General features: G+C 40.5%; 1 protein-coding gene across 1 annotated transcript; it reads right to left on the reverse strand.

Moving 5' to 3' along the window:
* Window positions 1–37448: 37448 nt before the first annotated feature.
* On the reverse strand, window positions 37449–60012 carry GRPR (gastrin releasing peptide receptor). Its single transcript, XM_015886445.2, has 3 exons — window positions 58933–60012; window positions 41671–42022; window positions 37449–38508 (listed from the first exon to the last, which is right to left on the reverse strand). The coding sequence occupies exons 1-3, from the start codon at window positions 59349–59351 to the stop codon at window positions 38116–38118; spliced, it is 1164 nt and encodes a 387-aa protein (XP_015741931.1). The 5' UTR covers window positions 59352–60012; the 3' UTR covers window positions 37449–38115.
* Between the last annotated feature and the right edge of the window lie 12077 nt (window positions 60013–72089).

Here is a 72089-nt window from a genome sequence, read left to right on the forward strand (position 1 = left end):
TACTGAGAATAGTAAGAACGGGGATTTCATTTTTGGCCATTTCTTTTCCTTGGAATCTCTTGGATTATTAAGGAGGCTCTTCAGTTAAGATGAGTCCTCAGCTACTGCTGGTAATCATGATAGTAGTTAAGTTTCCTCCTACGCTGCAGATATTTCTTGATCTCAGAATATCCCCTTTGGAAACCATTTACTTGACGTATATTTTCCTTCCCTTCCAGGATACTGTTGGCCTTCTGGGCTACAAGAGCACACTGCTGGCTCGTGATCAGCTTTTTGATCATTAGGAACCCCAAGACCATCTTGACAGGGCTGCTTTTGAGGAGTTCCTCTCCCAGTCTGTACTCATATCTAGGATTGATCTCACCCAAGCGCAACATGTTACACTTGACCTTACTGAGCCTTGTCAGGTTCTCCTGGGCCCACTTTTCAAGCCTGTCAGGCTGATAAAACACTGATGTTCATAGGTGCTGCTAAGCAGTGTTGCACAGAGTTAAGGCCTTTTGAAGCAAAAGGCACAAGGAGCTGGGAGGGAACAGAATTAGGACAGCTGATTTAAACTGGGACATTCCATATCATAGGGCATCATATGAATGGAGTTTTGAAGGGGATGGGAGCTCATCTTGCTCCCTTCCACTGCTCAAAGGTGCTAGCTGGGCATCAGTTGGGGGGCTGTGAGCAATTGCTTGTACATCACTTGCTATATACACTCATATATGTATACAGTGATAACCATTTTCCTTTTCCTTTCCTCTGTCTTAGTAAACAGTTTTATCTCAGCTTGTGGGTTCTACATTCTTTTTCTCAATTCTCTCCCCCATCCCACTGGGAAGCAGTGGGGAGTGAATGAATGACTGTGGTGCTCAGCAACCTGCCAGGTTAAATCACAGCAATCATCCAATTCTTTCTGTATGGTCTCCCAAGCTTTTTATGAATGAATGATGGTCCCTGACATCTCTTACTGATGAACTTCATTGAAAAATATGCCATTGATGCATCAGATCAGTTGTGAAAATTCAAGGTAAGAGAAATCTCAGATTTTCCCAATACTAGACATAATTCTCTGTCACATAAAGATAATAACAAAAAAGTAAACAGGAACAAAGAGAAAAAAAAGGTCAATCTATGTGACTGATTAACTTAGAGTACTCGTATTTGTTTTCTCCTCTCCAACTTCAACAATAAATAGTGATGTGGGACAGCTTGTCACTATTACATGGAAGTACAGATGGACAAGATCCATCACATCATATAGAAGTCTTTTTTTTTTGAAAATCTCATTCATACTGAAAAGAGATATTGTGTGACACATGCCACCTTTGATAGCTAATGTTACATTTATCTGGTTTTCCTTTTGCTTCTTTGGCTTTAACTGTTTTCTAGAAGTCAAGATTTGCCCTGAAGCTGTGCAGGCTATCAAACCTGCAGTATTTGCTTTTGTTGCCCAAGTGATTAATCTGCTTTCCTATGTTTCTCTCTTTCTATTAAAATTTTGTATTCTCTCCACTGGTCTTCACCATATTACTTCTCAATTTGTAATTTTAGTAGAAAATAGATGATCTACTATTTTTGTTTGCCTCTCCTGTTTGAGTATTTTTGAGAGGAAATACTCAAGTTTACTCTGTTTCAGTTCATGAGTTGTTGTTGTTGTTGTTGTTGTTGTTATTATTATTATTATTATTATTATTATTGTTATTATTATTATTATTATTATTATTTTCCAGAACAGTTTTGGTAGCTTTCATTACCTTATTCCCTTTAGCTGTGTGATCATTTGGGTGCATTAATTAAAAAAAAAAAAAAATAAATAAATAAAATCATTTGGAATTTAGAATCCTTAATTCCAGCATTTACTTTTGTTTATCCTTCAATGCAATTTAACTTGAATTATCTGAGTTCCCGGAATCCCAGAGTATCTTCTACAGTCACCAATAATTAAAATCAGCTGAAATAACACTGCCTGTGCCTGATGGCAGGACAGCCACAGGAGCTCTGCATTGAATGTGGCAGGCAAGCACAGAGGAGTTCTGCAAATCTGCTTGCAGATGTTGATGTGAAATGAAGGGTGAGATACTTAAAGAGACCATAAGAGGGGAGAAGAAGAATAAGCTAAGGACAGACCCTCATGAATAAAAGGAACCTGAAAGAGAAAGACTTACAGAGAAATCCCTGGTGAGTTCACAGTATGTTACTGTTGTAGAAGCAAGTGACAAGAAAAGTGAATTAACGAGAATAAATTGAGCAATCCTGAATGACTGATGATTCTCATTGGTTGGACTGAAAACTGGGAAACAAACAGAGGCTACATACATTCTCTAGATTAAAAATAAAATACAATTCTGATACAACTTGGGCTTGTGAATATGATTATAGATTACAAGTCATATACTTCTTGTTTTCGAATTTAATCCCAAGGCACAGCATACCTGTTAGTGCATTACACATCCACAACTTCAAAACTGAGAAGTATGAATTATTGCTCAAATCTTGTACTGTTGCTGAACTGTTTCTTAAAAGAAAAAGTAATGTCCTGAGATTGTCTTAATGAACAGGTAAACATTCAGCGGCTGTTCTCTAAGCCTGGCTTTACTCAGTGTATGGACTTCTGCACCTGGTGATCAGGTACTAGAAATGCAGCACTTGATCAGTTGCTCAAGGCTAAGTTATTAGTATTATACTCTCTTGATACCTCCAACAAAATGACCGTGGATCTTGAGCTGCCCTGGTCAGAAATCAGGTGGCAGAGAAACCCAAAGAGACTGTAACCATTCTGGCAGAAAGTCATTTATTTTAGATTGGTGACAAAACTACTACTTCTCTTTGTGCTTGATTATGGCAACATGGGCAGGTGTTCCTGCTCCATTGTAAGTTAGCTTGTATGCTGGGGAGCCTAAAGAAACACTTTGTTGTTGTTTGGTTGGTTTTCATACTGAAAAATATGTCAAGAATCTAAGACTTGAATTTGTAATTCTGAATTTAGAGATACGTCCCTTTAGGCGGTTAGGTCCCTTGCTTTCATTTTTCTAATGACTTGCCTTAGCTCTGTACATTCATGTGGGTGTAGTGGAAAGTGCAGGGAAAAGAACTGCAGCATTGTTTACCAGGCTGGGGCACTGCCAGAGAGCTGTCCTTCCTTATGCAAGTACAACACAGCACAACTTGTCCAAGTGTTGACAGTTAAACTGTGTTTTCTGGAAGGGAGTATAAAGGCATCTACTCGGTAGTGCAATTTGCATCCTTAAGCTGATGGTTCATTTGGGGATATAAAACATTGTTAGGCAAAACAGTGTGTAATACATGCTAAGCATTATGACTCACTTGCAGAAGTTCCTTTTACTAGAGCACGACAGTTCTAAATCATGCCACTGCTTATTGTCTTTATTTCATGAGATATTTCTGAGATTTCCACTTCTGATACCTGTGCAGGACAAAGGCAAAAGACCCAAAAGAAAAGAGCTGTTTCCTCAAGGCTGGCTTGACTTCCTCAAGTTAGTGAGCATTCTTTTGTAATATAAATAATGTCCTTTGTTGATTTATCTAGAATTCAGCTGGTGGGGAGATTCTGATGTGAATACTTTAACATTTCTTTCCCTATGCAAATGATCTCAAAAAGTCATTGAATTTTCTTAATGTTTTCCCTGCTTCAGTGTGGTCAAATCACAATCAAAACACATCTTATTTTCAACATGGCATTTGCTTGCCAGTAATCAGAGCTCAGATCTTTTCACAGAGAAAGGAGACATGGTTTAAAGTGTTGCTAATCTGAAAACAAAGAGGATAAGCACTGAAGTACCAGATCAGAACAGGCCCTCTCTTTTGCACGTCAAGCCCTGTATCCTTGCACAGCCCATACCCATGTTGGAAATAGCATGAAGAAACAGTGGCAAAGTATTTCCTTTTCCCTTGGAAAGGAATTACTGAGAGAAAAAAAAACAAACTCGGCATGCAGTTCATCTCAAAGCAGCTGCAGAAAGCAAAGCATAATACAGCTGTTGTCAATAATTAATCTAGAAAGTTGATGCTCAGTGTAGCTGAGATGAGGGATGGCAAAGCTGTTCCGTAGACTGCCTCCCATCTTGCCTTGTCCTTTGGCCAGGCTGCTGTGTGCTCAGGCATGCTTCCTGTAGAGCAACATGGAGTGGAAGCTGTGTATTTCTTGCAGCTTCCTCTGTTATCTATTAGGGTAGTTTTCCAGCTCCTTTGTTGTATAGGATCCAGAATAAAAACCTCAGGGCTCCACCTTTCACTTTTCCCACATGAATAAAAAGCAGTAGCTGATAAAGAAAAATTAAGTTACAGTTAGCTTTTCTTTTTCATGTTGTGATTTATCATTAAGTGTGGGCAACTTAGTGCTTTCACAAAAGTATTCCTAGATAACTCATATTTTAAGCCTTCTTAACATCTACTAAATGATTTAATAAACACATTTTTATCTCCTCTACAGAACAAGAACAAGTTGTCAACATTTTTCCCTAATGTCTTGGTTTAATAATTCTGTAATTTTGCTATCAGTATTCCACATCATAACATCATATAAAGCATGAATAATTTTACTGAATCTGCAACTTACAGAAGAAGACTACATCTCCCAGAGAACAACACAATAGGTCACGGGACCTGGACACTATATTAACTCGGTCGCAGTCTAGACTGACTGTCTTTCGAGTTCTGGTGTTCAGGGGAGCGTGTGGGAGCCTTCACCATTTCGCCTAGATTCACAGTGGACCTCTCAGTTACAGGACTCATTCTCTCTCTTATTTTGCTTGATTCGTTAGCTCAATTTTCAATTATATTGTTTTATATTGTGTTATCCTGTATTTTGATATAGTATTTAGTAAATAAGTGTGCCTCCTTAGATCGTTGCCGCTGTTTTCTTTTCCTAATTAACTCTTTTTCCTTTCGGCCTAGGGCCCCTGTCACGGACGCAGGTGGATTTTCATTCAAACCATGACACCTTTCCAATGCCATTACAATGTTATCTACAATCCTCCAAGGACAGCTGCCTATAGGTAGTACTCCTTATTGACATAGTCTGTCTGCAGCAGGCACTTGTTAGTTCAACTAACAAGTTTCAATCCAGAGCCTTCTGTGAAGATTTGCTATGAAATCAAGTGTTGCAAGAAAGCATATCTTTTCGTAACTTTTTACATACTGTTTTCTTGTATTGTCCAAACAAGTAAACAAGCAAAACAACAAACAAAAAACAATAAACAACAACACAAAAAAATGAACAAACAAACAAAAAAACCCAACCTAACAAAAATTCTGTAATTCTTATACTTTGTATAACTTTGGCAGATTAAATCTGTAAATGGCTAATTGTTATTTCTTTCCTTGGCTTTTGCCTCCTGCATGGATCTATAGCAAGCTAACAAGATGAAGAGTGATATCTCACACGGTGATAGAAGCAAGAAGCAAGACCATGAGCTGAAAAGCTGGAGTCTTCCCAGGAGCCCAGCATGAAATGGACTTCTCCAAGACTTTTTGGTTGACATTTATACTCCTTAAAAAGATCTTAAAACAGCAAAGACTTTAGATACCTCTGTTCAGGGGATTCTGTAAAATTCAGAAGGTCAAACGTCTTGAAGTTAAGGGAAAGTAAAACTTTTTTAAGGAGTACTTTGCATTTGGGATAGACTAATGCACATGGAAAAGTTATACTGGCTGTTGTGACTTGTTCATCATGACTTTTAAGGTCTTTTCCAACCTGAGCAATTCTATGATTCCATGATTCTATGATCCTCCTCCCTAGAACAACAGAGTCACTTTTATTTAGCCTTTGTTTTATTGCTTCTTTCTATTCTTTTCTGATGCAGTCAATTACCCTTTGACATTATGGTGCTTTAAAAGATGGATCCTGACATCATTTTGTAGTTTTAATTTTCTGTTTGCCATTTCTCTCTCTCTCTCTTTTTTTTTTCCCCCCCAACAGTGCTAAAACTTCATTAAATTAATAATAATTATCTCAACAGTTGTTACTTACTAGATGTATACTTCTTCTTTTGCTTTATCAGATGACTTCTTCTATTATCAATTTTAAGTTCAGATTCAAATTTGTGTTCAGTGCATTGGCTTAGAACCATATGAACTTTGCCAGGGGTGGAGAAAGATGGAAAGGAGGAAAGCTTTTGGCACAAATGATTCTTCAAAATTTCCCCTTGTGCTAATTAGAGAACATGATGGAGATGGAATGCCATGACTGAATCGTTTTGTTTAGTTCTAAAAACTCAATTAAAATAAATTTTAATTTCAAAAGGAGAGGTTCTGAATAAGTGGTAAATTTTTCACATAAGGATTGCTCAGTTGGGAATAAGCTAATAGAATAACTAGCTAACTAATAACAGCTAGACTTCCAAGTTAAGTTAAATAAAGTGCTAGAATACAGGATATAGGAATATGAGCTATAAGGTACAACCTCGTGTGGAGCTCTATTCCCTGATATCAAAAGGTGATAGACTCAAAATAAGACATACATATACATAATCTGAAGGATCATGGATGCGGTTTTCCAGAAGCAAATTAAGAGAGATTTACTCTTGTTCAGCCTAGTACTACAAAGTCTGAGCTAAGATTGTTGCCTATAAAAACTTTGTAGGAGGAAATATTAGGACGGGAAAAATAGTTTTGGGGCTAAATAATTAAGAAGGCAACAATGCCCCAAATGAGGTATTTGTACATTTTGGCTGGAATTAAGAATTTTGCAAACTGTCATGGTGGCCTGACTGGATAGGTGCCCAGAAGGAGGTGTCTGAGAAAATGCATGTAAATAATTGGAAATAAGATTTAATGTTTACAATGCAAAACAATTTCTAGAGCAGATACTGCAATCAGCCTCCCTGCTGCTTCTGTGTCAGGGTGCTTAAGACAGAGGAAGGGGTTTTGGAGGAGGGCAGAGGGGACAGTTGCCTGGCAGATTCCTGTGCCCAGAAGAAAGAACCGAACCCAGAGCTATGCTGTGTTTCAAGAAATGTTCAGATGTTTTACTAAGGGACGTGGCTTAGTGGGGAAATAAGTGGGGAGGTGGATGGTTGAACTGGATGAACTTGGAGGTCTTTTCCAACCTTGCTAATTCTGTGTCTCTATGATGCTATAACAGCTGAGGTGTTGCCTGAGTGGGCATGTCGTCTTATGGTAGCTCCTACATGCAGTGAAACAGCTAACATGGCCAAAAATAGTGGGGAGTTCTGGGATGACCTGAGTTATATTTCTTGCTATATTCAATACATACAAAAAACACATCAGTTTTTCCGGTCTTCAATCAGGTGTCATTTTCATAAAGTGAAATAATTCTTCAATACTGCACATGCTTTAAACAGTGAAGTGAAAACTTAGTGTAAATGATCCTTAATTTGATCTATCTCAAAATAAATAGCATTATAAATTGTTTATTTACCAGGTGTGGGATTTTGGTTCTTTCATTTTTAAGACACTCACTTACTTGAAAAGTATTTCCTAAACACAGTTAGTTAATGAAAATGTGAGAATTAAATTTTAATGAAAAACTTTAGTTAGAGTTGTGGTTTGGTCTGAGCAAGCAAATTAAGATATGCATTTCATATAAGTGGTAATTAATATCATTCATTTGGTCAATTTAATTACTTATATTGCTCAAAGAAGCTCAGCCCCTGCCCAAATCCCTCAGATACACTTGGACAGGGGCTGACATAGAGCTAATGGTATCTTTAATACCTGGATGTGGTTTGATGTTATAGCTTGTAGGCTTCTGGTTTCTTTAGGCTCCATCTCCTTTTCAGTGCATTTGTTCACCCTTGTGACATCTGCCTGTCATAGCCTGTGACCAAAGGGACCCATACTTGCAGGAGCAGAACAAAGATCCAGTGGAGCTGCACTACTGTCAGGTTTCACCTTCAGCAGGGAACTGCACTGATAGTGCAGTGGAACTGGTCAAAAGCCCTTCTTTTCCCTACTCCTGACAAACACACACTTGTGCTTTGTGTCTGCATCTCTACATCCTAGCTTTCTGTGTAGACAGGCAGTGCTTAGGTGGAAAGATGGATGGAGATGAAAAACTTCCTACAGGTAGAAAATCAATTTGTCTTGTTAGCTTTGTTGAGCTTGAAAACTGATGCCCTTTCCTCATCCTTGCCTCAGCACTTCTCCACATTTTGGCCATTAAGACTGTAGGTTTTGGGGGGCAGGGATCATTTCTTCTTGGCAGATGTGTCAAGACATCTCAGCAGAGAGGCAACAAATGGACAAATGAGATAGTTTGTTAGCAGAAAATAGGAAAGAACTTCTAGTTCCATAAAGGTTATAAGGCCAAAATACAGCCTAAATTGCAGTATGCTCCTTTATTCTTCAGGTTAGACATTGCATCACCCAGCCTATTATGAAATTTGTTCTGGAACAAAAGACCAGGCTTGCACATATTGTTAACCTAAAATCCAAGCTCTAGCTAGTTTTTGCTTATTCTAAACAGAATGTACCCAGTCTTACAGCTTCTCTGAAATCTTGTCTCATGCAAAAAAGCAAATTAGAGAGCTGTGCGATTGAGTGTGGGTGTAGTGAAGAAGATAGGGAAGAAAATGGATTTCTGTTTACTTCATATCCCCAAATGCTCCATTAATTGCTTTCATTCTGCCCTCCCTCTTTGCCCATGATGACAGCAAAATCAGCTCTTGTCAGTTGCTATAAATTGTTTCCCTGCCAAATGAACACACGGTTATAGATCCAGATCATTTTAATGACAGAAACTCAGGGACGCCTTGGGAAAATTTTCTTCTAAAATACAGAAGGAAGAATTGATAGGTGTCCTGCTTTTCATATCAGAATGGTTATTCAGCTTTTCACTGGTCACATAAAGCCTGCTGGACATGCTAAGACAGGGAAGGGAGAAGGAAGCATTTATGCACCTTGACATCTCTCCTCTGACAGAGGTGCCACTCCTCTGCTAATGCCTCTCATTAAATTATTGAGAAGCAAAACAAAACAAATTCTCTCATCCCTGAATTACATTAAAGGCAGAGGTCAGGCACAAACATAAATTGGTCAGCTATACGCTGTTTAATGTAACACTGCCTCAGCGTTTCTAAGTTTCTGATCAGTGAGATGGCACAATTATTCTCATTTACAGATGGAAACTGGAGGAAAGTGGTTTTTTAACAAAGCCTCTGAGAGCACTGGTGGTAATTGAGCATTCGGCTCTTCCCCAGAAATCCATTCAGTTCATCTGCAGCCCCACATACAACCTGACACTCCCTGCCTGCATGCTGACAGCCACACTCCTCCTGGGTGCTCCCTTCGTCTACAGGTATGTTTTTCCCCCCCTTCTGCTGTAAGAGAAGTGCCTGCACTCAAGCACACTTTGCTCAGGGTTGTGCATGTTGCCTGTAGCAGGACAGCTTTCCAGCACTTGCTGCCTGCTAATAAGGAAAAAAAATTCTCTATTTCTTTGTGCTGGCACAAAGAAGAAACTCTGTCAGTTCCTCAGTAGAGTTACTCAGAAGTGCATGTGGAAAAGCTGCAGCTTCCGTGAGTGATAAGGTATCTGTAATACGTAATATATTTATAATTTGACAGACACTGTACTGACAACTTCTAGTTCTATACAAGGGAGAAAGTTCTCTTTGCAGAAAACCTTATTTTTCCTGAATCCTATCCCAGTAGTTTCTTTAATGAAGCCCAGCATTTCTGTGTACTTATTGCCACTTGCTGATTGCAAACATCTTAGAATTACACAGGATGCATTTCCATTTCTTTTGCCCTCATTCTCCCTCCATGAATGTCAATGTTCCTCACAAAAAGAATTTGTTTTGCTGTTAATTTGGAGTTTGTTCGATAGTTATTGAAGTAGAGGATTAATGGATCTGTCTAGAGGCAGGCAAACACAGCCAGCAAGCTTTCCCCTCAGCTCTTCTAATATATTGCAGCCCTTGGTATGGTATTTCATTCTTTGTTCTCTCTTCTCAGGAAGAAGCGCTTACCAGTTCTCACAGTCATCATGTCTATTACATGACCAAGAGTACCAGAGCATCTGCATCATTTCTACTCTGTAGAAATCTCTTTCTCTTCACTGACATACTATACTATATATCCATAATGTAAATACCTACTTCTGGTGAGATTAATTGCACAATTAATGTAATTTCCCAGTACTTAAAGAGAGTTTTTTCCCAGTACTTAAAGAGAGGATAGTGTCTTAAAAGGGAAAAAATGCTCAATGATTTTTAAGATGTGTCTTCTTTGTATATTTATAATAACTGCTCTGGCCATCAGGCTGGTTGATCCTGCTCCTGGGCTGTAAAAAAAAAAAAGCTGGAAGTCAGAGTCCACTTTATTTATTTGTTATTATTGTTCTCTGGCACCCATTCAGCCACAAGAAGACTGTCCTGTTTTACATCCCATCCCTCTGATAAACCGCCTCCATTATGTATGAGATGTTAGCACAATGGCTGAGTGCCAGTTGGCACAACTTCCTATTGTATTGACGAGTGTATTCACCACCCGTCACCAGCAGCTGAGTGTGATGATTTACATGTCCTTTGCACCACAGATGAAACTGATGATAGATTTTTATGGTGGAAGGAAAGGAAAATGACAGATGCTCCAAGCCGCACCCTTTGTTGCCAAATAGGGGTGAGTTTTCTGGTGTGTGCGTCACTTATAGATGGAATTAGAGCTTCTCAGAGGATCTCAGCTGCTGTTCAGGCTGTTATTTAGAGGAGCTCTCAGCTCATCAGGCATTGAGCATTATTGAGAGAAATCAACCTCACTCACGTGTGTAACAACCCCTCCTTTTTTTTTGTCCCAGTTCACCCATGTACCATTCTGACGTCAATGTTGTCTGTCCACCAAGTCTGGAGGAATTAAACAAATATGACGCCAGAGTGAATATGTGCTGTCTATTTCCATATGAGAGACAAGAGTCTACTTTAAGTTAGTAAAGTGCACGCTGGATTAAAAAAAAAAAAAAATGTTTCTACTGACACAGCTTGGAGGAAGTATTGCAGGCAACACAATTAAACAGCCTTATGAATAGCATGTTATAGAGGAGGCAGCTCAAAGGTCTGTCTCTTGGGCTCCTGGGTCATAGTTGGGCCTCCTTTTACTGCTGAGATCTGACCAGGCAACCACCTAGCTTAGAAGTGATTTCTGCGTATGTTGTGTTGTGCTGTGGCTTGTTCAGCTCTGTCCAGGCTAACCCATATGAACAGTAAGAGTGAAAGTCTGTGTCTGGCTAAGAGCAATGGATGTGCTCGGGTACTTCCTTCCTTGCTGTGGAGAAAGAACGAGGTGGAGAATGCATCTTTCATGTGGTTTGGGTAAAAGACTGGCATGGAGAAGGAGCTGGTATACTTCATGTCTACAAGTCTGGACCATTCTGGCTGTCTGGATAGTATGAATTGGAATTCAGGCTTAAAGATTCACCTTGCTGCTGGAGTTTCACTAGACAAAAACTGAAACAACATATGAATAACTAAATCCAGTCTCTCTCACTGGAAAGAAATGTATTTCCAGGCTGGATTCATTCTTCTTCAGACAGAAGTGAATCACTCTGTAGAAATCTCTCTTTGACTTCATTGACTATACAGAGAACCCATGGTGACAATTTCAATGCAGATATCCATAATGTAAATACCTATTTCTGGTGAGATTAATTGCACAGTTAGAGTCATTTCCCATTACTTAAAGAGAGAATAGTGTCCTAAAAGGGAAAAATTCTCAATGATTTTTAAGATGAGTCCTTCTTTGTATATTTATGATAACCTTATTAAGACACATTTGGTGAGATAAGCAGAGATATAAAGCTACAAGGAGATTTACTGAGATCACAGTTGAAGAGGACAAGGTAAAGAAAGACAAGGAACAGAAATCTACCTAAACACAAATTTGAACTTTTCAATATTTATGTGCTGTCGTGTATTTCCAGAAAGGACAATGAAATTTATGGAGATTTTCAATATTTAAACCAAACCACAACAGAGAATGGGAAATAAGAAATTGAGGAATTGAAATGAGTTACAAATTAGCCAGCGCTCATTCCTGCAGTGACCCTTTAGGAGGTTGTCGTTTGGAGTTGAACCATTCTCTGTGTCAGGTATAACAGCAAATATTTCCTCTGAGCTGATCATGAGCATGGTTTACAGTTTAAACAGGAAAAGTGTTTTTCAGCATTGTTACTCTCCAGCAGGCTCTGGAGTATATTTTTAAAGATACAACAGGCAGCAGTTGTTTAACTATGGTTAGTGTACAGGTGAGCAAGGATGAGATATTGCTCATTCACCCACATCATTGTTTATGCTTCTTTAGAACAGAATAATTTTGTAATTTTGCTATCAGTATTCCACATCATAACATCATTTAAAGCATGAATAATTTTATCGAATGTGCATCTTACAGAAGAAGACTACATATCCCAGAGAACATCTCGGTCAGAGATAAGTCATGGGACCTGGACGCTATATTATCTCACTCCCAGGCTGGACTGACGTCTTTTGAGTTCTGGCGTTCAGGAGAGCATGTGGGAGCCTTCAACCATTTCGCCTAGAGTTACAGTAGGCCTCTCAGTTTTGGGACTCATTCTCTCTCCTGTTTTGCTTGATTGGTTAGCTTAATTTCAATTATATTGTATTATATTGTGTCATCCTGTATTTCGATATATTGTTTTTAGTATATAAGTGTGCCTCCTTAGATCGTTGCCGCTGTTTTCTCTTGTAATTAACTTTTTCCTTCCTTTTGGGCTAGTGGCCCTGTGGGGCCAGTGGCCCCCCTGTTACGGACGCAGGTAGATTTTCGGTTAACCCGTGACAAATAGAAAGAAGTGTCAGTGATATTACTTACTTCCTTAAGGAAACCCTTTGGCAGCAGCGACTTATTTTTCTGCCTGGAATTTTATTTTGTGCAATCTGAGAGTAGGAAGTTTTTAATAAGTTGTCACCTATTCTTTTAATCTTCATTAAGCGCATGGGACTTCGCAAAATAGCCTTATTGTACACCATCAGAAATCACTCCAGTGGTTCTCTAAAAGGGCTTACAGCATTAGGTGAAGAGGAGATAGATAGTTCACTGCTTTCCCACTGGTGAGTCACTGCACCTAAGTAAATGAACAACCTGGGGATAGAACAGAAGGTGCACTGTTCTTTAGCTACAGCCAGAAGATAAAGCAAGTGGCAGCTACTAGAAAGCCATGTAACAATGGCTGTGGGATGGTGGTACCACTGAGGTCAGGCACAAGCACAGAAACACAATAGTGAGAAGATGGTAAATGTGTGGTGGTTTACAGGTGATGAGGAAACTGAAATTCATCAAAGACACATTTTGAGGCTTTGATATTTTTAGAAATAGTGCATATACACCTTTTGAGGATTTGGGTATCAATCCTTGTCAGGCAATGATGGGGCAGCATCTTGCTGAAAAGAAGCAACATCATCATCAGGGTGTTAATGGGAGTGATGGGAGATTGGAGAAAGGGGAAATAACTGGAGACAATAGTAATAAAGAAACTATTAGTGTCACATCTCAGAAACAGAGTGTTTTATCAGGTATTTCCAGAATAAAACAAAGCGAGGATATTGGCCAGTATCTTTGGAAATTATTACTCAGATGATTGGCAGAAATGCTTTTGAATACTTTATAGAAGCTGCAGTCTTCACCTGCACAGTGAATATTTATTTGCCTAGGATTTCTAACATGGCTGTTTCATACAGTGTTTGACATTTGCAAAACATTATTTCCATGTTGGGAAGTAGTAATTAATACTTGTAGATTTCTGTTTTGTTTTATTTTTGTTACAAGATGTCCGTGGCCTTTATTCGGTACTGGAAGGATCTTTCCTAAGGAGCAGAAGTGAACACTAATTGCATGGTAGCAGAAACCGTCATAGAAGCTGTACACTGCTCAGTCCTTCTTTAGCCATCTTGCTGTTTGGAGGTTGACCCAAATCCACCCTGTACTCATTCCTGTCACAAGAACCTTCACTTTTTGTTTGCTGATTCATCTTACTTGATACTGATCCTTTCCCAAACCCACATTTTCAACTATCTGTTTGTGAAGGAAACCTGCCATTTAAAGGATGGCTAGGTAATGTATGCCTTACTCCATTCCTTTCTTGGACACTGGTTTCACCAAGGTTTCTTATTCTGGAGCTTCTTCTGGACCTTTCTGAAAGACAAAGCTGAAGACCTCCAGTTCTGTTTGCAGTGATGCAATAATAACATACAGCTTTTGCTCTGCCTTGTACTGTGTTCCCATCCAGGCTGCAGTTCAGACAGCAGAACTAGCTGGCTCTCCATAATTTTATTAAACTTCAAACCAAATAATAATGTTTGATCATTTTCCATTTTACTGGCGTAGCTTATGAGCAATGAAAGAGCTTCATTAATTCTGATTTCTTGAATATTATACAAAGAGCACTATAGTATGATTCTCCTGCTTTCAGGCCAGCATTACCAAACTTGTGTTAAGAACTATGAATACCACAAGGCACATAATGCATTTTACATTGTCTCAGTGTCTCGAAGACCAAGACATACAGTAACCTTGCATGGCTAGTCGTGGTGCAAGAGCTGGCCAGAGTTTCTGGTAGGAGTGTCCTTTCCTCAGAACTGGGAAAGATTATATTTGCCAGATGCAGCTGAAGACTAATAGATTCTCCAAGTCTCCAACTAAGGTTCAAGACTTCAGAAAATCTCGATACTTTCTAAATACAGATCTTGAGCAGGCTGGGTAGTGCTTAAGTGCTGGGAATAAATGAACACTCAATGTCCTGGAAGTGTTCAAGGAAGAAGGGATGTGATTTTCACAATCCTTTGTGTCCCCTGAAAGGAAGGGAAAGGTATTTACAGTTCAAATTCCAGAAACTGTTGTGAAATTTTATACAACTTACTCTAACGACTTCTAAACTGTCACTCATATGTTCAAGCTCTTTTTTTCCCTCATAGTTAAATGACTGTATGAGGATGACCCTGAGGAAAACAAAACTGATTCCTGTTTTTCTGTGTTGAGTACTCCAGTGGGATTTTGAGAGAATTTATTAAACAAAAAAATACACTGAGCAAATTTGCAGGGTCAGTGGAGAGGAATTATAGTTTCATACTCTGCCTGTCTCTATCATCATTATCCCTAATAGCCTGTATTTACATTTCTAAGATACATTGTATCTTAAGGGGGAGGAATAGCTCTTCTTCAGAACTCAGTGCATTTGGATTCAGTGCTGTGCTTTCACTGGACAGAATGCAAACCTGAAGGAAGCTCATTCAGCAAATGTGATTGAGAATGCTCCTCAGTCCCAGATACTATAGGTATGTTCTTCTGTGCCCCTTCTCTCCTCCCTTCCTCCCTTCCTGTTTCTTTCCCTTCCCTTCCCTTCCCTTCCTGTTTCTTTCCCTTCCCTTCCCTTCCCTTCCCTTCCCTTCCCTTCCCTTCCCTTCCCTTCCATTCCTTCCTTCCCTTCCCTTCCCTTCCCCTTCCCTTTCCCTTCCCTTCCCTTTCCTTCCCTTCCCTTCCCTTCCCTCTCCCTTCCCTTTCCTTCCTTCCCTTCCCTTCCCTTCCCTTCCCTTCCCTTCCCTTCCCTTTCTGCAGTGATGATCAGAACCACAACTCCTGTACCTTAAAAACATGTTTCTGTAGTGGCATATCTTCAATCAACTTAATTACTGCCATTGACTTCAAAGAAATTTTGTAGACTGCTCTTCCTAATGGTCTGGCTGCCAAGGTGAAAGAGGTAGTACTGTGTTTGTTTCATTCTACACTGCGTCCACGTTTCCCACAAACTAAGGAAGTTAAAGCCTTACTTCCAATTGATTCCAGGTTAGATCAATCACAGCTAACAACACTCTGTGCTCCTATAATTAATTCAGACACAGGCACGTAATTGTCTTGGCAGGATCCGTTCATTCAACTTAGAGCCTGAATTTTGGAAAGCTTAAGCCTTACACTGAAGGCAGAAAGCTCTGCAGTTCCTCATGGCTTGTAACACTGGGTGATTAGTGCTGCTGGGATGCCAAGCACCTCTTCATTGTCACCATTGCCAAGAGCACTTCCTCCGTCATCCACCTTCACAAATAGTTTGTGATAACTGTTGCGAAGATGAGAACACTGAAGCAATTAATAATCACATGTAAATTTAAAAAGCACAATCACATTTTTAACAATACAGTGATGAATCAATGTTAAGCTATTCTGGCCATTGCATAAATGTTTGCTGCTCCTATTTAGTGCCTTCCTTTCCCTTCATGTAGCATGAGAACATTATGTCTGTAGCCCTAATAAATAAAATGAAGTCCCAGTGTAAGAGAAGGTCTCAGCATGAGTTCTCTTCGTCTGGTTTATGAAATTTCATAGATCTTTGTTATGTGTGAATTCTACAAAACATTTCTGCAAATCACATTTAAATTCAGAAGACAAACAGTAGAGACGTGTAGCTTAGCACTTTCCAGACTGCAAACATTTACAAGACAAAAATACGATGAAAACTTCAGATAGTGCCTGAATTCATTTTATGCAGTGCATTATGCCTTTTCGTTTGCATTATTTTCTCTCATAACTAATTTAGATTAGTTGTTATTGAAATATGAAAAGGTGAAACATGGGGATCTAGTTTTCATTTCAAGCAGAAGGCTGTACCATCTCAACTTTTTGAGTTGGAGATGGTAGAGCACTTATATGTGAGCTTGGTCATGCTCACATCACAGCCTCACCTTAAAGAGCTCTTTGTAGGCAGACTGACAGTCAGGTGGCTGAGTGGCTCAGCATCAGAAGTAACCAGAGCTGTGCTCTTCTAGCGTCAGTATTGCCCTGAAGCTTAAACATGCTTTTTTTCAGATACTATAGAGCACCCGAAAACACACTTTCAAGATACTACTTTCCAGTCTTCCCCTCATTTTAATTTCCCAGTTGGAAGCTCTGAGTCCACTGCCCTTCCCTCCAGGTTTCGGTTCTTATTTTCTCCTCAGAGGAGTTTTTGCCAAGGCATTCATCTAGTTTGCTTTGGTTTTCTTTATTTCTGAATGATCAGCACACCTAATAGGTACTCTGGTTTTCCAGTTGCATGTTTTGGCTTTGTTTTTTTTTCAGAGGAATAACTACATTCTCTCTTTCCTACAACACAATGGACTTTCCTCAATGTGGGAATTCATGGAATAAGCCCAAGCTCTTAATTTCCACAATCTTTAGTGCTCCTCAGCTTCCTTATCAACTTCTGTCACAGCTATGATCTACCAAGAATGACTATATATCTGCTTGCTGATCACTTATGATTTTGTTGACTACTGGGGAAGATCCACAAGGAAAATAAATCAGCAATTTTCCTGCTGCCAGAAACTTGTAATCTGACAATGAGCTTATTATTCCTCTTTTCAAGCTGTGCTTTTTCTCTTTCCTATAATTCTATGTTTTTAATCAGAATGTCATGAGTTACTAAATCAAGTGCCATTATGTACTGTAAGTCTATTATATCAGTGCAGTTGTGTTTAGTCATTAAATCTGTCTTCTTATTGAAGAATGAAATCATATTTGCTTGACAAGATCTTTGTTATCCACAAAATTGTGCTAAGCAATACTAAGTACATTTCTATAATAATAATTATTTTTAATCAAATCCTAATATTAGTTTTTCTGGTATTTTGCAATTTATGTCTGTCTGGGATATGAAAATGATGCTACAGGGATGAGAAAATAGGAGGTTAACATTTCTTGTCCATCATTCAATAGTTTGTTTGCACGGCGCTGTCCTATATGATTCCAGTCTTACCTATAAAAACTTTATGATTTTTTTTTTTTTAAATAGCTTAAAACTGATGCAAAAAATACTTCAACTAAAATAAACAAAGAGAGATGGAAGAATAAATTTCTCACCTTTTGTCTTCACTTGAAGTGCAATTAAACTGATAGGATTCTGGTTTTGCTCTACCTAAAAGTTGCAAAGAAAATTCCCTAATTGAATTATTAATAACATTTATTTTCATTTCTTTATTTAGAAACATTAATAGAGCAGAGTTTCAGGAAAGTGACTCTGCTTTCAGTCAAATATGTATGCTGAACTCTGTTCCATGCCCACCGCCCTCTGGTGCAGACCCTTTCCCGTTCCCTCGGGCCCTGTCGCTGTCACACAGAGCAGAGCTCAGTGCTGCCCCTCTGCTCCCTGTGGGGCTGCAGCTGCCATCAGGCCTCCCCTAATCTCCTCTGCTCTGTGCAGAGCAAACACAGGGGCCTCAGCCTCCCTTCATGCATCCTGCCCTTCAGACCCTTCACAGCCCTCCTTTGGATGCTTTAATAGCTTTATGTCCTTCTTATATTCTCCTAGTTTGTAGATATATCTGTGATTATCCTGGCTCAATTATACCTCATACTTGGCCATGTTGAATCTCATTAGGATTACATGCACCCACTACTCTATATTGTCCACACCCCCTTGGATGGCATCAATGTAGGTATGTTTCTTGCCCACTAGTTCTGTTAGTGAGAAGATTTTTTAATGTGAATGATATAACTTTTCTGTTAGCTTCCCAAGGATATCTTATGAGCCTTCTTTTGTTGCTCAGGAAAGGCAGTTGGTTCAAGATTTGACCTTGTCCCACAGAAAGACATACAGACCCTGAGAGATCCTCTGGGATGCTTTGTAGATGCTAGTCCAGTTCTTCAGTGTGTGCATATGAAGGATATTTCCTGAGGTGGAGAAATTACAAAGCCTGCTTAGTAGTCCTGGAGTAGTCCCCACAAACTCATCTAATCAGTTTCTGAATCAATCTAAACTTCAGGCAGTCATAAGATCCTGTGATGATTAATTCATGCATAAATTATTACATTAATTTTCTTTATAGTTTTAAACACACTGACAGCTTCATCAGTGGACCTTCAAATATTCTGTTCTAAGAAATAGTGAATGTGAGTTCCTATTCACTCCTACGTGTCACTCATGACTGTAGATGAACAAACTTTTCAGAGCTCTTTCTTTAAAGAATAAAAGCATTTTGATCTCTTTTACTTTTCCTCATATAAAAATTATTTCATACTTTTGATTGCTCTTGCCTTTCTTTGTGTATTTTCTCCTGCTTTCCTCTTGGAGGATGAAAGAATCAGAACAACACTTAATACAGTTCAAACATGTGCTGGTGAAAGAGGACTGGCAAAGGATTATTATTCCACTTGTTCTCTTTTCCTTTCTTCAGATTTCCTAATGTTTACTTAACTTTTTGATGGACTCTAAGAATAGCATTGAGATCTTAATGGAATTGTCAACAGTAACTCAAAAGGTTGCCTTTTCTGAGTGCTGATAGCTCATTTAGAGCCCATCATGTTATGCATGGTTAAGAACAGTTTTGCCCACGTGTAATACTTTGCATTTATCAGCATCTCAGCCGCTATTGCTCAGTATTGTGAGCCATCTGCAGCACTTCACAGTTGAACTCTGTTTTATTGCCTTAAATAATAGCGTATCATCAACAAATGTAATTACCTCATTTTTCCATGTGACTTATGAACATGTAGGATAACACGAGTTTTAGCATGGATCCTTTCAAAGAGTGCAAAGTACAAAGGATATAATTAACTTAATTATTTAAGTTATAAGAGGTAAATAAATTTTTCAGTTGGCAAGCAATACATGGTCTCTCTTCCTTTCCCTGTAAGTTTTCAAGTAGTTTTGGATTTTTTGTTTTGCGTTTAGTCATTCTCTGTGGACTCAGGTGGAAGAATATGAAGGAGGATATCACTAAACATTTTCTAAAGATTCTGTCTTTTACTTTAGTGACAGTTGCATAGCTGCTATTTTTGCATAATAATCTATTCTGCTCTGCATCAAGGCCAGATCTTGTTTACCACTCAGTGGGGAGCTTCTGGTCTTTCATGTCATGTCATCATTAGGCTTTAACATCATGTTCTTCATAGACAACTTTTTTTCTATTCATCCTATACTCTCCACTTCCAATTATTACAGAATGAGAAGTCTCTAAGTCATGCCTTCCCGCAATGTGCTTCAAAACCGTGTTGCAAAATCATCTGCGCTTTTACACTGTGTCTTTTATTTGCTCCATTGGCTCAGCTATAGCCAAGATAAGAATTTCTCCATCCTGAGGACGAAAGTCAGCCCTTTCTTCTGAACATAGGAAAGGACTGCCTAATAAGGAACTTGTCAGAAAGACCCTGTTGATGGCCTCTTTGACAGCTAATTGGTAGTGTGTGGTTTTTCCTTTTCCCAAATCTCTTGCATTGTGTAGAGTACCTTTGTATTTAATCAAGAGATACTGCTATCAACAGTATTTCAGTTTTAACATTTACTGTGAAACTTACATACACAGTACATTCTTTTCATTAGCATTTGTGGCCAGTCCTTAGCACTTACAAATTTTCCCAGGCATGATGCCATGTCTGTATATGGCTTCAGCTGGAATATCAAGAAGTGACATGTTTCATCTGTCCTCTGAGACCGTGCCAGCACAGGGGGGAGAACACACTCAGTGGGAATTCTCAGCCGCAAGAGACTGTATTTCTCATTCTCCTTGGGATGGCTGGAAGAGGTTGATATTCATGGTTTCATTTCTTCTTTGCCATTGTTTTTTTGTATCTACAGATCAGTATTGACTGTAAGATTATTGCCTGCAGGATTCTCCCTATCCCATTAGATGGTGCAGGTAAAAAGTTGCGTACAACCAGGAATCGGAGTACAAGAATTACAGAATAGGATCATAGGATGGTTTGAGTTGGATGGAACCTTTAAAGAACATCTAGACTAGTTCCCCTGCAGTGAAGAAGCACAGTTCTGCACTGTGATATTATCACTGCTCTCCAGACAGTATGGTGTTCAGGCACACACAGGGGCATCCAGGTCCCAACATGGCAGGATACTGCTTCTCCTAAGGATACAAAAAGAATGGAGCGCACTGGAAACAGTGAGGGTCAGCATGTGGCATTCATAATATTCACGCTACTGATTGAGGCTTGCCATGGGCACTTGTGCTATGTCGGTCCTGTGCTTCTCCTAACTCCTTCAGCTAAACTTTGGGAATTCACACTGTTTATTGTAATTAGTTACTCACCAAAATCTTCATATTTGGCACTTGTATCATCCAAGAGATGGAGGATGCTCCAGCTGAGCTAATTTGCAGTGTTTCCTCAGGATAAGAAATCTTCTGGTCAGAGCTTTCTTCCTTGAAAAGCTGAAGCCAACATGAGGATCCCAAAGGGATTCAGAAAGGATTGGTATTCCTTATACTTTGTTCAGTGAGACATGCTTTTTTCAACACACAGACATTCCACTCTCTTCCAGGGAGGGGCAGGATGGTGTAATAAAGCAGAGTGGATGAAGTGTGGATTAAACAGAAACCCTTCACCAACTGAAGTTATCTAAAGAATAAATCACAAGGTTATATTTACTGCTGGAAACAGAACAGCAGTTCAAGAAGGAGTCTGGCAGGATTTATATTCACCCATGTCTGGCACCACTGCCTCGTGCCTGTGATAGAGAAGACACTCAGACTCTCTGAAGTTTGCCATTTTCTAGACCTCTCAGTTGAGCCAGCTGAGTATCCTTAATTATGATAGTTAATGTGATGTATGATTATTGCATGAACAAACAAAATCCATTACATTCGATTGCTCCAGATGTGTAGGACTGCCCATTAGCGTTACAATGACTGAAACCTGTGGGTCCTGTCCTGCAGTACGGTAGTTACAAAGTAGCTAAAATGATTTACCTGGTGATTTTGCCTAGCTAGAGAGAAGGGAGTAAATGCCACACAGGCAAAATGGAAGCCTCATTTACTAGTCTTAAACTGAGCCAAACCATTATCTGTAGCCAGCAAACTGCATTAGTAGGCTTTTACCCCTTGAAATATCACCACACCCAGTCTCGTCATCAGCACAGTTCCCTCCTGGTTCTCCAAAGTTAGCAGCTCATTTTGTCAAACTGAGTGTTCCTGAGCTTAGTGCAGCCAGGTTTCTTCTCAGCCCTTCCCTTACTTGTAGACAATGGCATGCAAAGCTCTGTCTCCAGTCTCTAAGCAATTCTATGAATGGGGTGTGCACAGCAACCAAAGCATGTGTCAGACATTGCCAGCTGGGAAACTTCTGAATGAGGTAATACCGAATGATTCCTAAGCTGTCCAAAGGAAAGATGGCCAACAACATAAAAAAATGGATAGATAGATAAATAAATAAATACATAAATAAATAAAGGAGAAATGTTTTTTATTCTTTCTTCTGTCTTTTTGGAGAAAAAGAAATGTACCTCTCATGTCAAGAGAGCACGAGAGACCTTTTTTTACAGTGTCTATTCTCATTCAGCTGACACAGATAAAGGAAATGAATTAGTCTCTGCTTCATCATTTTTTACATCTCTGATTTATTTGGCTCAGAGAACATCTATAAACTGCCAGAGTTAACATACAAAGTGTTGCATAGTTCATATACTTTTCTAGTGCACACAAGACAGCCGAGTATCATTTATTTGTTTCAGTAAAGTACTTATAGACGGTACAGCTTACATAAATGTCACCAAGATGGTATTGCAACTGTGAATGTAGAAGAAGAAAGAAGGAGCAAAACTCCCCGGCAGGCAGGAATCAGGAGCAGCAGGCACATGCTGACCACATCTGTATAAACAGTCATGACCATATGTTGGACTTCATGACATACTCTACTCCCTTTGACCACCCAGTCCTGAGGACTTTGGCCATATTCTCTAGGCTAGGTGCTGCAGCAGGGGAGCTGCGCATCGCTCTGGTAATGGAGACATCAGAACAAGTTCTTTCTTTCTTGTACCACTGTGACTGAGTGCAGTAGCAACTGCTTCAGGGAAGAAGTTATTTCCATTCCTTGCCCATTCACTGCTTTCTTCTGCCACTCCCTAAGCATCTTTTCTCCAAAGTCTTTTGACCTGGTGAATCAAAGTAATGGCATTTTTATGAAAGTCTGACTTAGCTTCAAGAACAACGCTCACTGCAAGTCACTGTGTGAGGTTGCAAAACCTGCTATTAGATCTTTCAAGGAATCAGAGTGAGAAACTGGGCCATTGAGAACATTTCTTGTTGTTTTGTTGTTTTGTTCTTTTTTTTTTTAGCTGAAGAATTCCACCTTGCAGAGGAATTTAGAAATACACTGGAGTACTTGACAATCGTGAACTCTTCAGTGGGCATGGAAGATGGGTTTATAATTGGACAAAATGACCTTAGTGGTCTTTTCCAACCTTAATGGTTCTATGACTGTATGGCTCTTTGAACGGCATGAAGTTCAGCTAAGGTAAGTGTCAGATGCCTCACCCAGGATAGAGCAATGCCAGACACAGGCACAGATGGGAGGTGGGTGTTTGGGGAGTAGCTCAGACGGATGGGATCTGGAGATGCTGATGACAACTGCTCATCATCATCCAGCACTGTGTCCTGGCACCCAAGGGGCAAACCACAATTTGGGGTGCATCAGACACAGCATAGCCAGCTGGTCAAAGGAGGTTCCTGCTACATTTAGTGCTGGCATGTCCTCACATCAAGTGTTGTGTGCATTTCTGGTAGCAGACTTTTTCTGGTAACTAATGACAGGACTTAAAGGAACAGCATGAAAATGTACTAGGGGAGGTTCAGACTGGACATAAGGGAAAATTTCTGTGAGGGGGATCAAACATTGGAACAGGCACCCTGTAGAGATGTGCCCCATGTCAGTCATCATTCAAAAGATGTTTAGGTATTTTGTTAACCCTGAAGTAAGTGGGTAGTTGGACCTGATGGTCTTTGTAGGTACCTTCCAACTGAATTATTCTATTCTATTCTATTCTATTCTATTCTATTCTATTCTATTCTATTCTATTCTATTCTATTCTATTCTATTCTATTCTATTCTATTCATTTCTCCCTCTGAGGGAGAATCGGGGGAGTGTGTACAGCTACAGAAACTGATGTAATACATTGCCAGCTGGCTGTTTTTAAGCTGGGAAGCATTTCTGAGAGAGTGATAATTCTGAGTGATGAATGATTCATAAGCTGTCCAAAGGGAAGCTGGCCAGAGTATAAAAAATGAAGTTTAATAATAATAATAATATAAGAATGCTTTTTATTCTTTATTCTGTTTTCTTTGGGGGGAAAAGAAGTTGCACCTTCCAGGTCAAAACAACACTAGAGAACTTTTTACAGAGTCTGTTCTCATTCAGCTGACATAGATAAAGGAGATGAATTAGGCTCTGCCTCATTGTCTTTGTCCATTTGTAGAGTCCTCTTATTCCATATGTACGAACATCCACTAGGGGGACAAAAGTAATGTGCATTTGTGGTTTGGCAGCACATCACAAGACTGGGAAGTTTTGTCTACCCTTCCATCTGCTGCAGGTCACTTTAAATGACAGGGGATCTGGCAGACAAAAGCATAGCAGAACACATTTTCCTCTCACTTCTTTCCAGAACCATCTGAGATAGTATTATGACAAATAATCATGATAACAAGTTACAAATACCCAAAATATTTTTCTTACAGTTATATTGAGGATTCTGTTTGTTGCTGTTTCTCATGTCCTTGTTTCCTGAATATCAGACTAGACGATATCCTCCTATCCTGCTGATAATAATCAGTCACTATCAAAACACAGATTAAAGCGTGTATTTAATTATTTTTTATATCTACCACACTGAAGTACTCATTCAGTAATTGAGAGGTTTGCATGATTGCTGTATAACCCAAAATATTAAATATCAAAATAGAAATATTAATAGACTTTGTGTTTAGAGAGATTCAAGAAAAGTTTCTGGAAAAACATGAAGGACAGAAGTGGAATATATTATCATGTTTCATTCATGGCACACGAGTGATGAACCATCCTGAAAGGCTTAGACATTTTGGAATGTGGTACCAGAGCAGCTGTCATATTTAAATATATTTCTTGTCTTGGGCTCTCAAAAAGCATCCTAAAAATGTTACCTTCAAAGTGTTGCTTAATTAATCTAATGGGAATTACAGGCATTGTGATCTACTTGAAGAGGTATAATAAAACATCTCTTAACAAGGTTTAAAGAAGATTGGATTATCATGGGAATTGAAACCTCCATGTCATAAGCAGTATGTCATGTTTTTATGCAGGGTACTATAAATCTTAAATACAAGCATCTCCCCATTGCAAAGTGTCCTTGAATCTCTCAATGTGACCAGTATTGTGTTTTCTCCTGACAAAAACTGCAGTGCAAGCAAGTTACTAAAAGTAAACCTAAAATACAAGTTCACAGAGGTCTGACAGAATAGAGCATATGAATACTGTGTCTCTGTGGTTGGGTGTGAGAGCCCATAGGAAGAAGAGCAGAGTACCTTTTGCTTACAGCCAGGTCCCTTAGTCAAAGAGCCTATACAAGAGTGAGTCATTTTGCCCATACCCTGATTGCTGCAGCATTTTTACTTCCCCATGGAAAGATTATATGGCATTTCTGCAGAATTAAGTCTTAGATTTTCCTTTGGAAAACATTAGGATGGGCTCCTACCAGCTAGGATCTATGTTTTCCATTGTCAGAAAGCAGGTATACCAACATTTGCTTTGGTAGACTTGAAGTGTTGTGTGATGAAAAAGATTACCACAGAGATATTTGGAAGTGTTCTACAAATCCCAGCCTTGTGCAAACTACAATCATAGGACAAGATGTCAGAAAGGGAGAAGATAAAAGAACAGAACTGTGGTGAGATAATTTGCAGAGGTGTGCCCTATGTGCGAATACTGACTGTTTCCCAACTCCTTAACCACTTTTACACATATTCACTGAAGCACTGTTTAGTAGTTCCCCCTGATGGGCAGCTAAAGTCCACCACACCACTCTTGCCCTTTTCTTCCTCAAAGGAAAAGGATAGAAAAAGGCTCAAGGACTGAGACAAAGACAAGGAGATCACTCACCAATTACTGTCTTAGGAAAAAAACCACAACACCTCAGTGTAAGAAGATTAATGAAATTTATTGCTTATTGGTAGCAGACTAGAGTAATGAGAAATAAAAGCAAACCAAAATCACCTTCCCCTCACCCATCCTCTTCTACCTCCTCCCTGCGAGTGGCACAGGAGAAGGGAGCAGTGGCCACTCCATAACACTTTGTCTCTGCTGCTCCTCCATAATCACTCTCAGTCCCTGCTCCATGTAGGTCCCTTCCACAATATTGCCTTTCCTGAACTGATTCCTGTGGGCTTCCCATGGGCTTCACCTCTCCCAACATTGACTCAACATGGCTCTGTACTGCAGGGCCCACCCTTCAGGCACTGCCCCACACAGATCCCCATGGGTGGCAGCTCCCCCAGCCCTCCTTCCCCATCATGGGTCCCTCTCTGTGGGACAGCGGGTAATGGGCACAAACTGCAGCACAGGATGTTCCCTCTGAATGCCAGGCAGCACTTCTGGGCTGTGCAGATGAACAGAGCATTGGCACAGGCTGCCCAGAGGATGTGGAGTTTCCTCCTTGCAGATCTTTGAAAACCACCTGGATATGGTCCTGGGCACCCTGCTCTGGGTGTCCCTGTATGAACAGATTTCTGGCCCCAGAGATGCCTGCCAACCTCAGCTATCCTGTGATCCTTTGCCTTTTGGTCTCTCTAAATCCACACCACTCTGACTAACCCTCTCTTCAGTCTTCCAACTTTTGTGGAGGAGTGCCCTGAAAGGACACTGCAGAGCCAGATCTGGGAAGTAGAAGGTTCTGAGAGAGACAAATGCAAAAAGATCTGCTGATGAGGAATGATACATCTCCGCCCTTCAAAACTACCAGACAAGCATGACAGCAATTATCGATAGACAAGGACCACTGCAGACTTATCCATGAGAATGTCCCATTTTAGAACTTCACATCTGAAGGTGCTAAAGGATTCAATTCAAAACAATGTCTAACGCCCTGTAAGACTCCTCTTACAGAGGATCGACATGGTATCCTTGAAGCTGACAGAGAATCACTCTCAAAAGCAAGTCAGAGGTGATGCTGCATTCTGTGGTGCATCCAGCTCATAATCACTGCAGCACACAGGGAGATTAATTGTAGCTTAGATTGACTGACAAGATTGGCACATATTTAATCAAAGAGACTACTTTATGAAGAGCTGTCAAGGTTTCCTACAATTCATAATTTAGAAACATGATTACTAACATTAGCTTTTTTGTTTTCGTGCTATTATAAAGCCAAACCTCTGATATCTGCAGAAAAATATCATATAATAACTATGCTTCTGAAATCTCAGAAACAGTGTTTTCCTGATGTTTGCATTTTATCTGTCTTGTAAATTATGAAATTCATTGCAATGAGAAGCAAACTCTAAAAACAAAAGGTCTTATTTTTATCTTTAGTCATATGTCATTGCTTATCTTCGGAAATAATCTTTACACCCACCTTACCATTCTCCATATGCTGACAACAGCTGTATTCAGATGTAAATCTGGTCCTGTGCTCATAGAGGAAGTCAGCATAACAATTATGCACATCCAAACAATGTAATCAAAAGGATTTAAATGCCTGGTGCAAGTGAAATCTGTGTGATTATCTTTATTCAATGAACAGAGCTCAGCCACAGCAAGGTAAGGCACAGTGAGCTCAGTAAAGGTAATGGTAGTGGCTGCTCTGGTTTGAGAATCATCTTGAGGAGGAATATAATACATTTTGGCTCTGAAAAAGAGAGTAGAATCATAGAATTATAGAATCACTGAGGTTGGAAACAGCACCAAGTTCATCTAGTCCAACCACCAACCCATGCCTGTGACCACTCTATTAGCATAAGGTAACTTTGGTTGGCTTTTTCACTGAAAGTAATGTTGGCTTTTGCAAACTTCTCTATCAAATTACCCATCAATTATTATTATTATTATTATTATTATTATTATTATTATTATTATTATTATTATTACTATTATTATTATTATTATTATTATTATTATTATTATTATTATTATTATTATTATTATTATTTAATAATTAGTTGTCTCCCTGTCCATTTCCTCAAGCACAGCCGGATGACTGGGTTTTCCTAAAAAAGCATCTCACACTACTTGGAAAGTCTCAACTTGTCCTTTTACAGGGTTTTCTCTGAAGCCTTATTTTCACATAACGACTAGAAGAAATCTGCTAAGAAATCTCCTGTGGGTGACCTTCCATCATCTCTGTGCCCTACACATAGATTGTTCACAGTAAGTCCTCATATCTTCCCTCCTCATCATTGCTGGTAGATAACTCAACAATTTTAATGCTTGAGATCTACTTATATGCATAAACTATTTATAAAGAAGCAAAACTCTGTTCCAGAAAAGCAAATAGGAGATAACATATTTAATTAATAGCGTTACATTATAGGCTTTCATAACATTATTGAGGGTTGGTTTTGCTTCCCCCATCTACTGTGTGAGCAGCAAAGAAGCACAAGTTTGTGCAGGTGGACCTATAGTTTTATGAAGTTACCTCTGCATTCACTAATGCGGAGCTGGTAAAAGTATCAAGGATATTGGTTCAGGAGTCATTTTAAGATTACTCCACTGTTTCAGCCTTCAATTAGAAAGGCTTGTTAGTGGGATATATTAAATTACATAAGATTGAACAAATAGGAATTGTTCCTTTTCATAGGAAACACTTTATCTCCAACACTGGAAATATTTCAGTTCAAATTTCTCAATTGCTAACAAAGCGTAGACCAGCTGTGGCAAAGTTTCACTTCCTACACAAACTCGTTTTGGTTCTAAAAAACCATTATCTATTGGAAAGGCTTTGAAGAATGGCAACCCAGAAAGCCATCCTGGGATTGTGAGACCGCGGTCAAAACACACTTTTTGTTAGTAAATGTTTTTTTGTTTCTCTTAACACAATTTTGTATTTCCTTCTTCTCTGAAGGAGGATGTATTTGTTGTTGTAGTAATTCACAGACTGTAGATTTCCTTATGTGTGTGACTGTATAGTGAATTCATATCAGATCTGTTCCCTTCTTAGGTAATAACTGCACTCTCAAATTTCCTGGAATCTTTGCTAGAATTTTAACATATTTAGAAAGTTCCAACTAATAAATTGAAACTGATGATAAAGAGAATCTCATTCTACTAAATCAAAGGGCAATCTTTCACAACGCTTTCTGCTCCAGCAGAATTAGAAGGCAGCTGAGGCTGCACAATATTTTGCAAGACTATGCTTTACATTAAGAGATGATGATGAAAGCAGAAAATAACACTTTTAAATCACATTAATTCAACTAAATTGATTAAGCAGCCTTAAGGATCCTAAAATATCTCCCAGTAAAGATATCCTCAGTCACGTTTGAACAGCTCTGAATGAGTGTGCAGCTAATTGTCCTAATACAAATGTATAGGAAAAGAGGATTTGATAGCTCCATTGACTGATAAGGATCTCCTTAAACTTGCAGCAGAAAACTTAATAAAACCCAATAATCTAAGGAGTTATGAGGAAGAGATTTGAAATATTTTTGTAATTAATATATTAATAAACCTCAATGTCCGTGGTAGGAAACATCTCAATCTACCAAAATATATTTTATCAGTGGAGCCTGAAAGACCTCCTATACAAATGGAAATACTATGAACTGGTACCCTAACATTAGCAATAGACAGTGTACATCAGAAAAACTGCTTAAGCTTTAAATAACCTTGTAAGAAGTAGGTCAAACACAAAATGAAATGTGAGCACCAACATAAATCTGAATGACATAATGATAAGCAGAAGAAACTGAAATATGAAAGACTCAGACCAATAACATCTATTAATATGGCATTCCTTGGACAGGGAGAGGAGGTGATGGGCTCTGCTCCTGGGAACTGATGGGTGAGTGGGAATGGCATAGAGCTGACAGAGAAGGGTCAGATTGGGCATTGAAAAATGTTTCCTTAGGTGAGGTCAGGCACTTGAAGAGGCTTCCTAAAGAGGTAACTGATGTCCCGTGCCTGGTAGTGTTCATGGGGCATTTGGACAATGCTCTCAGTAGCATGCTCTAACTTCTGGTTAGCCCTGAGTTAGACAGGAGTTGGACTTGATGATCTTTGAAGGTCCATTCCAATTCTATTCCATTCCATTCCATTCCATTCCATTCCATTCCATTCCTCCTGCAGCACACCGACACATCTAACACTCACATCCAGCTAGATGTGCTCTTTTCTGCAAAGATGGAAAAGATGTTAAAGCCTTGGTGGAATAGATCCATGATCTTACATGCAATGAAGCTGAAAAAGAGGACTCTCCATCAAGCTGAGAGCTGCAGTTGATTCTTGGAGCATCAAAGCTGTTGTGTAACAGGTGTGCAAACAGATACGAAAGTACGATATGAAATATGACTCATTGTTTCTTCCCAATGAGCTAGATGCAAAGATCACTGATGTTAATGTAGGACAGGAGAGCTTCCATAACATAAATCTGTATTTCTCCTTTTATCAGTCAACCTAGGGCAGCTGAATTTCACAGCACACATATATTATGAATATTCAGTAGTTGTAATGTAGTTGCTTGGAGACTTTTTTATTCACAGGCAGCACTTCCTGCAGTGTTTTTGAGTCCCTTGCTCCATCTGCATTCCTTGCATTGTACCTATGCCCCATTGCTGCTGCATGTCAGCGGCAGCAGAAATAAAAGCCCTGGAGGTGTAGAAAACCTCAGCCAAATCCTTTGTGTCTGCAAAAAGGTCATCAGTGCAGTGTTGACTGAAGGAGCAAACTGCATTCAGGATGAGGACACCCAGCAGAAAATAAGAATCCTTGATTTTTTTATGTGATACGTCTCTGCTTTTGTCTATTTGGTTATTGGAAGAGAAATGCATCTAGTGCTTGACATTTCACACACACACACACACACACAAAAAAAAAAAAAAAAAAAAGAGTGAATAAATACACTTATTAAGCCTTAGATGTGTTCTAACTAGAAAGCAACAAAAGCCTTGTTTCATCTATCATGCTTTATTAGCGAGAAGTTTTGCGTAATCCAATATTTACCTTTTGATAGAATGTTCACTTTGCATTCATATCTCTATATGGGTCACTCCTGCACATTTGAAAAAGCATGGAGAATGAAATAAGAAAAGATATAAAGAGGCAAACAGCAACAACGAACAACAAACAACACACAAAATTAATCAAATGAGAATACATGCTTTCACGTTTTGACTTTTTTTTCTTATGAATTCCCTTCTGAATGTTATTTCAAGTAGCAGAAACATTAACATTTGTGCAAAATCTCATTTGATAAGTAAAGTCTTCTTTCTCAATGTTTTTCATGTCAGATTATGTGGCATCTGGAAAAGGAAAAGAAAGTGTGCTTTGAGCAAAATAAATTACATCACCTCTGTACACTGTAATTCGAGACCTTTGTATTGTAGACAGATGGCTGAATGCACACAAATATTACTTTACAAAGCAATAAATAATATTTGGAGAAGATATTAAAAATACACTGTATAAAACATGCACAGTTTTGTAGCTCATAACTAAGCTTTTCCACACATGTATTTGGAAAAAATATGAAGTTTGTTGTATATTCATCTGCCTTCCGAGTGAACTACTGATCCAACTGGTCTGTAATATGAATCTGGTTCTCTCTGTTGCAGTTTTCATAGAAAGCAAATACTGTGTGGTCTCTTAAAGATATTTTAAAGTGCATTTCATGGTAACAGGTTGCCAGGCTTCCGGAACTAATTCCTGACTTCTTCTAGACTGCCATCAAGTGGTCCTGAATGCACTTTGAAGAACATGCTGATTTTTCCTCCAGTAGGGAAGATCTAAACTAGAATTGCTTTTCTGGAGCCCAGCCCTCACCTGTTATCCATAAGGATCTGCTTTTAGGAAAACAGGTGGGTTCTCCTTTGGGACTGCAAACTGCTGAGTCAGGAAAATGTTTCACAGTTGTTTATTAGCTTTTTTTCAACCTAGACTGTTCCTCAGATTGTACATCACAGATTACCTCTTCTCTTAAGGGCAATACAACACTTACAGGAGAAACAAACCCAATTTTCTCGAAGATCATCATGTTTCCTTTTGAACATCAGAAAATTACATTACTGTTACTGTTTTCCTCTTTCATCTTATTAGTGCAGTGTGTAATCATAGATCAAGGGCTATGATTAGCCATGCCTTTTCACCTTCAACCCATGCTTTAGACAGCAAAAGTGTAAGCACTGTGCATGAGATTGGTCTGAAACTTTTCTGAATTTGCTATTGTCTTCTCCTGAATGAGACTATGGGAATAAAGGTGTTCTCCTTAGTTTTCCTCCTGTTTAGTCTGGTACAGAAATAACCACAGGGCACAGAGGAAGCAAATGACTACTCTACTAGATTTATGGTCTAACAAAGCTTAAGGTCATCCAAAAGATTACTTGACAATTAAGAGGCATATTCATAGCAGCTTTCCTCTATCATGCCAGCACGGAGCTACACAACCTCAGAGCTAATGAGCAAAGGGCTAAACCACCTTCTGGTGAGGTCTTCTATGTGCCCCACCAAGGTAACCGATGAGGAGGAAAAGTCGTCTTCTCCTTGTAAAATTGTCTTAACAGCCTGTCTAACATGGCATCAGATGGTGGTGCCAGGGCTGCAGGCAGCATCTATTAAGAACAGAAGAATGTGGACTAGCATGTGACTTTCTGCTGACAGACATCATCCATTGGAAATCAGGTAGTTAGACTATGCTGGTCACCTAGAGTCGGTCTGGGTAGTAATGGTAAGAGATGGGGCACCAAGGCTGATGCAAAAAGAGTTGTCCAAAACAGGAGGGAGTGGCTTTTTCAGTTGGTGCCATAATTTTCAGGGCAAGTAAGAAAGAGGCATCTCACATGGGAGACTATGCTCAACTCTGTCATTAACATTTAGAGCCATTAGGTCGTTAGGCAATTCAGTAGGTCAGTAGGCCATTCCTTCTTCCTTTGAATATTTTCTTTTTTTCTCTCTTTTTTTTTTCCTCTTTTCTTCCCCCCCCCCCCCCCCCCCCCAAATGTTTTGAACCAATTGGACAAGGCCCTTATAATCCCTGCTCTCTACCCCATAGTTCAGACTGCTTTCATACCTACCGCCCACTGAAACACTGCAGAGGAATGGTAGTATGACATGGAGTAATGCTCTGGCTGATTATGGAGCTGGATGTCCTGGCACAAAGCCCAGGCTCATCTGTTTCAAAGCAACATATTGGAAGGACACAAGGGACTGAGTTTTCTTGAAAAAACACTGCATCACTTACTAAAAGATGTTTGGCATAAGACAGGAATTTTACCATGAAATGTAATTAATTTATACTAAGATGGATTAAACCATTTATTTCAAAAGAATTCTATGATCAGTTCCCTTTAAGTCATATCCACTTATGGTAAAATAGAAACAAGCAATTAGGAACCTTTAAAATGTGTTTTGGTTGTGATTTTAGGATAAAACTAGTGTAGCTTTCACTGGCAATCTTAGCATAAAGCAGGGTGCTGTTTAGTCTTTATTCTTAAAATACAGCGACAGATTATGAGGAAGTACAAAGAAACCAGATAAATATCATTGAGGCAGCCAGAAATAATGGATTTCCCATCTTTTACATCATTTGTGGCAAGACCTACACAAAAGCCCTACCTGGGTAGAGACTCACGGGTTAAACATAAATCCACATCCAGGTTCACTTATTTCAGGATACTGAGACATTCAAGGTGGTCTGCACTATAAAAATTTGGGTGTCCTCAAGAAACTGATACAGAGGAGGAATAAGTTATTGGAGCTCTGTAACCTTAACCCTTTTCAACAGCACTTGGGGTGCCTGAAGTATGACTTGGTGATGAGCCTCTCCTTTCGGTGATCCCATAGAGTGCTACGCCTACCTCCCATATCCCTATGTATGTCCTACCTACACTGCCTGCTTTCAGCCCCTGCTTTCAGGCAAAATGAGCAGGTAGAACCCTGTCATTTTTCCTAGGAACAGGAACGTCCTGGGAACTAGAAGGTCTTCCCAGAAGAGATGTGTGGGCACTCAACTGGTGCAGGACCATTGGCTTTCAGGGAACAGTCCGGCTTAATCTGTGCATGTAAGGTGTAAGGACCTTGTGCAAAAAAAGATAGCAACATCTATAAAAATGCTGTCATTAAAAAAAAAAGATATAAAATAAAATGGATTAAGTGCAGCACAAATATTTTGGTGCAAGTGCAGAAAGGTTTCAGGTTTAAATAAAGTAATGCAAATATTCTTTTGTCTCCTACCTTCTGCTGCCTTATTCCTCTTTGAAACTGTGATATGATGATAGGAGAGGTCTCTATTGATTTATTGAAGAATCACTGAATCACAGAATGGTTGGCCAGGATGGAGAGGGTAAGCTGCCCCCTTATCATCACGGTGCCTAGCACTCACAATAAGCCATACAGTTAACATTCAGGGGATTGCTTGCTGCTCAGATAAGCACCACTGTACTTCTTGCCTTTAAAGAAGGCTAGGAAACTAAAATATGAGCTAGAAAGTATATGATTTCTGTCTAACTGTGAATAAATGTCAGTCTTTGAATTTTGTAATGGAAACATTCATTCCATACGAGTCAAACTAATTGGGAGAATCAGAATCACATGCATGTTTTCTTGTTAGTTAGAGGCTCTTCAAACTGTGCTGAATAACCCTAAACTAAAGCCAGAACAGCTGAAAGCTGCAATTTGCTCAGGGTCTTCATCTCCCATTACTTTCCATGAGAGCAAAGGGAATGTGGGGTTCTCAGAAAATCAAATTCCGAACAAATCCTCTATGATTTCTGTCCTGAAAAAGCTCTGACATGGCTCAAGATGTCCCTGTTAGATATTAGTTTCATATTTTACACTGATTCATCTGATGGCAGCTACATGTATTTAATGACCTGTAACACTTCTGACTCAAGATGAAAAACCCACATCCATACAGTAAATAGAAACACTCCTACCATGCTGCACACAGCAGCCTGACCAAGGGACTTGCAGTTACCCACCCACACACTGCAGCTGGTGTTTTGTGACATGGTTGCCATGTGTAGGATGGGACAGAGAAGACCAAGAAAACAATGGAATCACAGAATAGCTTGGGTTGGAGAGAACCTCAAAGCCCACCTAGCCCTAGGGGTGTGCACAGGGGCATTTCTGAGGAGAAGGAAGCATTTGAGTGTGCATTTCTGCAGTTGCCTGCCCCATGGCAGGGGCTTGATCTTGGGCTTTTGAAAATTTATCAAGCACAAGCAATGCTGCAGACAGCGCTCCAGGTTCAAAGAGTTGGCACCCCATGTGTGCCAGCAAATATTGAAATAACTCCAGATAAGGAGCTGGGTTTTTGCAGCAATGTAAAGTACATCGTGTTTTCAAAACCAAGGTAATGAGACAAGTAGCAAGAAGTAGAAAAACCAATTACAGCTACAACTGTTTCGGTTTCATGCAAGGATAGTTCAGAAAACTTTCCTCAGGTCTCTCTTCCCTGACCTCAAATGCTGCATGGAGTGTTTTTGTTATTGTAAGAGAGGGATAACAAAGGAACAATCTCAACCTCAGATTCGCTCTTTCCATGATATTAAAAAATGAGTGAAAGCTTGTGAAATATTTTCAAAATACTTTTTTTTCTTTTTTTTTTTTTTTCTTTTCTTTTCCTTTTTTTTCTTTTTTTCTGTAAACCATGTTATTTCTTTTCCCAGAATCACTGAAGAGTCTTTAAGATACAAGACTGGGGGCGGAGGTGTGGTGGGATTTGAATAAAATGATGCATGAAAATTTACACTGTAATTTTCCTCTGTGAAATATGTTCCTGTAGTCGTAGGTATCTTAGCTTCTGATGGAAGGTTTGTATTTTACAAGTAGCTCCCTCTAAGGTTTTGACTATGAGCTCTGGAAACAAAGCGAAGAAAAGGAATACCAAGGAAATGAAGCAATGGTGTATCTGTGCAGACACCTGCAGTTGTATTTTTGGAAAGCACTTTTCAGATTGGAGCCAAAACCCCTCTCTTTCATTTTCTCAGCGGAGTCACTAGCTCTGTTAGGAAGAAAAGATTGAAACCCACAACACCCATTTAATTCCATGGTGCTACATCTTCATAACACTGCTGTGCTCAAAGCAGTGTAGTCACACTGAGTGCAGCCCTGAGGGAACCACAGCCAGCACTCTCCCTCATGTTTTCAATTTTTTCACATCTGAGCCATGTTTTCTCCTTTCCCTTGTAAATATGAATTCAGAAGTTACTGAAGTGTCTCATAAAGCAAGAATAATCTGTTATTTGCTCCTGGTCAGAAGGGCATATGAAGCAGCACCATCAGTGTGGATGTGGTGAAGCATGGCCTTCCTTTGATTAGATTCCTATACAGCTGAAGAAAATATTAGTGAAAAAAATCTAAGGCCAGATACATGCACTCTCTCCATTTGGAAATGTCATAAGCAGCTGGGATCTTAACCGAAATCTCTGAAATGGTCACAGATTGATCTGGCTGTCACAGATCACACTGGCCATCAGGAGCTTCACATGGAGGCTCAGGGAAAGCACCATCCTGCTGAAAATTGCAGTAAATGAGGATCTCGGGCAGCCCAGTGAAGTCAAAACTAAGGCAAGGAGGTGGGCTCAGGCTGGGGCTGACCACACTGCACTCATATGACTTTTTCTACATTCACATCTCAAGCCTAACGCAAAGTTTTTTTCCAGATTTCATTTTTCTTTTGCCATGGTAAGAAAAAATGGATCACTGTCAAAGAGGATGAGAGCCATTAAAAACTCAATATTTCACTATGGGGATTGCTTTATGGCCTCATTTGCAGCAGCTTGCTTTATCATGCATGCAGCTTCATTGCCTGTCCTATAGTCCACATGCTCTGAGAGCTATCGGCAGAACTCAGTGCTCTTGTTTCCAGGATGGCTGGTGCCTGGCACAGTATCTGCTGGAGGGTGTATGCTGCAGGAAGCCTGACTTGCCAAACTGCCAGCCAGCTCTGTCCCTCTGTCTCCACATACTTCTGCAAAGACAGGAGGAAAAAAATGATGGGTTGGAGATCAGTCCTTGCATTGCTGATGGCTTCTACTGCATAACCAAATGTTTCACAAAGCGCTACTGCGTGATAAATAGCTGTGCTTCATTTTCTGTTTGTCCTTCGTTGGGCCCAGCTAAACTTTATGCAGTACATGATCATAAAATCACAGACTGGTTTAGGTTGGGAGGGAACTCAAAGCCCACCCAGCCCCAACCCCTGCCATGGGCAGGGCTGCCCCCCACCAGCTCAGGCTGCCCAGGGTCCATCCAACCTGGCCTTGAACACCTCCAGGAATGGGGCACCACAGCTTCTCTGGACAGCTGTGCCAGCACCTCAGTGAAAAATCTCCCTCTGACATTTAATTTCCATCTCCCCTCTTTTATTTTAAAATTATTCCCCTTTGCCCTATTACTAACTGTGTGTGTAAAAACTCAGTCTCCCTTCTGTTTATAAGTTCCCTTCAAGAAATGGAAGGCTGAAATTTCAGGTGATGAAACATGTTCACTATCTCACATCTTGAAGGCAGGAAGAGAGAAGTTCTGATGCCTGGAAAATGACATGCTCTCTCCTCTGTGATATGGCAAAAGCGCACACATTTGAAAACTGCAAACATATTCCAACTCACATTTATTCACATTACTGCTTTCACATTTACGTCGTGCAAGACAATGCTCATTTCAGATAGGGTTACCAACATACCCCAGTAAACTCTTGATATCTTTTACACCATTAATTAATACTGTATTCATAACATTAATAAATACTTGAAAAGTCTGTAAATGACCTACAACGGACTCCTTTGTAAAACCTGTTTACTTTAGTTAAAAAGATTTCTTTTGGTGTCAAAAAGTGTCCTGCTGATAACTGCTGGATGCAACCATTCTGATGAGTTTTTAGGACTGGTATGGTCTTTGTCACTGCTGTGAATATGTCTGAGTTTGGTGCTGAGCAGAAGGAGATGAAGAACCGTCAGAGGCAAACTAAATTTGATCTTGAGACCCTCACTTCACTCCTGTTAAAAGCATCAGGTCTTGAAGCCACAAAGCCCATTTGAAGAACTCTTATGGGCAGGTGATAATGACTTGCTGCTCCAGACATGCTGCGGCCCAGGGTGAGATGTGGGATGCTTCCAGCTCCCCTGAGTTCTCTGAGTGCATCAGACTTCCTTGCACACGTATGCGTGCATGCATGGAGATTTGCACTACTCACTATCCCCATAGAAAAGAACTTAGTAGCTGCACTAGGCGTGCCATGCAGCTGTCCCCAGTTGTGTGTTTTAGACATAGCCTTCATGGCAGACATGGTTGCCATTGATGAGGCTAAAGGTGGCCAGGGAGTGGTTGGTGCTCTTGAGGGAGGTCATTCGTGTGGTGCTCCTGGCCATGCTCTGGGAGCGGATGAGGAGGCGAGCTCTGCAGCAGAATAGCTGGTTGTTGAACTGTTTCCGAAAGCTCTTGCTGAGCAAGTAGAGTGCAAATGGGTTGACACAAGAGTTAGTGAATGCCAGGATCCGAGCACAGATGCTGGCAACAAAATGCAGCACTGAGGTGTCTACCTCTGAGTAGTGGTAGGACCGGTATAAATAGATTATGTGAGTGGGAAGCCAGCAGAAGGCAAAGAGGCACACAAAGACCAGCACTGTCCTGGCCAGGCGTTTACGGGATTCAATCTGGAAAAAGAAAGAGAGATGCAGGTTAGTAGTCCCTAGTTTGGGCAAGTAGCTGTTTTCCCAGTGCTGCACCTTAGCAGTTAGCAGATGACCACTGCACCAGTTATTCACATACAATATATATATAATTTGATGTAAGCATTATATTAAAAAATATTATTAGTGATATTAGTATTATTAATATTGTTATTAACAGAATAGGGGACTGGGATTTTTCACAGAGCACAGAGGCAGGACTTTCTCCCTTAGGGTCATGAGGTATATGTACACAAATGTGCTGCCAACAGCTCACAGACCTTGAAGACCAAGTGCAATGTTCAGAGGCTGAAGGAGCTGGAGATGTCATCTGAGGACACTCTACACTTATAGAAACACTGAAGCAGCAGCAGTGTGGATCCTTCAGTTGGAAGAGCTGGGGCCAAAAGGAGCAAGTGGATGTATGTGGTGAGAAGTTGAATGATCAACTCTCTTAACATAACTGGACTTACTCAAGGAAAAGGTGCTTTCATGATTCTGCCAACATGCAGTGTAACCTTCACACAAACAAGTCACATTTTTGTTTTACCTACATGTGCAGGTTTGGATTCAACCCAAAGGTACTGCTCAGTGGAGGGGAGCTGAGGTAAACTGTACTTGATCTTTTGTCCCCCAGTGCTGCATGCTAAGATAACAATGCCACCAAAAAGCATATCTTTCTTCCTGACAAACTTGAGAGTCATAAGAAAGGTCACACCAAAGGAGAGGATGGACAGAGTTACCCACAAACACCTGCTGGGCTACACTGCTGACTGGCAGAGGACAGCCAGAAATGTGCAGGTACGACATCACCACATTTTCACATATCATAATGCTTTCCTGTCTGGTAATTCCTGAGCCTCTTTTCAGACACATTCAGGGATTTGCTGTCACCTGCTCCTTGTACCTGAGCATAACTTGACTGGCCTGAAACTTCCCCCAACCCCATTCCCTCTGGCCTTGTTCCTGCCCTGGCAAGGCAGTGGTGCCAGGCCAGGCTCCCAGCCACCCTCTATCCTCACTCAGCTTCTGAGCTGCACAAGCAGATCAGAAACAGAAGCTGACAAAGGCCTGTCTTTGATCAGGACAGCTGCAAGCAGGGAGTAGGCAGGAGAGACCTGAAGTGCACATTTTGACTTTATTTTGTGCCCCTGTAATGGCACCAACTGAAAATTAGCCATTGTGCTTGGGAAGGACTGACATTTACCAGGTGATAATGTCTCCAGAGAGCGGGCTGAAAATTAAATCCTTTGCGAAGAGGCTCTGCACGGCTAAGCCATATATTCTTTTAAATGTATCCTTAATTTGATACAGGGCTATTGAGGCCACATCTGCACTATAAAGAAAGGAAGCAACACAATAAAGAAATCAATACCAGTTGTTTCAGATGGAGACCTATAGCTCCTGAGTGCACTGCAAGACAGGAATGATGGACTGGTGGTGCTAAACTGTAGCCTGGCCTTTTGCTTTCTGGGGACCTTTCCCCCAAAACTAAAGAGTGAAAGGGCTGTTTTTACTACTCACTTTATTGTCACTAATCAAAATGGTAGTTAAATCAGCAGAAAAAATGATCTCCAGGGAAGAAAGATTTATACACATTCAGAAGAGACAAAGAAAAAAGGGTTTCAAGGATCACACATCGTCTCATGGGCAGAAAACACATTTGTTTCACCTCAGCAGCAGAAGGCTACAGGAGATGAAATGCCTGTTTCATGTCATCCTGAGATGGAGATGTCAGCCTGATGCAATTACATGGACACTCATTCAGCTGAAGAATGGCTTATGTCAGTTTAGTTTTGGTTGAAGGACCCCTCAGTTGAAAGGAAGGGGATCTGTCAAGGCAAATAAGTTGTTCAGAAACAAGTTGCCCTGCTGTTGCTTTCTTGCTTAGCCCAAGGCTCAGATTCATTTCATGTTATGCAGTGATCTGAAGCATTCAGTTACTCATGCTAAATTTGGACTGAGCATAGGAGATGACTCTTATTCTCCCCAGAGGCTTACAAAAGGAGTAGGCAAGAGAGCAATCTCTAGTAGAAAGCCAGGACTAAGTTGGCCAAATCCTAGCAAAGTCACCTCATTTTGTGTAGGATCCACACATTTTCAACAACACATTTTCAACCAGAGCATGAGACTCCCAGCATTCCTTGACTGTGAGCTCTGCAATGGGATAGTTTGTGGAATTAAAATAATAAAACAAATACTTCTGAATGACAATAACAGGGGTAACCCTGATTTCAAGGGTACGAAGGGAAGGTTAAAAGTCTGCATCAGTTCAGAGCAAATGTGTCACATACATAAGTCAGATCAGTCTTAAGGTGAAAATTGAGGATACCACCTGCTGGACTGGAAGACTGACCACTCTGGATCATTAGAGGGCATATAGTAAGTGGGATGGCTTTTCTGATCAACATCATCTCCTCTGGAGACCACAGAAAAAGAAACATTTTAAGGAAAAGAAATATAGCAAATGAAAGGTTTCAGGGAAAGAAATTGGACTTCTCCTTTTCTCCTGAGATTTCAGCCTGGACTGCAGCACTGCAAAGATCACACCTTCTACAAGATGTGTAACTTCAGCATAACTGTAAGGACATCTCAGCATCCTATGGTTTTCTCTCTCCTGATGACCTTCCATCTGTCACCATTCTCCTGCCTCCACTCCCCAGTTCATCTCCAGTGTGTACTTTTTCCCCAGCATGGCACAACACCAGCAGATGACATCCCATTGCTGTGTCCCATTTCAGCCTCAAGGACTGAATTGGAAAGCCAGCATTTCCCTCTACATGAAGAGAGACTACTTCATGGAGCAAGTCTTTCTCCTAGATTCTTTGTGATACAGAAACTTTGAGAAGTTTTCCAGTGTGTTACCCCTCAACTTCAACTTCACAACACTACCACCAGCTTTATCCCTTCTCCTGCATCCTAGTCGATACCCTCCCAGACATTGGCATGAATCCTCTGCTGTGCCATGGTAACTGTCCTGCCAAAGTCTCTGAACTTAGGAAAATTAGATTATTGTTGTGACGTAGTTTATGACAATCTATTAAAATTAGCACAGCAGCTGCAGTTTGCTTTAGTAAATTTCCCTATGCAATTTCTCTTTATTGGTTCATGGGAATTGTGAATTTTTGAAGAAATTGAAGTCTCTACCTGTTTCCTTACGTGCACATTTCCTTCCACAGGGATATTGTAAGCACTCCGGATCAAGTTCTTAGCAATGAAATAATAATATACTGAAATGACAGACAGAGGAATGATGTAAAAGATCAGAAATGATGCCATCGAGTGGATTTTGGGATGCAGCCCATCCGAATGTGGGTAAGGAGCACAGCTGATGAAGGTTTTATTAGTTCCTTTGTCATGGAAAGGGTGTAAATCTGAAAACACTGCTTCAGGGATGGCAAGCAGCATGGATGCAATCCAGATTATAGCAGCTCTCACACAAATTTTCATCAGTGCATGGGATGCTTGGATCTCCATTGGTCTTACTATAGCCTTATACCTAAAAAGAAAAACAAAACAAAACAAAACAAAACAAAGAAACAAAAAAACAAAACAACAAAAAAAAACCAAAAACAAGAGAAATAAATTATTTGTTGATATCAACACCGATCATTTCTAAAACAAAGGCATTGCATTTTTGTTTATCCCTGGTGCTCAGGGATATGATTTAGCAGAGGGTTGTTAGAGTTAGGGTACTATGGTTAGGCTGTGGTTGGACTTGATGATCTTTGAGGCCTTTTCCAATCTGGGTAATTCTATGATTATCCTTAACAGACACCTTCCATTTAGAAAAATAACATAAAATAAAATTACTCAAGACTGAAAACAGTCATGATTTTATATTTTGTCATTTTCAAAAGATTTCTCATTTTTATCCAGTGCCACCTGTTCTGAGTCAACCGACTTTGATGTGCATTGGTTCTGAGTTCATTTAATTTGTCATTCACCCAACAAAGCACATTGCTGCATGGTATTGATAAGTATGCATCCAGGCAGAGGTAAGATGTACCACCATAGACTTCTCTTGAAAAGCATTACAGCTGTTTACAACTCACTGAAAGATCCTGTTGAAGGAAATTGGATGGTTTACTGAGTTTGGAGATTTTGCAATGCATTTCATTTTGAGCTGAATATGGTGGCCTTCTGGAAGCAAAATCTGATGCTTTATCAAGCTACAAAGTGTGTAACAGAGGCACCAAGTATGATGTTCTCGTATGTATATGTGCACTCGTATGTATATGTGTCTATATCTGCATATGTGTATTTTACATCATACACATATGTTTACATAGGCATTTATATTTCTGTACAGAAAAACACACATAAAAACATACATACTGATATTTACATTTACATTGTGGATGGTGACACACTGGCACAGACTTTCCAGTGATCTGGATGATGTCCCTCTCCTGTCAGTATTCAAGGGGCATCTGTGCAACACCCTCGTTAATATACTTTAACTTTCGGTTAGCCATGAAGTAATTAGGCAATGCACTCAATAATCTTTCCCTTTCCATTTCCCTTCCCGTTTCTCTTTCTCTCTTTCTTTTTCTTTTTCATCCCCTTTATGTTTCCCTTTCCCTTTCCCTTTCCCTTTCCCTTTCCCTTTCCCTTTCCCTTTCCTTCCTTTCCTTCCTTTCCTTTCCTTCCTTTCCCTTTCCTTCCTTCTTTCTCTTTCCCTCTCCCTCTCCCTCTCCCTCTCCCTCTCCCTCCCCCTTTCCCTCTCCCTTTCCCTCTTTGTCTCTCCCTCCCTCTCCTTTTCCATTTCCTTTTCCTTTCTCTCTGGACATCATCTCGTCACCTGCTGGTGTTTCTCCATACAGTTTCACAGCTGCCTCACATAGATGATTTTTCCTTTAATGGACAATCAGCTACAGTAGTCAAATAGTATTTTCCGGGCTTGCTTAGCACCTCTTTAACTTACGCACTGAAGCTGGATGGGGGTTAAGTGGTGTCATACTAAAAAGTGTAATCTTCCAGGCCAAGATCATAATCTCAGGTGAAGAAACCCATGGCACATACACAAATATGGTGTTGTAAATGTTGCAGTAATAGAATGGATGAGTCAGACATATTACTAAAAAAATGCAGTTAAACCAGATCAGTTTGCAGTTTGCTTCACTAGAAATTTGGCAGAAGCACAAGCTGAATGTCTCCAGTAAAGCCTAAAGAACATAAACGCAAAAGGAAAAAAATTACGATATATGCATAAATTTAGTTAATTCAAAGCTATTTCTGTAGGTGTTTATTATATGCTCACGAGCATGGCATGTTAGTGTAATTACTTCAGGGGTTCTCTTGTATATCGTATAGCCAGATGAGAGAATATTTTCCAGTATTAATTTCTAGTGGCATGAATGAATGGAAGTATACAGAGAAAGAGTCTGTTAAATTTATAGTAACATTAATAAATTGAAGAGAGACAGAAAATTGATCCATTTCAAGTTATTAGTACATTTTAATTGGAGATGTCATTTCCAAACAACATAATTTTGAAAGAACATAATGAAAAATGGCTAGGAATGCTGGCACTGGTAATTAGGCATTTAGTATATTTTGTAAAGCCTGCTACGACAGATAAAAAAGAAGATGTGAGAGTCTTATTACTTGCAAAGGGCTCTCTGTAGAGGCAAATCATGAGGTCAAAAGCACAAAAAAATGAGACAGGAAAAACAAAGCAAGAAAAAACAGGTTTTGAAGGTATTGTTTGTCAGACGTAGGAACACAGGTGCATGTTTCCTTAGGAGCCTGAAGATAGAATTAAATTATCATGTTGACTGTCTCCATGACATTTTTTATGGTGGGCTAACTTATTCAGAAACCTTCAGTGATTGTGTTCATCTGAGTACTAATGCTTAATTGCTTGGTATTGATTTGGTGGGAGCCTTTCTTTCCAGCTGCCTTACAGACAGATCAATGGGCACACCCCCAGGTCAGTTCTGCCTTCCCACATCAGCTTTGGTTCTGGACAGTGACTGCAAAGGGTTGCTCTGTTTGAGGGCACAGGGTGGTTGTGTGTGGGTGATCAGACCCCTTGGGCTGGAGCCAGTGCTGTAAGATCTTTCTGTGCTCATTGCTGTTACTCATTGTGGGTTCCTGAGGGGGGGGCTCAGAAAATCCTTTGTGAGTTTATTTTTTCCACACAGTTTAAATGACAGAGTCAACCCTGAGTTTTATAATCCAGTTGTAAATTTTTTTGAAATACAACACGGTTGACTGGTTTTGAACAGCACCTAAACCTATTTATCAGACTCTGTCTTTCCTGCTGATATATCAAATGTTATTCTAAACCTTTCTACAGTTCTGTCCACTCCAATTTCTCTTTCTCAGTGAGATAGTCTTTCCTTGTCCCCTATCAGCTTCATACCAGTTGCATGCCCAAATTCTCAAACTCTAAAAAACCCCAAGCCCAAAGAAAGTCCCAGAGGCTATTACATTTCCTGCTAAACAGCCAGTCCAGTGCAATTGAGAACAGGGCTTTCTCCTGCTCTGCAGGCACTGCATCTCTCCCACAGGTAGTGGGGTTTTGTGCTGTCTGGACATGATGGTGGCCAAGTTCTCTGTCAGAGTACTGAGCACCATTTTACAGCTTTGCACAATCAGATCAGCTGGTATCAGTTTCTCAGGAACTTATAATCTCTGGAACACTTCCAGCTTTCTGAGATAGGCTGCCCTTTGATTTATGGGAAACAGCTAATGTGCCATTTACACTTCCAGCAAATGACTTTTCATAGAATCATAGACTCTTTAAGGTTGGAAAAGACCACTAAGATCATCTAGTGAAAGCACTAACCCATCACACCATCCCCACTAACCATACCCCTCAGGGCCACACCTAAATATTTCTTGAACACCTAAAGGGGTGGTGATTCCACCATGTCTATGTGCAGCCTCTGCCACTGTATCACCACTCTCTGGGAGAACAAATGTTTTATAATAAGTAACCTGAACCTCCGCTGGCACAACCTGAGGCCATTCCTTCTCATCCCATTGCTGTTAACTGAAAGAAGAGGCCGACTCCCACCTCATCGCAGCCTCCTTACAGGCACTTTGTAGAGGGTGACGAGGTCTCTCCATTGATCTTCCCCTTCTTCAGACTGAACAATCCCAGTTCCCTCAGCCACTCCCCATAAGACTTGTGCTCCAGACTCCTCACCCATTTTGTTTTCCTTATCTGGACATGCTTCAAGGCTTCCATGTCTTTCTTTTCTTTCTCAGGGCCCCAACCTGAACACAGTACTTGAGATGCAGCCTCACCAATGCTGAGTACAGGGGCATGATTCACCTCCCTGCTACTGCTGGCTGCACTATTTGTGTTACAAGCCAATATGTCACTGGTTTTCTTGGCCACCTGGAAACTGCTGGCTTGCATTCAGCTGGCTGTCAACTAACACCCCCAGATCCTTTTCCTTTTTTAACTCCTTATAATATGCTAAGTCTTCTAAGAAAGGAGCAGACTGAGATTAAGGAGCTGAGGATTGACTGAAACTGAATGAATCAGATCTCTTTCTCTGTGTCTGCATTAGACTATGGAGATACCATCCATCTTAACTACTACAGCTGCCCAATGGCAGGACATCAGCCTAGGTGCCCTCTATAGTCAGTGAAGAGAAAGAGGCAACTCTGGAGGTAATTTCTTCCCAGAAATAGCTACCTGAGAGGAACAGGGTGGTAAGTCCTCTTGAGTTGCCCTTGTTTCTTCTTTCCATAAGCAGAGTCCAAGCATTAAGATAACTAGTTTCAGCACTTATTTTTGATGTGTAAACCTAGGAGTAATTTTGAGGTACTTGACTTTCCCATACTTAAAATACAGTATTTGAGTAATATAATCAAAATCTCAGTTTGTCTGTAGTAAATCTACTCATGACTGTGTATTCATCACCTCTGTCTGCTCTCATGTTGAGTTTCTGAATTCTATGATACTACCCTTTTTCAGCAAAGTCCTTCCCCTATACATTAAATTCCACTATATATTAAATAATTCTTCACAGACATCAGAATCCAAACGTATGACTCAAGACTTGCAACAAAGATGAAAACTTAAAAGGAAAAGTATGTCTTCTGAAGATTCAGTTGAATGAAAAGTGGTAGTTACAAATCTGTGTCAACTCAAATCTCTCCAGCTGTCAAAAAGCACAGGTGAAAATGACTGGGCTGCCGACCTCATAGAAAATAAAAAAGAGATGCTGACCTTTACTATTGCTCAGTCTTTGAACTTATCTTTTCCCACTGTGCTTGCTAAGTAGCAGCCTGCCTGGCACAGGAGGTACCAATGACCTTCTGCTCAGGATGGTTGCAAGCATGTCCCTGTGTCTCACGGTCTCAGTTTCAGCCCACACTAAGAAATTACACGAGGCTCTCTGAGATGCAGTTAATACAATCATAGGATAGCCTGTATAGTTGGCCGACGTTTTAGCCAGTGAGCACCAATTTGTAAGACTTCAGCACACTGTTAGTGTTCCATGAGATGCTGTGAGAACTCACCCTGATGTGCAATCCTCTCAACTACTGGACAGCTCCAGTGCTGTCCTTCTTCTCCAGATCTGCCTTCAGGCCTCCAGAAGAAGCCTGGTCAGAGGGTTGCTTCAGTGCAGGGACCCAAGTTATGGAAAGGGCTTGTGCAAATCTATCACTCCTTACTGCAAAATGATATCTCCACCAGACAGGACTGGCAGAGGTTTGGATCAATAGTACATTGAAAGTGAAAGTTGGCCTGGTACAGCATACTTATTGCAAGAATTCAATGACATATAATGCATTAATTCTTAATCTAATCCCAACAATACAATTTTTTACTTCTGTGAATTTACTTGAACAACTAGAATTTAAAACTGTGTCAGTGCGTGCCTCACCATACAATGCTGAAAAATACTTAATATGTGTCTCTCAGGATCTCTTCTGAGCTCCTTGAACATTTTTTTTTCTCATAGCTGAGATTACTGAACTGACAATAAACCACCTCAGTGTGGCACTTGTACAAGGTTTTTCAGTGGTAAGTACCTTTCCCATTGAGGTTAATAAGTTGCAGAAACTGAAATACAGTGTCATTATCATTGTATTGGTAATAATGTTACCGATGTTAACACCACGTAATGTACCCTGAAACTTTGACTATGCAAACACTGGTTAATACTGTACAGTTAGTCCCAAAGCCACAACTTCGAATTTAAACACAGAAATAGCTTTATCATGGAAAAGACAGGTAAGGTTCCAAAGAGATGTTAAGGTTTCCTTGATGCATCTTCTCTGCTGGCACATAGTGCTAGCCATCTCTGTGCTCCTCAGCTGAGACAAGAAAATGCACACCAGATGAAGCATGAGTGGCCTTTGCCCTCCAAGACATATTCCCTGGATATTCCCAAACATGCAGATCTGAAGACTACTTTTTCTCTCACACTGGTGGAGTAAGAATCTTATCCCCAAAATGTCATCTCCAGTGCAACCTTCATGTTCTTTTCTTTCCACCTTCAGCAATTAAGAAGTTGTTCTGCATCAGGGGGCAGTGGGCATGAACAGGCTTGCAGGAGAGTGGGCACAGCCCCAAGTGACAAAGTTTAAGAAAAGTTTGGACACTTCTCTCAGAAATATGGTTTGAATATCTGAAGGTCGTGTGAAGCCATGAGTTGGACTTCATGATCCTTGTGGGTCTCTTCCAACTCACAATAATCTGTGATTCTATGAATTTACTTGCTGCCAGCTACAACAGCTACAAAAATTAAAGTAAGCCAACAAAATAACAGGAGGAAAATGGGCTTCCTTTGGATTTTAAATTAAAGAACTCCTTATGTCTCACTTTCTTTCTAGGGAGGTGCCTTCATGCTGTGTGGAGAAGATGGTGCTGTAGCATCATTAGCTTGCTCTCCTCCTCTGTGATTGCTTTGTTTAGATGTTTTCCCACTTCCCTTACATGAACAATTAAAACTAATACCAGTGTTATAACATTCCTTATTGTACACCTGGAAAGTATGGGATGCAAATAAAGCAGCTTTTTTTAAGCTTGGAAATGTCATGTTCTGAGGCATCTTTAAAAGTAGCATGGGACTGCAGTTGCTGACAGTGGTAGTGGGGAAGAAATCTCCCTCCCTCTTGGGAGCACATACAGCTCTTCATACAAGTGAGTGACTGCAGGAGCTGTTCCTGGTGACATCCCTTCCAAGGGATGAAGTCATATTACATGCAGCAGGACCTTGTGGCTCTGCAATTAAACTTGCAAGAAATACTTAAAGAGAAAATAATCCTCCACATCCTCCTTAATAGGATACGGCACAGTGTCCCTCCCAAACAAGTTAGGAAGAGTACCTTAAAGTCAAGGAACTTTTTCTCTGAATAGCATCACCTATTACACTGTCCAAACTGTTTCTATGAAGAGCTCCTGGCTCCTGTTTCCAAATTTTCATAATGGTTAAACACAGAAATGCACTGAAAATTGTTCCAAAGAACTTTCAATAGCCTGGCCTGCTTTTGCTTCATTGCCAGCCACACTACATAGACTACAGAAGGCCGACAGAAAGATTAGTTGTATTTCAGACCCACTATCAAGTTTTTCTCTGAAGGTAGAAAGACACATACAAACTTTTGGATCTGTTTAAAATAAGCTCTATTTTGAGAAGCAGGGCAAATGTGAACCTAAAACTTCAATAAAAAGCAAGAATTAGTTGGAATGGACTGAAGCCTTACAAAAATAGTCATGTAAATTGCTCTGAAGTAAAAACACTGAGTTCTACTCAGCTCTACAAAGTGAGCTCCTGAAATTGCAATCAATTCCTATTGTAATGATGGGAGACAGAAGACCTGCCTCTTAGTCAGCACATCCCTGTATTTCTTCTGCTCCCACTTTTAAATGAAAGAGGGAGAAAACTCGTACAGTTCACAGTTCATTTATTCTTATTTTTAAGCTTATAATGTGCATCTCGATCTGGTCTTGGCCTACAAACAGACTGAATGAAAACCTTATTGAAAATCTGTAATTATGTTCTGCTAATATTACATTATTGATTTGCTCACATAATATGCAGGACTGGCCCAATTACCATGCAAAAAAGACTCAAGATAAAGAGGAAAAGTTGATGCTATGCAAAGGCTGCACAAATGAAGCATGCGGAGCTTTGCTGAGAGAAAAGTTGGACTTTGAAAACCATGAAAAAGTCTTAATATCAGAAGAAGTTTATGATGTTACATCCTAAACTTTCTTATTGTTTCCACTATGAATACTATGAATATTTATAGCTCTGAAGAGAAATACATGTAGAAATCCACAAAGTTTCCAGTCTGCCCAACCCATCAGCACACTCTGGCAATCTATTTCAGGTCTATCTGCTTTCTGTATACTTAGTAAATTTATCATTATTATGCATGACTGCTGGGTGAACACCTGTTATTAAAAACTTAAGTAAACTACATGCAGGCAAAAAGACATCTCTGATGGACTAGTCTTACATGCATTAGCAGGTACAGCCTGTTTCTCTTCCCATTAACTACTGAAATTGAAAGAAATGCAAAGATCACTGAAGAAAATAGTGTGTCCCATTGGCAGTGATATCCTTCTTAGGAAGACCCCTTTGCACCTAGGATATATTTTCTTGGCAGGTGATCCTTAGTCACGCCTCCAAATGAAATGTTGGTCCTAAGTCAAATATTTTAGTGGGATCAGCCTAGATGTGTGCAATTGTATGTCACAGAATCATAGAATCACAAGGTTGGAAAGGACTTACAAGATCATCTAGTCCAACTGTCCTCCCTCTACCATACCTACAGAAAACCACTAAACCAGATCTCCTATCTCCCTGTCCAGATGCTTCTTGAACACTGACAGGGATGGCAACTCCACCACCTCCCTGGGCAGCCATTCCAGTGCCTGACCACTCTCTGAGAGAAGAAGTTCCTTCTTATGTCCAGTCTAAACCTCTTCTGATACAACTTGTGGCCATTTCCTCGGGTCCTGTTTGTTGCCTGGCAGAAGAGGCGAAGCCCCTCCTCATCACAACCTCCCTTCAGGAAGCTGAAGATGTACCATCTGAGATATGCCATCTGCGGGAAGGCTGAGTCACTCAGGCTTATTTCTCCCAGAAGCATAAAAGGTAATCTAAAGTATAGTCTCTTAAAAAAAAAATAATATATATATATATATATACACATACATATATATGTGTGTGTGTGTGCGTATATATATATGTATATATATATGTGTGGGGTAATTGCTGGATATCTCTTTTTCTGCTACAGAATTTCATTGGAGTTTCTGAAAATGTCAGTTCCTCAGCTCCAAAAGTCCAGCTTCTGATGTGCAATGAATCAGTACTGCACCTTGTTCTGACACAGAAACCAGAGCACATAAATGACCTATACAAATTAGCAGTTCCTGACCCTATAGCAGCCATGATGTGCTTATCTTTGTCTTGTGAAAAAAGAACATTAAAAAAAAAAAAGAAAAGAGAAGCAGGCTTGTAAACGCTGCCTGTAAACGCTGTTGTCAGTACAACAGACTGGGAATGAAAAAGTAGGGTGGACAATAATGATGTACATCAGTAGCTGACCCCCAGCTTTCCTCATCACCCCCACCTTGCCCTGAGAAAACTGCTAAGGGCAAAAAACTGTTCTGAGTGAGAGAAAATAAGGAGTTTCACTAAAACCTCAAAGAAGTAATTAAAAAAAATCAATATAGAGCAGATGGGAAAAAAAGCAAAAGTAAATGACAGCAAATATTGCAGTTTAAAAATGTCGGTGTCTGATAAGGAAAGCTGGAGGAGCCAACAAAATATCAAAGGTCACTGTGTGACAGACAAATGCACATTTTTAAATATACCAGGAGCAACAAAAAAAAAAAAGTGTTTAAATGGTGAAGATATGAGCACTGATGGAGACAGGGTGAGAGGAAATCACTAGGTATTTAAGGCCAAATGTGGAGGAGGTGTTGGAAGCATGTGGGCAGAGCTACAGTTGTAGTAGAAAACTCACCAACTGTATTAAAGAAGATGTGAGCCAACATCTGCCAGCATAAAACATTTTCACACCAGCAGGCCTGAATAATTTTCACTTAGGAGTATTAAAGGAAAGGGGAACGACTGGTACAAACATTTTTTATAAATCTTAAAAAGCTGGAGAAAGTTCTAATAATTGAAGCACTGGTTTACATTGTGCTCCCTCCTTCCCACGTCCCTTTGCAATCTCTGCCACCGTCCCATGGAACAAGGGTTAAAAATGGATGTACTGGTTGAAGATCGGGGAGCTGCAGCTGGTTGGGACCTAGAGCACCGGGGTCACCCTAATAGGTCATCAAATATGCCAGTGGGAAGGTAAGAGTGAGTGGAACCATTTCTAGTCAGTGTTCTGAAAAAGTGCTCTAGCTGCAGTGCTATTTATTATGTTTATCAGGTGCCTTGAGCACTCTATAAAACCTCTGCTGGGAAAGTCTGCAGATGGCACAGCTGTTGACCAGACTGTAAAAGAAATATTTCAGAGTCATCGGGATAAACAGCCACAGTCTGACAGAAGCCATTTTAACTCCTACAAGTGCAAAACAGTGTATAAAACGCTCAAGTCAGCAGATTATGGAAAGAAGGGAAAAAAATTAAGAAAAACAACCAGAAAAAAAAAGAGAATCTTTCAAGGGAAGAGAATAACAAGACTTTAGAGTTATTCTTTTCCACCTGACAAAATGAAGCATCCCACACCACTCTCATGGCTTTTGTGCAACCCGCACATGATCTAGAGAGTACAAAGCAGTGAGCTGTACTTATATGATGCTTATGTCCTTTCTACAGCCTTGGCAATGACATTACGAACTTTTTGTGAACGTTTAGCCATTATGAGGTTAAATGGTCCACTACTGTCTTTGATTATTGTTATAAGTTAGGTTGTTCATAGTATCATGGAAGCGATAGTGCCTTTGGTACCTCTAGAACAATAGGACCATGCTGAATGGTCTGTCTGTGTTACTATACGCTTTTAAGAAGGATGTGGATGCACTATACCTGGAGGTGTTCAAGGCCAGGTTGGATGGGGCCTTGGGCAGCCTGAGCTGGTGGGGAGCAGCCCACCAGGGCTTTAAGTCCTTTCTAATCCAAACCATTCTATAATTCAGTGATTCAGTGATTTAGTGTTCTATGGTTCTATAATTCTATGATTCTATGTCAAACACCAGGAAGCATTTTGAACAGTCTCTGAAAAGGAGATGGGGTTAAAGAACACAGCTTTAAATTAGTCTAGCTGAATGGTGGCTCCCAAGGAGCCTTGATTACCACATGAAGGTATTTTCATGTGAAAAAATTAGGAGGAACAAGGGATATTTCCATCCTACTGAGAAAGACACAATAGTGAGAGGTCAGACAAATTTATATTTGAAATATGACATTTCTAAGCAGTGACAATAACAATACTGGAGAGAAATGACAGGGAAAGGGTAACTTTTGTTTGAATAATCAGAAAGTTTTGCAGTGTCACTGAGATGATCTGTTTTAACTCAAATGCTATTGTATGTGCAGAAGCCTCTGTGCTGGTTGGGGTGAGAAGAACAGATGAACTGGATGGCTGGAGCTATCAGTGCTGGCCAAGCACCTGCTTCTCTGGCCCTCCTGCATCCTTTGACCAGCCATGACTAAATCTCATGCTTCAGAGCTGTTTGGAAGCATGAAGAAATAGTTCTGGCTCTCAGGATGCCATGGTGCTGTTTTCTGTCCTGTCTTCCTACAGAGCTGCAAAGTCTATAGGCAGAGGGCAAGCAAGGACAGGATAGGCAGATATCTGGCAGTGCTTTTCACTTTGATGCTTGGCAGATTTCTGCATTCTGGTTAAATTGGTCCCTTGCCTGGGGTTTCCTGCAAGTGACTCCAGCTTTCTGCCTTTCTCTACAGCCACACAAATATGGTAGCGCTGACTGCCTCTTGGCGCCCCACTGCTGCGGGGCTCCAGGCATCACCTGCATTTCTGCCCAAGACACAGGTTGGTTTCAGGACACTTAAATTCCCTGTTTGAACTTATCAAATGATACAGAGGCAAAGCACAGAGCTGATTTCAGAGAGAAGCTTGGACATGACCTCACGACCCCTGGCAACCCATATGGTGTGAGTAAACTAGGCACGTGGGTGTGGAGCTGGTGAAAGGCAGTCTATGGGGGAGCTGGGTTCTCTCTCAAGACACTCCTTAAAATAAAAAGAAAACAGGTTATTGCAGAGGCTGTCTGCAAGCAAAGCACCTGTAAGACGTTTCACTTCACTACACAGGCCAGCTCTTTTGGCCAGGCTATTGTCCAAGTCTGAACACCAAATACAAATGCCTGTGCTGATGGGAAAGCTGATGGCACACTCTCCACGACCAGTTGCTCTCTTTGCTAACAGTGGGTACAGCTCCTCATATTGTGAGACCATGACAACTGATTGGGGATTTCAGATTTTACTGAAATGTAAACAATAGGTAATCCAAATTCTCTTTCATTTGATTGCTTAAACATTGATACTCTCCAACGTGTTATTACTGACTCTAGCCTTGGATTTGTGTGCCAGTTCACTGATACGAATGGGAGCTCTAATTCCTGGTTACAGAATTGCATATATTATGTTTTAGCCATCTGCTCTGGCTAATCAAGATACTCAGAAAGTTTGTGCTGTTGATCTGTTTCTCTGGTACAGATGGATGCAGGAGCTTAGGAAATGAGAGCTAAAAACAAGTGTGTTGACAGTGTTTATATTGTATTGACACAGTGGCCAGCAACACAGGATCTAAAACTTTGTGCACTGGCTGAAAGGGATAGAATCACAGAATCCTTAGAGTTGGAAGGGACCTTTAAAGGCCATCTATTTCAACTCCTCTGCAATGAATAGGGACATACACAGCTAGGTTAGGTTGCCCAGTGTCTGATCCAGCCTTGCCTCAAAAGTCTCCAGGGATGGGCCACCCACCACATCTCTGGGCAACCTCTGCCAGTGCCTCACCACTCTCACTGTAAAAGACCCTTTCCTTATATCTAGCCTGTATCTACCTTCCTTAAGCTAGAAACCATTTCTCCTTGTATTACCACAGACCCTGATAAAGAGTCTATCCCCTTCTTCCCTGTAGCTCCCCTTTAGATACTGAAAAGGCACTATCAGGTCACCCCGAAGCATTCTCTTCTCCAGGTTGACAGCCCCAGCTCACTTAGCCTGTCCTCACAGGAGAGGTGTTCCATCCCTTGGATCATTTTTATGGCCCTCCTCCGGACACATTCCAACAGATCCATGTTCCTCTCTTGTACTGAGGATTCCACAGCTGAGTGACACGTGTCTCTGAGCACAATTTCTGCCATCAGCGCAGGAAGAACAGTGGCAGAGCCACCATGGCAGCAGCATGGATCCAGTGGTGCCTCCCAGTGCTCCATTGAGAGGGAAGTCTTAGGGATGTCAGTCAAAGCCCCTCACGATTTCCTCTCTGGTTTGGAAAGACTAATCTTCCAGGTAAGATCATAACCATGAATCCAAAACATGCATTCTCCTTATTTGCACTGAGCACACCGAGGGTTGTCATCGTCACTCAGAGAGTGAATTTCTCAGCCACTATTTTAAAACCATCCTGAGGCTGCACAGTTAACTACAGCATTGTACATTGCCTCAAAATAGAGTCAGAGAATCATTAGAATTGGAAAAGACCCCCAAAATCACAGTCCAACCATCAACCCATCACACCATGCCCACTAACCATGTCCCTCTGTACCACATCTACACAGTTCTTGAACATCTCCAGGTATGGTGACTCCACCACCTCCCTGCGTGGCCTACTCCACTGCCCTACCACTCTTTCTGAGTATAAATATTTCCTACTAATATTGAACCTGAACTTCCCCTGGTTCAACTTAGGGCCTTTATTTCTCATCCTATCAACAACGGGAAACCAGTTTGGCTTTCCATAGCTTTATTTTAAGGTAGCACACCTTATCTCCCTTTTGTGGAGATACAAATGGAACACGTAGACACTACTCCTTCTCTGGACTTGTACACACTATTTAAAGAGGGAGCTGGAGACATCCGAAGGAGAAAAAGGATGAGTCCACAAGCAAAGTTTTTGTATGTTCAGAAACATCTTTCTAGAAATCCTGGATCTGTTTCTTTCCTTCCATTGCTGTTAGTTTTTTTGAGGGAAAGGGTTGTGCGGGTTTTTATTTCTGACATAAACAAACTGATGTATGAGTTCAGAGTGACATCAGGAGATTGCAGCTATGACCCACTCCCAGGAACCCAGGGCAGTGAGAAGCACCGCTGCAAACCTGCATCCATCCCAGCACTGAGGGCAACATTTCAAAAGTCATTATCATTATTAATGTCCTCATTCTATGCCTTGGAGCTCCCCCAGTTCTGCAACTCCTGCTGCCTGCAGCTTGTCTCTGCAAGGTATGCCACCCAATGTCAGTTTGCGATGCCAACCCACGTGTCTCCCCATGCTAAATGCTGCTCTCTTCTCTGACTGGCTGGCAGCAGCTTGGGGCAGCAGGTATTCCTAGTGTTCCAGCCCTAAAACCTGGATAATCTGAGGTGTTTAAAGTAAAGATTACACTTGAAAACCCCAATTATGCTTTACACATGCTGCCGTGTGCTTGTAAAAACAGCATTACTCCAGGAATGCTTCACTGCATGAACACTGTGGCATTTCAATTTTTTTTTTACTATCTCTGAAACAGTGGGCAAGTATGATCAGTGCCTGACAGCTTGGGTAATTTAACTGCAAATGCCTAAACTCTGTCAGTCATGTGAGAAACAGTCAATTAAATAGAGACATCTCTCATGACAAGGGTAATTAAATGGGCCACTTTTCCTCCTACTGTGCAAAGATTTTCCTTGATTTCCTGCCACTTGCTGAGCCAGCTTTCCTGCCTGATGTGTCTGAACGGTGTCACATGCTGGACTCCCGATTCCTTCTTCTACTCCGATCTCACCACTGAACCTGTTGGGTTCTGTAGATGTTTCCCTGCACGGCTGAGCTGGCAGCACCACACTTGCAAGGCCACATCTTACAACTTACCTCAGACATGGTCTGCCATGGAACTGCTACAGGTCCCACTGTCAGCATCTATTTGCCCCAGTGCTGATGGTCCCTCCAGAGACCCAGGCAGGCATCATAATGCTGCTCACAGCCAACTCACATCTTGGAAGTTTTCCCTGTACATTTTATTTTCTTAATGATTCTGACATGATTAATATTGGGTCTCAGAGTTCAGGGTGAGAGTTTCCAGAAAATAAAAATAGAATAGTGATATGTGAGCTGACAGAACATAGACATTATTCTTTAAGAAAATTATCCCAGCACTGCTGTTAATATAACAAAACAAAGGCTTCAGTAAACACAGATAAGACCTATTTGTGGTTCAGTGCACAGCAGATAGGATTCATAGAAGTAATAAAGGTAGGATTTTTATTATCTCCCAACTGGACAGAAAATGCATTCAAAGACAGTAAAATGGTAACTTGAAAATGAGAACACAAAGTCTTCTTTCACACATGATCATTTCCCTTATGGCCAAGTGGCATGATAATGTGCTCTAACATTTTTGGTTTTGCCCCCAGTGCAGCATGAGAGTTAAAACTATTTAGATTAAGCTGAAATTGAGAATTTAAAGTCGCCAAAACCCATACTTCCACAGCTGCTCTTTCTTGTGTTGCTGATTTGTTTCATGTTAAAAAACAAAACAAAACACCGTTGATGTGCTGCTCAGTAAAAGCATTTGCAGTATTTACGTTACACAGTGTATAATCAGACAGCAACAAATCTCTCTAATGTAATCTTCTTCATAACACATTTCTCTTTTGAGAATCCCTGGTTGTGTTTAAGAGCCATTTGGATGTGGTGCTCAGGGATATGATTTAGTGTAGGGTTTTTAGAGCTAGGGTACTGGTTAGGCTGCGGTTGGACTTGATGATCTTCAAGGTCTTTTCCAACCTGGGTAATTCTATGATTCTATGATTCTTTTCCCTACACTTTTTAGAACAACTTAGAGGACTCCTTCAGAAAGACTCCTGGAGAAATACTTATTGTTTTCCTATGATTTTCTTCAGAGCAGGAGAGGTTCCAGCTGTCACAAAGTGTAGGTGATTCTTTACTTGAGAGTTTGTGCAGTTTTCCCACTTTGCCAACACTTTCACAGTAAGTGTCCTGAAGACTTCTATCTGACCATTACTGTGTTTACCATCTGCTACTGGGGCAGACAGTTATTTTTATGTTATCATGGAGCTGCTGTGGACAGAAAGCATATTGGCCGTTCTCTGTGTCTGAAACACAGTGAGCTATTTCCACTGAAACCCCGTACATTACACTGAAATTACCCTAAAAACTGAGCAAAAGGTGCCTGCTATTTTAAAGTGGAAGGTTGAGAGGCACAGCACAGCATACAATGCGTTGCTTAACACAAGGCTATTTCCACTTCTTTTTTACTCAGAAACTGCCCCCATGACATTTTAAGCAGAACAAAATCATAAGGATTTCTCTCAGCAGAAATATTATTACCTCTGTGAGATTTCCTAAGTTTAACATAGTCACAATGTTTTCCACAATCTATTCTGAATTACCAATACTAGGAACAAGATGTCCTGGCCTCCCTGATGAGCACAGGAGTTCCTATAGAAGAGAACAGTCCTGTGAGTACATGTGTTCTGTTTGGAAAGGAAGGCTTAATGCTTTAAAACAATATTCAGATTCAAAGTCTTTTGAATTTAAATCTGAATGCTCTGAGACAATTTTACAGACCCTCACTGCAATCCAAGACAGAGATGGAGTATTAGAAGTGTATCATCTGCAGGAGTCAAACTTTTTCATATAATCTAAAGCAGAATAGTTATTGCATGTTATTTTCACCAAACCTTATTGGAAGACAAAGTTTCCAAACCAACAGCGCAGACCAATTACAATTGACCAAGCAGCAAAACATTTAATAGAGGAAAATGTACTGACTGCAGCAAACTGAGATGCCTGACTTCAGGCATCTTCACTCGAATAATCTGAACATATTTCATGAAACATTGCCTCATTTGGAATTAGATCTAAGGAAGCAAAACACTAGAAAGAATTTATTCTAACTATACTTCAAATTGCTGCTTCAGTGCCTTTGCACATCATGGAATATGGATCAGTTACCTTTCTGGTAGAACTATCTTTTAGTAGAGCTTCCTTCATGAATGACTTCATGAATCCCTCTGGGCCTGACCTACTCTCAGTGTTCTTTTAATTAAGTTGGTGTATATGCTAAACTGCACAAACATTTAGTGTAACCTAGAAAAAGTTACCTGCATTTACAAAACTCCTCAAGTTTTGTGCCAATAACCACCCAAAATTAAATGAAGTTGCTCTTTGTCCAACACCAGGTTAAAAGTGCCTCTTATGAGCAATTTGACATGAAAATATCCATCCGTAATTGTGCTTTTTACAAAATCAAGGCTGCAGCAGCAAGCTTACCTGTCAGCCGAGAGAGCAGTGAGAGTGAAGACTGACACCCCTACAGAAGTCAGCTGTATGAAGGGAATGAGCTTACATCCGATCCTGCCAAACAGCCACTCATCAGCAAGGTACCTGCTGGCATCCACGGGCACACAGGTCACTAACAGCAGCAGGTCTCCCAGAGCCAGGCTGGAGATGAACAAATTGGGGACGTTTCTCATGGATTTCACAGTACAGAAGATCTTAATCAAAGTGATGTTACCAATAAGGCCTATCAAAATGATGATCCCGTAAATGGTGGGGATGGCGTAAAGGAAGGCTGGGTAGAACCACTCGTCACTGAGGACGGAGAGATTTGCACTCTGGTTGGCAGAGATGTTGTAGAGGATGAAGTTATCAGGTTCCAGGTCCAGCAGCAGACACTCTCCAGATGCCATTGCCCTACTTTCCTCTTTTCGGAAGACAACTTTCTTTGAAAATCCTCAAATAGTTTTTTTTCTTTCCCTTAAACTTTGTCACTTCTTGGTTGCTTGAAACAGACGGAAGAGTTTAAAAGTCATATCACCTTGTGACACATATCAAAAATAAATAGAACAAAAAGCCCCCACACATTGCTCAACAGTACTGCTTCTGTACACTGAAAGGAGAACATTTTCTAGCAGAGTCTGAATCCCGGAACTTGCCTTTTGCTCATTGCCTTGCCTTGCTGTTAACTGTTCCTCAGCTCTGTCAGGCCGGTTATCAAACCCAAAGACCAGTCAGTGGGAAGCATTTTCAACAAGAAGGTTAGCTAAATTCCCAGCTTTAGCTCTGCCAAGCAGAGCAGAGTCTGAAATAAGGGAATTAAAACCAGCAATAACTTTCAGTAGCGGCAGTCACGTTGCATTCCCCGACTCCTGCAGCTCTCAGCTCTTGTGCTCCACAGCCGGATTTAAAGTGAGGGAAAAGCACTTCTCCTCCGACGGCTCGGATCCTATAGGTAGGATTTTCCGGACGTCAATTTTCCCCCGGCTTCCCATGATGAGAGCGGGCTGGCTGACACGAGCGCACTCATTCCGAGGGAGCTGCCGGCAGCGTCGGGGAATGCCAGCCACCTACTGGACGATCCCATCACTGCCTGGTAGGAGTAACGCGAGGAAAGAAAACCCCGGTTAACTCTTTAGATGAAAAAAATAAACCGCAGACTCTGCTCTCTGACACCTCTTGAGATGAGGGTCACCGCCTCAAGCAAAGCTTCGTTTATTTCGTGCTGCGGATGATGTGATCAGAAAAGCAATTCTGCCCTCTTGAATGAGATAGCGCTTTATTCATTGTTCACACTCCGGTATTCACTGTTCCAGTGAAGGAGCGTAATGATAAGGAGCCAAATTCATCCCTCAGGGCAAATGAGCTGAATAAAGCCAATTAAGATAAAATCAGTAATACAGTTAAGATAAGCAAATGAATATTAGCACTGTGCACCTGCAGTTAGCCGAGGAAGCCAGAACTCCATACACTTTTAATTCATGTTTTTATTTGGAGACAACAATAACAAAGGACAAAGTTTACCATTAGGTGCAATCACTACTATTTACAGGGTACCCACCAAACCCACAACTGTAGCTAACACAGCAAGGAGAAACTTAGTATGTAACAGTCTGAAAATACTTTCTTAGAGCTTAATTAAGATATAACCAACACTGATGCCTTACTGCTTTAGAACGAATAGGCAATTTATGGTTGTATACAAGGACTTTCAGGACTGCAGAGAAATACAGTTAATTTGTAAACCAGCCTGCAGAATTAAATGAAGCTGTAATTTACATTTCCCTGTGTGACTGCCCACTTTTGCAGGCAAAAGAATGTTTTACCCGTGTAGAATGGCCTGGGAGTGAGGGGGGAGGTGATTTGAATCAGACATAAGACAATAAAAGTGCGACCAGCAGTTTGTTGAGAAAAGAAATATTCCAGAATATGATCTGGAAAATATCACTGTACTTGAGAGACATGGCCCAGAATAGGATCATAGAAGTGAGACACTGGGAGCTGTTTTCCTGCCTCTTTCTTGTGACCCAGGTCAGTGTTTTCAGCTGCTTCACCGCTGTTCACTCTCAGTCAACAACAGACTTATGTGTACCCTTAAGTATGTGGAAAACATATGTTTTCAAACTGAGTACCTGAGAGTGCTGAACTGAGAGCTTAAGGGAATAGAAGCCAGATTTCCTGCTATTCCTTTTCAGGCAAAAGTCTGATTTTAAAAATATACCACCATTAAAAAAAGACAAAACAGTGCTGCCTGATCCATGTGCACAGGTGGAAACACTTTGGTGGGCTGGGACCAGCTCAGTGCAGGCTGCCAGGTGGGACAGAGCTCAGACAGCATGGTGCTCAGTGCAGCATAACATATGCTGAAGGCACAGGGAGACGTCATGGGGCTACCAAAACAGCCTGGCCATATTTTGTGGCAGGACACCTCCCCAGCTCCCCCAGTTTTATTGAGAGACTGATCAGAGGAGTTCCTCTTTGATTTCCAGGTTTTGTTATAAAGTTACACTGCTGGAACAGAGGGAGAAGCCACCCAGTGTAATCCTGATGGATCCCCATGTTTGGCAACTTCCCACCAATCCTTTCCTGCCCCAAAATGAATGATAAACTTTGGGATCTGTCAATCTGTTGCTGAGAGCCTAAACAGCTCCAGCTCTCACTGCTAGGCTTTAATCTTCCGGATGGACAATAAAAAGGTGCATTTGCCAAAACCCCTCTAACAGAGCCAATAAGACGCGATTCATCACAGTTTAAATGGTTCTACATTGAAATCTTTCATACTGTTACATAGTGGAGGGAACAAAGCCAAGAAAGGGAAAGCACTGCTAGAATCACTTGCTATCTTCCAGCAGGCTGTGGTGTGTTCATGCTTCTTTTCTTCTGAGGTGAGTGCATGCAGTTCAGCCTGTGCCCCAGGTGTCTCCACCAGTGATGAAAGATGTTCTTGTGACCTCTGAGGGGATTCACTTCTCCTTTGTAAAAGGATTTAGATCGTTTCATGGTGCTTTTCAAGTCTTAAGTTACATATTTCTAGTTCTTGCAATTGATAAACACAGGTTTCTGGTTTTAGGACATTTTTGGCTGTTGAGAATGAGAAATGGAAAAGACATGAAGAAAAGGAAAAAACTAAACGCCTAAAAAACCCAACAGATCCCGTGAAGCCTGGAATACAGTTTAAATTATAAAAACATTCATTGTTTATGTCAGACTTAGTAGACTCCTTTGAGTTATGTGCCTGCTACAACATGTAGAACACAGGCATTATTTAGACTGTCAACAAGTGTTCCCATAAGTAACTGAGGATATTTCCCAGAGATGTTTTTGTCTCTTTGTAATTTGCATATGCATCTTTCATAATGAGATGTTTTGCTTGTTATAAATTATTTTGTCTTCCCTGAGCAAGCAAAACATGTAGCCATTTCTACAAGCATAGGCACCTCTGCTAGAGAGTTCATTTCAAGCTCCCAAGTCTCTCTCCAAGGAAAGATAAGCACCATTAGCCATGTTTTGCCAGAGGTAACCTTCATGCATGAGAAGAAAAAGAGTGGTTTGCGCAGAGTTACTTAACAAGATGCTGGCAGTGGTGAATAGAGTAACACAGATCTCCCCGCTCCTGCATTGCAATGCTTTTCTGCTGGACTACAAGAGATTCCACAGATACTTTGAATAGATGCTTTTTTCAGCTCTCAACTTCTACCCAGCCTCTGAATGAGAAAAGAGACAAATGAATTTCTCCTTAATTTTGCACAGTGGAGTAAATTTGTGAAAGAACTTAGTGAGTAGAATTTTCAAAAGAAGTTAAACTTACTTGAAAGGTAATGAATTTTAGGCTCCTACATTGCTCATAGACTCACCAACTAGAAATGAAGCCAGATTTCCAAACAAACACAATGTGCACTGAGGGAAATATACGAGTACTCGTTTTTCAAATAGCTCAATGAGCTGCAGCTGCCACAGAGAGAGCCACAGGCAGATTTTCAAAGAGCTCAAACTCTCATTGCCCTGAGATCTTTGGAAAGGCACCGATCATTTATTCTTTGTATATAGAATATGTATTCTTCGTATTCCTCATAAATAAGATTTTCTGGGTGGAAATCTAGTGCAACAAGAGTTTTCTAAGTTGAAGCACAGAAGTCACCTGCTGTTTGGACCTTGGAGAAATGAAGATGTGGGACCCCTTCCAGACAGAAGAGAAACCTTGCAGGCATCGGGTACTGAGACTGATGGCAGCCCCTGTGAGGCCCCACATGGATGCTGCCATGGCCACCTGAAGACCCTGCAGCTGTCTGAGGCCAGCAGCACTGGGGATCATCCCACAAAAGGCATGTTCTTTCCCAAGAGTGTCACTTGCATTATCTTGCCACACATGACCGTCCTTGTGGTGGCTTCCTGTGCATCTCTTTGGAGGAGAAAGATAAACTCCCTTTCCAGTGACCATGGATTGCTCCCTGCTGAGCTCTTGTCAGGTAGCATCTATTGATTTACCAAATACTCTCCTTCTGCAAATTATTCACCTATCAGAGGGAACAAGGTGACAGAAAGCATCCTTCTTATGCTCTGTTCAAGTATGGTCTTCATTTTTACTGCTGTCACCATTACCCATTCACATTATACTCTGTGTCTCGGTTCACCTCTCTGTTTCAGTCACTGAAGTTAGCAATAACTGTTCACAAAAGGGTAATTTCCTAGCTGAGTTCATTCCAGAGATCTGATTTACAGCAGAGCTTTACAGGCTGTTAATTGTATTAAAAAATTATTTCTTGAGCAATGATCCAGACTCATCTCTGCATGATCTGGAGGTCAGAGGGGCTGGAGATGAAACAAAATAGAACTCTTTTACAAAGTCCCTTGAGTGGATACCATGAGATAGTTTATTGTATGTGCAAATATGGAAATGAAGCAGTGTCATACTTGCTCCTTGGTCGAGCAGCCCTGCTGCAGATGAATATGCAAGCCACACGATGTGAAGCACTCCCACTGTGCCTTTGAAAACAGCTTACCCATCCTAAATTAAACAACTCCTTCAGCTTGTTATTGAACTTCATAAATCACGTACTCACTCCCAGCATCTCATCATGACATAAAGTCATCAAAAACTGAGGGGAAGAGGGGATGTCTGAACTGGGTAGCACCTATGTGATCACAAAGAAGGACAGATCTGAAGGAGAAAGCTTTTAAATACTTACTTACAGGAATCTCCTACCAGGCTTGAAGAGTAGAACAAGCAAAGTAAAATGACACCTGAAAATGCAGAAAGTGAGAGAGGGAGATTGTGTGGTGGAGCAGCAGAAGGAAGGAACCAGCCTGTGCTTTGTAAACGTGGGATGGAAAGGGACTTGAGAATGCCTGTGTGAGATGTTCTGATGGGCAGAGCGGCATAAAAGGGTGCATGAAGAGTGTGGTATGAGCTACGAGAATAGAAAATGACCTTTGCAGCTACCCTATGCACATACTGAAAGAGCAAAACTGCATTTTTTAAAGAAGAAATGAGTTTGTGGATACAAACAGCTCAAAGGGCAAAAGAAGGCTATGAAGGGAAGAGCACCCTGAAACCCCTCAGACATCTGAAGGAGATCTTTATTTAATTATTGCAAGGCTGTAGAGGAATGCTAGAGGCCAAAACATCTGTGTTGAGGCCTTCAATTAAGAGCATCAGACCCTAGATGGATCACTTTGTAGGCATTTTTAGATACTGATTTAAGATCGACACCTCCCTCTGGCCCCTGGCATGCAGAACTGGTGTTCAGGACCCATCATCCCTGGTAGCTCCTACCCTGAGCTGAGTGGTGCTGATGGGCTCACCCCAGTTTCACCCCTTTCCTAGTGCCCTCCTGTGGGTACTTAAGGTTTGAAACTTTCACTTCCAGTGCTGATGCTGAAAAGCAGTTGCTGCAATAAATTACTGCTATTCTTCCCCTTTTTGTAATGAAAGATGTACTGAAGATGTAATTTATTATTTAAAAAAAAAACTTAGTTGCCATAGGAGAGAACAATTCTCTTGCTAACAGAATGACAGAGAAAGTTGGTAATATTGTTATTAGTAATAATAAAAAGGGTACTTTGAGAGATAGGAAGAAGTGAAACACCACAGTGTAAACTACTTATTTTAAGAAAAAAATAAAAACAGAAGTAAGATTTGTTGTCAGCAAAATGGTTCAAAATTTTTTTCCAAAGCTAGCTTGCAAAAGTCACCAAGAAATACACTGAAGAAACACAGCAATGTGATATTATCATTTACCATCCTTATACTGTACCTGAGGGATGTTTCAGGAAGCAAATCGCACAGCACAGAGACATTCCATAACAATAACTCTGAGCAAATTGTTTTTCTTGACATGTAGTATCTGATTTGCTTTTTATTATCTTCTCTCTTATGTGAAGGAGAAGAGATCTCAGATAAAGTCAGTGATTTGCCTCTGAAGCTAAGCAGAGTCTGGCTGCATTTGTGACAAGTAGGACTGAGCACACTCTCTGTCAATGCTTTGCCCCATGTTGAGACCTGGGTGAATCCTGGCATCAGCTCAGCCATGCGCCTCTTGGTGCAGACCTGCACCTTGTGCTGTGACACAGCAGCTTCCCGTGGGGAAGAGGAACAAACAAACAAACAAACAAAATCCAACAAATAGCAACAACAACAAAACCCAAACAATTGAAATCCTTGCAGAAATGCTGAGGGTAATTTTGTTTGAGTGTACAGCCACTAGAGGACATGGGCAAAGTGTGCTTGTTGCTGAGCAGCACAGGAACCCCAATCTGTACATGAGCAGGGATTGCATAGTGCAGGGCAAGCAGTGTCTGCAGAGCTCACTCAATATATCTTCTAAGTCTTCTGCATGTACACTGGCATGTCCCCTTGCTAGAGGCAGTAGCACATTGGAGGCAGCTCTCCATGCTTCACCTCTAGAAAGGTGATTGTTCCCCTGTACTCAGCACTGGTGAGGCTGCACCTCAAGTACTATGTTCATTGTGGGGCTCAGCACTGCAAGAAGGACATGGAGGCCCTGGAGCATGTCCAGAGAGGGGCGACAAACCTGGTGAGGTGTCTGAAGCACAGATCTTATGGGGAGCAGCTGAGGGAACTGGGATTGTTCAGTCTGGAGAAGATGAGGGTCAGGGGAGACCTTATTGCTCTCTGCAGCTGCCTGAAAGAAGATTGGGTGTGGATTGGCATCTTCTCCCAGATAACAGCGATAGGATGAGGGGGAATAGCTTCAAGTTGTGCCAGGGGAGGTTCAGGCTGGATATTAGGAAAAATCTTCTGTGAAAGAGTGGTGAAACGTTGAAACAGGCTGCCCAAGGAGGTGGTGGAGTCATTGCCCCTGGAGGTGTTTAAGAAATGAGTAGATTTGGCACTGGGGGACATGGTCAGTGGGCACGGTGTGATGGATTGGAGCTTTGACTAGATGGTCTTAGTGGTCTTTCCCAACCTTAATGATTCTGTGATTCTGTGATTCTGTGATTCTATTCTGCCATGGCATGACTCTTAGTTGAATGTATTTTCTTGTGGAGAAAAATGCCCTGGAGAGCAGGGCTGGATGTCTCCCTCTCAATCAGGGCAGTAACTCTGATCTCTCATTTGACTCCGGGTATCAAGATACTACATAAGAGATTAATTAGACAATTCCCTTATGGGAAATCTATGTCCCTGCAGGAGACAGAAGCCTAGCGGGAGCAAAGAGCAGACACTGGAAGACAAAGAATACCTTTCACAAAATCATTGTCACGGTTTAAACAAAATCTACCTGTGTCTGTGACAGGGGACTGTGGGCCCTGCAGGGGCCCTAGCCCGAAAGGAAAAGTTAATTAGGAAAAGAAAACAGCGGCAACGATCTAAGGAGGCACACTTATTTACTAAATACTATATCGGAATACAGAATAACACAATATAATACAATATAATTGAAAATTGAGCTAACGAATCAAGCAAAATAGGAGAGAGAAATGAGTCCCAAAACCGAGAGGCCTACTGTAAACTCTAGGCAACACGGTGAAGGCTCCCACACACTCCCCTGAACGCCAGAACTTGAAAGACGTCAGTCTAGCCTGCGACAGAGATAATGCAGTGTCCAGGTCCTGTGACCCATCTCTGACCATGTTGTTCTCTGGGAGATGTAGTCTTCTTCTGTAAGTTGCAGATTCAGTAAAATTATTCATGCTTTATATGATGTTATGATGTGGAATACTGATAGTAAAATTACAAAATTATTAAACCATGACATTCATGAATAGAGCCCTGCTAAAGGGTGGGCTATGAGAGTGTTTGGAAAGCATTCCACACAAACACTTAAAAATAAGACCACTCTCTGGGACAGAGAAATGACTGTGACTTTGCCACCACACTCCTGGAAGGACACAAAAAAATGGGAAAATGAAGTGCCATTAAAGTGCTCTGCTGCACTGAACTGTGCTGATGGGTGCCTTGATTTGTAAGATACTTTTACAGCAGTGAGAAGAAGAAGCGGAAACTGGGCAGCACTCCCCCCGCCTTGTCTCAATTTATTTGAACTCTGCATTTAATTTGGCGGGCCATGCTCCTTTATGCCCACCATCCATTGACACAATGTATCTTTTTTGCTTTATATATCAAGATAGCATCTATCTGACCTGGTCAGTCTCTATTGGTAGACTCCAGCAGAAAACTTGTTTTTTGACTTGAGTGGCCGAACAATAAATTACAAGAAACACGATGTAGTACTTCAGAGTGAATGACTTTGAGTAATCGTGCTCATACCTGATGAAATCCAACCAACATGTTTCCAGTAAGAAAAGCAACCTTGGAATCATGGTGATTAATTTTCTGAGAACATCATCTTGATGCACACAAACCTAAAGGTAAACAACAAGTAAGGAACGATGAAGGAATAAGTATGGAATGAGTCATTCATTTTAGTGTCTGGGCTTCCTGCCCTTTACATATCATAGCACTAATTGCATTAAAGAATGGCGACTGCTCTGCATGGCATGAAATGCTTTAATCTGCATTTGCCAGCAGTTTTCACAAGGTAGTGCTTGAGGCAGTAGAAAAACTGGGCGACAATGAAGCACTGTCTGGCAACCTTTATTTTTTAGTATTCCCTAAGGTAAATGTTCACATTATTTCATGCTGAGAAACTAGCTATATGCTCAGATAACCCTGGGGATTATTGTCATATCTCCAGAAGCCATCTGTGGGCTGATCTCAAAAACACATAAATACTTTTGGCCAAGACCTTCAAGAACATTTAGGAACTGAAATCCCACTGGGACCTCATTGAGAGTTAAGTATACTTTGTGAATCTAGTCATCTACAGGTATCAGTTATAGATAAACAGAGCTGATGAAACCTGGATTAAATTTTAAATAACATTGTTTGGATGTTCATGACATTTAGAAACTAATCAACATTTGGACATATCCAAGGCTTACATTCTGTGATGGAAGCCAGTATTTCAGCTGTAAAGACAAGATATGAGACCTGTGCTCTGCCTATGCACTAAGCAATTTATCACTGTCAAGGATATCCCCAAATCATCATATTCCAACATAAGATGAAGGTTATGTTTTCTCAATATTTATTCTCAGGTTTGGATGAGAGAATTGGTATTTGATGTAGTCATCACATTGCTGACACTTGAGAGCTCCCACCTCTGCCCACCAGAGAAGCTTGCCTTGCCAGCTGGAGGTGCTGTTTGCTAAAGAAGTCAGAATATTACCAAAACAATTAAAATGTAATATCTGCTACCAACATTATTTGATATTCTAATAAGCCAGGCATAAAGGCAATGAAAGGGAACTGCAATTTGAGACAAATATGGATTCCTATGATAACAGATATGTTTTTAGTCTCATGTTCAGTACCCCTGAATGACATTCCAGTCCTTTTTAAAATCCAAATGAGAACAATGCAATCAAATTTCTGCAGATTCATTATTTGCATAAATGAAAAGTATTTCATTTCAATGTTTTTCAACAAATTCAAATTAATTTTTTTCAATTCAACCAAATAAATATTTTCATTTCCCATGATGTAACATTACTGAGTGAAAACTTAATCTGAGGAGCAAACAAAAAAATCTTATGGCATCCTCCACTATGGAAAACAGATCTAGATCCATAAAAGAAATACCACTATAAATTACAATTATCTATAACAGAGGATTGGTGGGGAATGTAACTTAATATATATTTATAATTGCTTCTAAATTTGACATTTCTGATCAGTTCAGGAAAACCGATGATTCCAGTCTGAGCTAACCCAGAATTAAAACCTTGATTTAAAGTTTCCTGATAGAAGTGTGGTTTTGTTTTCAGCCAGACATTCTTATGAAAAATATGAGAGTTCCTGTTGCTTGCTGTGTACGTTGTGCTGTTCCCATCCCTGCTGTAGACTACACAGTCATCATTCTGCCCTTAAATGGAAATAAAATTCAAACCCAAATAAATAGACATCAAGCCTTGAGGAAAAAGGAAAAATTTAAAAAAAAAAAATTTAAAAAAAAAGAAAGAAAAAAAAATTAAAAAAGTAAAGTAAGTAATGTAAAAGAAATGCGCAGGCTCTTGAATCACTTTGGAACAACTTATTTAAATGCATCCTGCAACAAACTGCTGTTTTATCAGTTTATGAACAGTTGAAGGTTGACAACTGTCCCGTGCAATACTGACTTAAACAAATGGATCAGACAGCAATACTGCCAAATAAATTTGCAGCTAAATATCTGCTGGTTTCAGTGAATGATGACTACAAAGTAACAAGAAATAATAAGAGATTTTGAGATTCTGTGGAATTTAGATGCTTCAGGAAGCAGAGGGTTTAAAAACAAACAGAAACAAAAAGTTGGGAGTTACAACCAATTGAAATAACATTCAAAGCCTTCCACACCCTTACCAAACCAGCCTATCAATGTAACAAAGTGTTCAGCAGTCCCAGCATGGCAATGAGTGGCCAACAAGCCAGTGAATTAAGTGATCTTATCTTACCCATCAGCTCATTGTCTCCCTGTAGGGGTAGGACACACTTCAGACTCTCACTGACACAGTCTGGGGACAATGCTTAAAGAATTCCTTTCTCCTCTCCAATAGCAGCATCTTCCCGCAGAGTGCACTTCCTCCAACATTTTGCTGAGAAGGAAGAGAAAGGTAAACAAGAAAATTATCGCCCAGCGGGGAGGAAATATGCACTGTAGGGGGTCTGGGGATGGGTGGGAGCTATGTATCTCAAGATCTCTGCTGCAGCCCTCCCTGTGTGAAACTGCATCCTTACATCAGGCTCTGTAGTGTCAGCTTAAGAATGAGCTCTGTTACAGGAAGGTTAATCGGAAGCCCCATTATGGTCTCAAGATGTACCAGGGGAGATTCAGATTGGATGTTAGGAAAAATTTTGTCTCTGAAAGAGTGGAGAGGTGCTAGAATGGGCTGCCCAGGGTGGCTGTGGAATTACTGTCCCTAGTAATTCAAGGAATGTTTAGATGTGGTACTAAGGAACATGGTTAGTGGGGAAATATTGGTGGTAGGTGGACAGTTGGATTGGATAATCTTGGAGGTCTTTTCCAACCTTGGTGATTCCATGATTTCAAGATTCTGTACGAGGATGTGGTGCATTCAGAGGGGTACTTTGTATAAGCAACTTCTGCAAATATGTGGGCTAAAAGATATTCAGAATGGTTTGGAAATAATTTTGAGATATAAGCTTTAATGACCTAATAACAGGGAAAAAAGAAGGGGAAAATCAATCATTTGCAGCAAGCAATTAGATTAGATACAGAGAAGGCAGATGAAAGGTGAAAGCTCTGAAATAGAATTACAAGGGTTAGCTTTTGTCCCAAAAACAAATTGTGCATTAGAAGAGAAGACAAATGTGTAAGATTTGTCAAGTTTTCTATAATTTGGAACATATCATGGCTTGCAATGAGGCAGATAGCCAATTCTGATCTCATCCTGGTTTTCTGATGGCACAACTTTCCTGAACTCAGTGGCTTACTGTCCTGATTTACCATAAACATTTACAAAGTAATGCTCAGCAAATTGTATTCTGCGTTTGTAGCAACTGTAGAGGGAGGCAAGACTGAAGTGAAGAACTATGCATGCACTTGGAAAATCTGACCCTGAATCAGAAGAAATCTCAGTACACTTGGTGATTAAGAAAGGCACAGTTTGCAGCTTCCCCTCCATTTCTGGACAACCCATTCATAAACGTGTTTGTAAACATCATTGGGAAAACAGATTACAAAACATTTTAGGGAATGACCCAATGGGTATGATTTACAAAGAACATCAGTTCAGTAACATCATTCCACTAAAAATATAGTTCTTCTATGGCCACTGTTTCCATCTCTGGATGTTATCTGCATTAAAGTAAGAGATACAGGAGATCCTTGGAGTTTACAACCATAACAGAGGCTGCAGTGCTACACTGAGACTGCCAAATAGAAAGATGTTTCAGAAAGATCAATATACCTCCAGCTAAAATAAACTCAAAGTCATCTTAAAACAGTACCTGCATTCAGGTACATATTGACAAACCTCAACACTCTTTTCAAAGCTTTGGCAAGTCAGTGTTCTACCTTATTTATCTGAGGAAATGAATTAGAAGCTTACCAAGCAGACAGTAAAGCGGGTGGGAAATAAATGATTTGGAGTTATTTCCTCAGCATAGCATTGTGCTTCAGTAGAAATCGTACTCTTTATAATCCCAAATAAGTGGCTTCTGATACAATAAAGCAACAGACATAACTACTGCCTTTTCTGTATTTCATGGAAGTAGTCCTATTATCTACCTGATCACGATGTTAGAAGAGACAGAAATGCAACAAGATGAATATATTACCCTTGAATTTCACTGAAACTTTAAATAAAACAAGGGACAAAAATGTCTTACAAATGCTTTGGGGATCTTTTACTGAAGCAACATGTGGAAACACTTAACAGGAATGGGAACTGTACTTGGAAGGGCATCATGCTCAAATCCCTTTCCTCTGACATGCACAAACAAGATATTTACTCACTTTGTAGTGATTTTCATCCACCACATAGTCCACATATCAACATTCTTCTAGCTTCCCTGTGTTGCTGATTTGAATACAGTACTCTGTGCTAGCAAATGTAGAAGAGCTATTAATAATGACAGTAAATTTGTGTTTATAGTCTCCACCTGAATTAAACCAATCTGATCATAA

The sequence above is a fragment of the Coturnix japonica genome, chromosome 1 (assembly GCF_001577835.2).
Source record: "Coturnix japonica isolate 7356 chromosome 1, Coturnix japonica 2.1, whole genome shotgun sequence".
In the NCBI taxonomy this organism is placed as follows: domain Eukaryota; kingdom Metazoa; phylum Chordata; class Aves; order Galliformes; family Phasianidae; genus Coturnix; species Coturnix japonica.

Excerpts from the sequence above, each read along its gene's own strand:
- GRPR (XM_015886445.2), bottom strand. The coding sequence starts at position 59,351 with ATGGCATCTGGAGAGTGTCTGCTGCTGGACCTGGAACCTGATAACTTC. Across the intron at positions 42,023-58,932 it reads ACTGCTCTCTCGGCTGACAG|GTATAAGGCTATAGTAAGAC; the intron begins GTAAGCTTGCTG and ends TTTTCTTTTTAG. Across the intron at positions 38,509-41,670 it reads ATGTGCACGTAAGGAAACAG|ATTGAATCCCGTAAACGCCT; the intron begins GTAGAGACTTCA and ends TTCTTTTTCCAG.